This window comes from Nicotiana tomentosiformis, chromosome 5 (assembly GCF_000390325.3).
Source record: "Nicotiana tomentosiformis chromosome 5, ASM39032v3, whole genome shotgun sequence".
Lineage (NCBI taxonomy): Eukaryota > Viridiplantae > Streptophyta > Magnoliopsida > Solanales > Solanaceae > Nicotiana > Nicotiana tomentosiformis.
In genome coordinates, this window is record NC_090816.1 from 90,434,740 (window position 1) to 90,506,828 (window position 72,089).

A 72,089-nucleotide genomic window follows, 5' to 3' on the forward strand; every position below is an offset into this window, starting at 1 on the left:
TCCATTAGCTTGGGCTACAAATGATGAGCCCACTATATTAACTCTAGGTTCGAGTGTCATCTTATCCTAGAGGTCCAAATTTGTGCCACATGTGAAATGACGTGGCGCGCGAAGTTAATAGAATGAACTAATAGGGACATACCACATGACAAGTAATGTGACCACCAAGTCAAATGAAATGATCAAGAAAATGCGTCACATGTACAAATGACATGTTCTGGCCGCCTTGTTACTACTTAATCTTAATGACCGATAAATTAAGTCAACCATTCAAATCAAACAAAAAATTTGTCCTCATCACAACTGCTCTCTCCACCAATATAAATAGGAGTCCTCATGATCAGAAGAGACACAAGAATATAAAACAGGTAGCAAGAATGCTCTAAATATTCAAGCACTCAAGCTATTAAGTTCAAGCTTAAGATCAAACATCCAAGTTTAAACGCAAGAACAAAGTACAACTCAAGATTCAAGGATACGAGTTCAAATAATTTAAACGTGCAAGATGAATTCAAGATCATCGTTCGTGATAACAATATAAACTCAAGATTAAGATATCAAAACCCTTGAACTAAACTCAAGATCATAATTCAAGATTAATCCCAAAGGTACTTGAATTTATTTCTAAAGAGAAGAATCATGGGAATTATAGAGATTATGATATTTACTGTATTTGAAATTAAATACTACATTTGTTACTTTGTTTTTCTTGTTTTGTTTATTTTTTAAGCATACAATATATTGTTACAAACTTTTGGCAATGCCCGCTAGGACAATCTGTATCTCTCATCTCATTTGTTTCAACCCTAAAAGTGCTAGAACATCAAAATGGCTCTCAAGAAGATCAACTCCAAATCAACTTTATCCAGCCTGTTGGTTCCAAGTTCTCTTCTGATGTGAAAAGCATCCTCGATATTATCATGGGAAGTCTTGTACCACTTTGAAGGAGCAAAACAATCTTGATGGGACAATAGCACTCCAAGTGCTGTTCAAATTAGCTTCTTTTTAAATAAAAAAAAAGTTCTCCATCCTCAAAAGTTCAAGATTCTCTACCAACACATTGGAAGAAGGAAGCAACACTATTGAAATTATTGAAAAGACTTTAGCTCAACTTAGTCTCTCTGGTTCCACAAATTTCATCATGCAGGAATATGATAGTATTTCAAGCATTGGATCATATCCAATCACACTGCATAACATTATCCAATCAAGGATCAATATGTGTGAGAATCCATGTTATTCTCTATCATCTGCAACAGTCAGACATACGATGATGATCAATACTTCATATGTGAAGGAACAACTTAGAAGTTTGACAAGAGCAATTGAAGGCTTGAGCATATATGTGCAAGATCAAAACGCTCTAATTAACAAGTTGACAAACAGGATGGAACATATAATGAAAGGAGAATTCAACCATGTACCTAGGAAGCATCTAAAAGCACAAGAGAAAATTAACCTTCTTGCAAAATAAGTGATACCCACTTTTTAGGTTACCTTGTCATGCAGTTTATTTATTTTCTTAAAGGAAATACTTTTGATTGGCACACTGACCTTGAGTCTAGTTCCATTGATTGCTGAGAGCAATTAGAGAAGGAATTCCTTAACCACTTCTACAACACAAGGTGTATCATAAGTATGGAAAACTCACAAACACGTGTCCACGAAATGAAGAACTATTGTCTTCATTAATCAAATGGAGGCATGCAAGTCTCAACTGAAAATATAGGATTATCGAACCTTCCGAATATATAAATGTAAACTCAAGGTATATGCATTAGGGTGTTCGCTACATCTTACAAGACATAAACCTAAAATTTTTTAAAAAAATTGATCACTCATGCTCATGATATGGAGTTGAGCATGATTTCCGCTGCAATAAAGGGCATATATTTATGAATCTCACAAAGGTAAAGACAAGTAATAAGTCAAGAAAGGGGGCAAATTTGTGTCCAGGTCTAAAGCAAAGAGCTATAAATGTCAGCACCTCACTCATGAGGTTCATAACGAAGTTGAGCAAAACTTGAGTATAAAAATAACTTCATTGTAATATAATCCAAGTCGAAGTTGACTTTGAATAAGACGTAATAAAGGGAAGAGTCATTCCTAGATTTGGATGTGCCTGCAATATTTTATGAACTTTTTGAGCAAAAACTCATTGAGTTACTAAAGATGAAGCGGCTAAATGAAACTCTAGAAATGAACGATCTAAATTACTGCAAATACCATTAGCTCATGGGTCACCCTATGAGAAGTGCTTTGTCTTCAAAGACAAAGTAATAAAATTAGCTTGTGAAACAAAAATCGTATTTGAAGTCGAGAAAACAAGTGTGAACCAAATCTCTGTCACCTTTGAATTTCTTGATCCAGTTGAGATATGCAAGTTTGAAGAACGTGAAAATAAAGGATTATTAGAGGAATTTGTTTTTCAAGTTGATCAACTTAATGATGAAGGATGGATACAGATGATTCAGCAAAGACACTGCAAAATAAGTCTGCAAAAAGAATCAGCTAAACAACCAGCTAGAAAAAAGAATATGAGAAGACCAAAGAAGCAAAATGGCAATTAAGTATCTATAGAGGACAAATATGGAAGTGCACCACCACCATAATCCACAATGTCAGTTAATTAGAGGAATTCTTACCGAACTGGTTCTACACGAAGATTTCTTGAAATGACATCAAGGCTTCATGTTGCAATGCTGGTGATGAAGAATCAAAATGAAAGCATGTCATCGTCATCACCGTCTAGGAAGCTTATTAAGTCCCTTCCCTAGAAGTAAATGCTTGTTATGTAAAAGTTACATTCACTACTGATAATTTCTACTTGATAAACGTTGCATAATTTATCTTTTATATATGGTGAGTTATGTGCTCGAGCAAAATATGTTAAACATACTTTTAATTGATGACAGAAATGGGATTAAACTTCTTTTTGTTGTCATAATGAAGGAATTTGGCATCTCAATTGCAGAACATTTTGAAAGCCACCTAATAATTTGTCACGACCCAAATCTCAACATATCGTGATGGCGCCTATTACAGTATTAGGCAAGCCGACAATCACAAAATAACTATTCATTTTAATTTAAAAGCATGATATATTGAGTTTAGCAATGAAAATCTCATAAATAACCGAAAGGACTAACTGTGACTCAAATACAAAATCGTCCAAAATCCGGGTGTCACCGAGTACAAGAGCTACTAAATATCAACATAGTCAAAACTTCTAATACAACTATCTGGAAAGATAGAACAGTGCTAAATAAATTGAAAAGAAGGAGACTCGAGGTTTGCGGATGCCAAAGCAGCTACCTCAAAAGTCTCCAAGCAGGAAATGTTCCAAGTCTAGCAACCACCGTGCTTAGAAGTATCTGGATCTGCACACGAAGTACAGAGTATAGTATGAGTACAACCGACCAAATGTACTCAATAAGTAACAAGGACTAACCTTGGGCTGAAATCAGTGACGAGCTCAAAAAGGTACAGTTTGTACACAGTACAAAAATGTAGACATGCTTTCAAGTTTAACAGTTTAAGCTCAACACTGATAAAATATGAGGAATGTTACATCTCAATATCTATATGTCAAATGTGCATGTCACATGTAATGCATCACATTGTTAAACTCATGTACTCACACTCTCAGAGTACTCAATATGACTGTCTCAACTCTCACTCATCACACTCAATCACTCAATATTATACGGTACTTGCGTTCACTGCTGGTATGCCAGATTCCGGAGGGGCAGATCCTTCCCAAGCGCTAATATAAAGCCAATATGGCCTGCTCTGGCTGCAATACGATCCCATAATAATAGATAAAACCTATAAGTCTTAATGCGGAGTGCAACCCGATCCATAATAATAATAAATATAAAGCCAAGAAGGCATGTTGTGACGTGCAGTATGATCCACAACATCACTCACAACACAGCTCTCAGGCCCCAACTCAGTCATCAATCTCTCCAGTCTCTCGGGCTTACAATTCTCATGCCAATCAACCCAAACAATGATACGTGATGTAACAATAAATAACAATAGAGACTGAAATATGATATACAAATGATGGATGCGACTAAGTACATAATTCCAATTTAAGCAAATAATTCAACAGCAGAAATGACCTCAGTGGGTCCCAACAGAATAAGCATATAGCCTGAACATGATTTCTAACATGGATTGCAGCTCAATTACTATAACACATAGGAATTACATGAATAGCAACAAGACTTGATAACTACACAATACCATGAAAATAATCGGGTCATAATTACCATGGTGCATGCCCACACGTACGTCACCTAGCATGTGTGTCTCCTCAATACCAACCACATAACATATATTTTAGGGATTCATACCCTCATAACCAAATTCAGAAGTGTTACTTACCTCAAACCGCGTAAATCCCTACTCCAACAAGCTCTTGGCTTGCAAATAGGCCTTCGAACGACTCGAATCTAGCAACAAATAACTTAAAACAATCAATACAAGCTATATGAATCGATTTCATCCGATAAAGCTAAGCTCTTTAACCAAAGTCAAAAAGTCAACCTAAAAAGTCAACCCCGGGCCCACGTCTCAGAATCTGACAAAATTTATAAAATCTGAACACCCATTCAATAATGAGTCCAACCATACCAAAATTAGTCAATTCTGATCTCAACTCGACCTTCAAATCCTCAAACTATAGTCTATGAAGTTTCACAAATTTTTCCCAATTTTTCCAACCCAAAATACTAATTAAATGACAAAAATAATGATAAATTCAAGTATAATAACCAAATCCGAGTTAGAATCACTTACACTAATCAGCTCCTTGAAAATCCATTCAAATATCGCCCAAATCCGAGTTCTCTAGCTCAAAATATTTAAAAAATGGGTTCAAACCCTCGATTTTGAGATTTAATAATTGTTGCCCAGATTCCCTTCTTTGCGAATGCGGAAAGAGCCTCGCGTTCGCGAAGCACAAAACTCAATCGCCCAAAAATCCTCTTACCCGAATGCGATGCTTCACAGAGCTCTACCTACGTGAACACGTCTCCCTGACCGCGAACGCAAAGACTTAAGGCTTGGTGCCCAAGCCGGCCTCATCTTTCTACGCGAACCCGAGCGCCTCCTCATGATCGTGATGCACAATTTCCCTAGACTTTCGCGAACCCGATGCCTTATTTATAAACACGAAGAACAATCTTCACCAGCCTCCCAGATACTCTTCGTGAGCGCGAGACCTCTCTCGCGAGCGCGTATAAGGAAACTAGACACCAGAAAAATCTGCAGCTCAACAAGGCCAAACTCAATCCTCAATCAATCCGAATCTCACCCGATGCCCCACCCAAACATACCAACACATCCTATAGTATCATACGAACTTAGTCGTACCTCAAATCACATCAAACAACATCAAAAATACGAATTGCACCCCAATTCAAGCCTAAAGAAACTAATGGATTCTCAACTTCTACAATCGATGTCGAAACCTACCAAACGACCTCTAATTGACCTCAACTTTTGCAAATAAGTAATAAATAATACAACGGACCTATTCCAACTTGCGGAACCAAAATCCGAGCCCGGTAACAATAAAGTCAATGCTTGGTCAATCTTCTCAACTATCCAAACTTCAACTTTTTTAACTTTCGCCAATTCAAGCCAAAACCACCTACAGGCCTCCAAATCAATATCCGGACACACTCCTAAGTCGAAAATTACCATACGGAGCTATCGAAACCATCGAAACTTCATTCCAGAGTCATTTACATATAAGTCAACATAGAGTTAACTATTCTAACTTAGGCTTCTAACCTTGAGACTAAGTGTCCCAATTCATTCTAAAACATCCTTGGAACCAAACCAACCACCCCGGCTAGTCACATAACAACAAACGAACAAAAAATAATCAATAAATAGGGTAACAGAGCTACAATACTCAAAATAACTGATAGGGTCGTTAAGTTCTCCCCCTCTTAAACAAACGTTCGTTCTCGAACGGGTCTAGATTCATACCTGGTGTAATAACCCGACCGGTCGTTTTGCTCTCTAGATCCCCGTTATCCTAAATAAGACTCCCCGTATGTGTTTTTACTATTGTATGACTTGCGTAGATGACTAAGTACGAGTTTAGAAGGGTTCAGATTGAAATCGGAACACTTAGTTCCTTAATATTGGCTTAAAATGGTTAAGTTTGACTTGGGTCAACATTTTTAGTAAACGACCTCAAAACCGGGATTTGATGGTCCCAATAGGTTTGTATGATGATTTTGGACTTTGGCGTGTATTCGGATCGGGTTTTGGATGACCCGGGAGTGTTTCAGCACCTAAAGTTGAAAGTTAGCGCATTGAAGGTTTTAAAGTTCTTAAAATTTAGTTTGAAGTAGGTTTTGGTGTTATCGAGGTCCGTTTGAGATTCCAAGCCCGAAAATAGTTATGTATAGTGATTTAAGACTTGCATGAAAGATTTGGTATCATTCCGAGTAGTTTAAGTATGATTCGGCGCGTTCGGAGTAAGTTAGAAAACTTGAAGTTCATAAGTTGATTCCATTTAGTTTGGAGTGTGATTCTTAGTTTTGGTGTTGTTTTCCATGTTTCAAGAGGTCGAGCAGGTCCGTCTTGTGGTTACGAACTTGTTGGTATATTTGGGCGAGGCCGAGGGGGGCGGGTGCCATTCGGACGATGCGCGGAACTCGTTCGGACTTAGAGAAAATAGCTGAATCAGCAGAGGCTCTCATGCAATCGCACCTACGAGGAACCAGCCGCATGTGCCAGCTCGCAAAAACGAGCCAACGACCGTAGAAGCAAATGGAGTGGACTGCCCAGTGGTTGCAGAAGCGAGGAAGGGACCGCATCTGCGAAGGTGCAGATGTTAGGAAGTTGATCGCAGAAGCGGGAGGGCGCGCGGGTGCGACGCTTGTGCCGCAGAAAGCGGGCTCGCAGAAGCGAGACTTCGCTGCAGAAGCGGGAAGGGCATACCTGGGCATGGTCCACATCTGCGAGGCTTTGTCCGCAGAAGCAGCTGATGTTCCGCATAAGCGAAAATCGCTGGGGCAGTAAGGTTCTTTTAAGACGGGACTTAGGCCATTTTGGTTCATTTATTTCACTTCTTGGGCGATTTTGGAGCTTCTTAGAGAGGGGTTTTCTCCTAATACTTTGAGGTAAGTAATTTCTATACGAGATAAGTTTAATACATGTATTTTTGGGTAGATTCTTAGCATATGTAGAAATTGTGAGTTTAGTTGAAAAATTTAGGTTTTGATAAAAATGGGATTTAACCACAAAAATGATTATGGAATTGAGTGAAAATTATATATTTAAGTTCGTGAGGCTATGGATAACAATTACCTTCAAAAATTTCCGAAATTCGGGCACGTGGGCCCGAGAGTAAATTTTAAGAATCTTCCAATTTGGGTTGGGTAATTACTCTAATAGATAAATTATTAACTTTTGAGCGTATATTAATTATTTTATATAATATTTGGCTAGCTTTGGATTGTTCGGCACCAAGTTGGGTCCTTAGAGTGAATTTGAGGCCTGAAAGTGAGCTTTGAGACGAGATAAGTCTCTTTCCTAAACTTGTAAGAGGAAATTTACCCCATAGGTGATTTAAATTACTATTTGCTTCTAATTGTGGGGGCTACGTACGCACGAGGTGATGAGAGTCCGTGCGTAGCTACTAATTATGTTTATGTTCGGGTAGTTTAGGACCCAAATCATGAAATACTTATAATGTTTGCACCTTACTTGTTAATTAAAGTACCTAAATTATATTGGAACTTGATAGAGGAATTGTAAAAGACCGAATTTCACTTACTTGAGTTTTGGCTGGTTACTTGACCATTAATAGAAATTATGCTTCTTTGTGTATTAGCCTTGTAATAGCTTTTAAATCGAATGTTCATAAAGTATCCTCTCTTCTTGTGGAGCGGGCCGAACACCTCAGCAGAAGAATAGATGCATCTATGGTTCATGCCGCTCGACCCTATTCTGGATCGGGCAGTATGACCTCGGTATAAATCGTGCGTGATAATACTCGGAGCCTAATTATACTTGATATTATTTTATGGCTTGAGAGGTTATAATTATTTAATGACATAAATTGACTTGGGATTTACTATTAGAGAAAGAATTGTTTATTCACTGCTTGTTATTGAGTTATTATTATTGTTCACATAACCCATGCTTATATAGAATTTATGTATTTTATTGTTAGTCCATAATAAGTATCGATGTCAAACCCTCGTCACTACTTCTTCGAGGTTAGACTAGATACTTATTGGGTATATGTTATTTATGTACTCACACTACACTTCTGCACTAATCGTGCAAGATTTGAGGCAGGTACATTTGGCGGTCACATCATCGCGCACCCCCGTTACCCCGAGGCCTAGTGGTGAGATGCTTCCTGAGTCGTTCGGCAGCACCTAGAGTCTCTCTTTTGCATGTATTTTCTGTCTACTTTTATTTCAGACAGTAGTTAGAGTTTGTATATTCTACTAGTTGCTCATACACTTATGACACTAGGTCTTGGAATATGTACTAGTAGACTTTATGGTTTTGGAGTATTTATGTCACCGTATTTGTTCACTCATTAGCCTTTGTTTTACTTTATTAAATTTTTCTACTCCTAATTTTCTTAATAAATGGAATTCAACTACTTGAAAATTTTATTAAAAAGAGCAATTACATGATTAGTTCATCGTTGGTTTACCTAGTGGTGACGTTGGGCGCCATCACGGCCTATAGGAGAAACTGAGTTGTGACACCTGGGGTCTCAAATAGGCGTGGATATCTGCTCCTCATCTCCCGCTCGGTCACCCAAGTAGCCTCCTAGACTAGCTGACCTCTCCATCGTACCTTCATAAGTCACCGACTCCACATCATAAGTCAAGTCCCCATCTAACTGAACCGTGCTGAAGTCCAAAACATGAGACGGATCATCGAAATACTTCCGTAGCATGGAAACATGAAACACTGGATGAACACTCGATAGACTAGGTGGTAATGCAAGCTTGTAAGCCACCTCTCCAATCCTCTCAAGCACCTCAAAAGGGCCAATATACCGAGGGCTCAACTTGCTCTTCTTCCCAAACCTCATAACACCCTTCATGGGTGAAACTCTGAGCAATACCTTCTCCCCCACTATGTAGGAAACATCACGAAACTTCCGATCAGCGTAACTCTTTGTATAGATTGTGTCGTGCGAAGCCGATCCTGAATCAACTTAAACGTTTCCAAGGCATCCTGAACCAAGTCAGTACCCAATAGCCTAGCCTCACCCGGCTCAAACCAACCAACTGGAGACTGGCGTCGCGTCCCATACAAGGCCTCATATAGAGCCATCTGAAAACTCGATTGGTAGCTGTTATTGTAGGCAAACTCTGCAGGGGGCAGAAATTGATCCCAAGAACCACTGAAATCCATGACACAAACGCATAGCATATCCTCCAATATCTGAATGGTGCGCTCGGACTGTCCATCCATCTGAGGGTGGAATGTTGTACTCAACTCAACCATTGTAACTAACTCTCGTTGCAATGTGAATTGCGTGCTCCGGTCTGAAATAATGGACACCGGCACACCGTGAAGGCGAACAATCTCGCGGATATAGATCCCAGCCAACCGCTTCGAAGAATAGGTAGTCCTAACTGGAATGAAATTCGTGGACTTAGTCAACCGCTCCACAATCACCCAAATAGCATCAAACTTCTTCAAAGTCCGTGGGAGCCCAACTATGGAATCCATGGTGATACGCTCACATTTCCACTCAAGAATCTCAAGCCTCTAAAGCAAACCGCCCGGCCTCTGGTGCTCGTACTTCACCTGCTGACAATTCAGGCACCGAGCTACAAACCACATTATATCTTTCTTCATTCTCCACCACCAATAGTGTTGTCTTAAGTCCTGATATTTGCCGCACCCGGATGAATGAAATACCGCGAACTGTGGGCCTTCTCAAGAATCAACTCACGTAACCCATCTACATTGGGTACACAAATCTGACCATGCATCCGCAACACCCCATCATCCCCAATAGAAACCTCCTTGGCATTGCCGTGCTGAACCGTGTCCTTAAGGACAAGCAAATAGGGGTCGTCATATTGATGCTCCTTGATGCGATCATATAAAGAAGACCGAGAAATCACGCAAGCTAGAACCCGACTAGGCTCCGAAACATCCAACCTCACGAACTGATTGGCCAAGGCCTGAACATCTGATGCAAGCGGTCTCTCACCAATAGGAATGTGTGTAATGCTACCCATACTCACCGCCTTTCTACTCAAGGCATCGGCCACCACATTGGCCTTCCCGAGATGATACAAAATGGTAATATCATAGTTTTTTAACAACTCTAACCATCTCCGCTGCCTCAAATTTAGATCCTTTTGCTTGAACAAGTGTTGCAGACTTTGATAGTTCGTAAATACCTCACAATATACGCCGTAGAGATAGTGCCTCTAAATCTTTAATGCATGAACGATGACTGCCAACTCCAAATCATGAACGGGGTAGTTCTTCTCATGAGGCTTCAACTAGCATGAAGAATAAGCAATCACTCTACCCTCCTACATCAAGACACCCAATACCAATCCGAGAAGCATCACAATATATTGTATAAGAACCCGATGTTGAAGGTAAAACTAGAACTGGAGCTGTGGTTAAGACAGTCTTGAGATTTTTAAAGCTCTCCTCACACTCATTAGACTACCTGAATAGGGCACCCTTCTGTGTCAACCTGGTCAAAGGTGCTGTAATGGATGAGAAACCCTCTACTAAGCGACGATAATATCTGGTCAAGCCAAAAAAACTCTGAATCTTAGTAGCTAAAGACTGTCTGGGCCAACTATGAACCGCCTCAATCTTATTAGGATGCACCTTAATCCGCTCACTGGACACCACGTGCCCCAATAACGCCACCGAACCGAGCCAAAACGCACACTTGGAGAACTTAGCATAAAGCTTCTCCTCCCTCAATGTCTGTAGTGCAATCCTCATATGATGTGCATGCTCTTCCTGGCTACGTGAGTACACCAGAATATCATCAATAAATACTATGAAAAACGAATCAAGATATGGTTGGAATACACTGTTCATCAGATGCATGAATGTTGCTGGGGCATTGGTCAGCCCAAAAGATATCAGAAGGAAGTCATAATGACTATAGCGGGTCCTAAATATCGTCTTCAGAATATCTGAGTCTCGAATCTTCAAGTGGTGATACCCCGACCTAAAATCAATCTTAGAGAACACTCTAGCTCCCTCAAGCTGGTCAAATAAGTCATCAATGCGCGACAAAGGATACTTGTTCTTAATTGTAACTTGGTTCAACTATCTATAGTCAATGCACATCTTCATAGTACCATCCTTCTTCTTCACAAACAGAACCGGTACACCCCAAGGCAACACACTAGGCCTAATGAACCCCTTATCAAGAAGCTCCTGAAGCTGCTCTTTCAATTCTTTCAACTTTGTTGGAGCCATACGATACGAAGGGATAGAAATGGAATGAGTGCCCGATACCAAGTCAATACCAAAATCAATGTCCCTGTCGGGTGGTATGCCTGACAGGTCTACAGGAAATACATCCGGAAAGTCTCGCACTACTGGAATAGAATCAATAGTAGGAGTATCAGCACCAACATCCCTCACAAAAGCCAAATTTAATAAATATCCCTTCCCAGCCATCGGTTGGGCCTTCGGATATGAAACCACCCTATTGGGAACATAGTCCAAAGAGCCCCTCCACTCGATCCTAGGTAACCCCAGCATCGCCAACGTCACGATCTTAGCGTGACAATCCAGAATAGCATGACATGGGAACAACCAATTCATGCCCAGAATCACGTCAAAATCAACCATATTAAGCAATAAGAGATCAACTCTAGTCTCAAATCCCCCAATAGTCACCACACACGATCGATACACACGGTTCACAATAATAGTAGAATCGCCCACCAGCGTAGATACATGAACATGCAAAACTAAGGACTCACTGGACATATCCAAATAACGAGCAAAATATGATGATACATACGAATAATTGGAACCGGGGTCAAATAGTATGGAAGCATCCCTGTGGCATACTCAGACAATACCTGTGATCACTTCGTCTGAAGCAAAGGCCTCTAGCCTGGCAGGAAAAGCATAGCATCGAGCCTGACCGCCACTTGATCGGCCTCCCCCTCTAGGGCGACCTCTAGCTTCTTGAGCCCCACCCAAGCTGGTTGAGCGGCTAGTGAAGTAACTGGTGCGGAAGTCATTACCTGACGTACCCCTCTGATGAACTGGACCTCCCAAGAGACGGGGACAATACCTCCTCACATGTCCAAACTCCCCGCACTCGTAGCAACTCCGATCTGTCAATGGTGGTAGAGACCGAATCGGACCTCGAGAACCAGAATAGCTACTAGAAGGACCTGGTACAGATGAACCATGCACTAATGGAGCACGAGATGAAATCTGAGCTGGGAGGGCAATGAGAGATGACTGACCCGGATGAGCACTGTATGAACCATGGCTAGCTAATACACCACGATGAATCGGACGAGCCATCTGATCGGGCCTATAAGGACGACCCTTGTTGTGGTGGGACTGCCCTCCAAAAGAAACACCACTGAAACCACCCGAACCACGAGGCCTCTTGTGATTTTGGGATTGATGTGATGCCAGCCACGTAGCCTATATCCATTCCATATTATAGAATGGCGCCAATAGAATTAAAAGAGCTAAATGAATAACTAAGTGATTTGCTAGAGAAAGGTTTCATCCGACCGAGTGTGTCTCCTTGGGGCGCACCGGTTCTCTTTGTCAGAAAGAAATATGGATCGCTGCGAATGTGTATTGACTACTAACAACTCAAGAAAGTCACAATCAAAAATAAATACCCATTGTTAAGGATAGATGATTTATTTGATCAATTACAAGGTGTTAAGTTCTTCTCCAAAATTGATTTGTGATCCGGGTACCATCAATTAAAAGTAAGGGAGTAGGATATTCAAAAAATAGCTTTTAGAACCCGGTATGGGCACTTTGAATTTTTGGTAATGCCTTTCGGGCTAACAAATACCCCGGTAACTTTCATGGATCTTATGAATCGGGTCTTCAAGCCGTTTCTTGACTCCTTTGTGATAGTATTCATTGACGACATCCTTGTATATTCACGAAGTCGAGAGGATCACGCTGACCACCTCAGGGCAGTTCTGCAGACTCTTCATCAACACCAATTATATGCAAAGTTCTCGAAATGTGAATTTTGGCTTGAATCTGTTATATTCCTAGGTCATGTTGTCTCCAGAGAAGGAATTAAGGTCGATCCTCAAAAGATTGCAGCGGTGAAGGATTGGCCTAGACCTACTACTCCAACAGAGATTCGCAGTTTCTTGGGTTTGGCCGGTTATTATAGGAGGTTCGTGGAGGGGTTCTCCACTCTTGCCTCTCCATTGACTAAATTAACGCAGAAGGCGGTTAAGTTCCAGTGGTCCGATGCTTGTGAAAGGAACTTCAAGGAATTGAAATCAAGGTTGATTCGGCGCCGGTATTGACCCTACCAGAGGGTACCGAGGGGTTTGTGGTGTATTACGATGCTTCAAGGATCGGTCTTCGGTGTGTATTAATGCAATATGGTAAGGTCATAGCATATGCTTCAAGGCAACTTAAGAATCATGAAAAGAACTATCCAACTCATGACTTAGAGCTTGCGGCTGTGGTTTTTGCATTAAAAAATTGCCTTCCTCTCCTCACGCTCCTGATTACGGATCTGCTCTAGCCATCTAGCAATATCAACTACCTCGTCGAACCTAGCACCCGATGCAATCTCCTGAGTCATGACGAAGCGCAGTCCATAGTTGAGGCTATCAATGAACCTCCTAATCCTCTCCCCTGTGTGGGAACCAACCAGGTCGCGTGACAAACCAACTCTGAAAATCTCATCTAATACTGGGTCACAGACATACGCTCCTGGCGTAGCTGCTCAAACTGCCTACACAACTCCTCCTTGTGGGTCTGTGGAACAAACTTCTCTAAGAAGAAAACCAAGAACTCATGCCACATAAGTGGTGTAGCGTCGGCTGGCCTGCTCAACTCATAGGCTTCCCACCATCTGAAGGATGCCTGCAATAGTTGAAAAGTAGTCTCCAAAATACCTGCCGTGTGAAGGATCCGCTGGCACCTGTTTAAGAAGTCTAGAGCATCCTCTGACTTAAACCCACTAAACGCTGGAGGCCTGAGCCTCCTAAACCACTCTAGCCTCTTCTGCTCCTCATCACTCATAGGTGGCATTAAGGATGTGTACTGGTGGAACGATATGAAGAAGAACATTGCTAAGTTTGTCGCCCAAAGTCCTAGGTGCCAGCAGGTGAAGGTAGAGCACCATAAGCCCGGAGGGCTAATGCAGACTATAGAGATCCCGACGTGGAAATGGGAGGCGATAAATATGGACTTCGTCATGGGTTTACCTCGTTCTCATCATAAATTCGATTCTATATTGGTGATAGTCGATAGGCTCACGAAATCAGCACATTTCCTACCGGTCAGATCTACATATATAGCCGAAGATTAGAGTACGGGCTATGGGAGTTTGAGCACCTCCCCCGGCCTGAGAAGTGGCTGGTGCGATCAGAACTGAAACTGCATGAGCAAGGCTAGCGCATACAGTCAATATCTGGGCCAGATCCTCCTGACGGCCTGGAATCACAATGGGCACAACTGGTACCTGATCTGGTCCCACCAGCTCAACCACATATGGTATCTGCTCCTGAGCTGGAGCAATTGGTGGCTCCACAGGTGCTGCTCTAGTTGTTGTACGAGTTGCATCTCAGCTTTTACCCTAATCCCAGCCTCTCGCGGCTCCTAGCTGGTGGTACTAGTGGCCGTCCACCCGATCCGGTAGCACGTGTCCTCAGCATCTATAAGAGATAAAATAACAGAAGTTTAGTTTTCAGAATCAACAAATCTGCACGACAAAAATAAAAGAAAGTGAAGTTTTCCTAATGGTTCAGTAGCCCCTCGAAGATAACTATAGACGTATCAGTACCGATCCGCAAGACTCTACTGAACCTGCTTATGACTCGTGACACCTATGTAACCTAGGCTCTGATACCAACTTGTCACGGCCCAAAGTTCAACATGTCGTGATGGAACCTTTTACAATATTGGGCAAGCCGGCAATCACAAAATAACTACTCATTTTAATTTAATAGCATGATATATTGAGTTTATTAGTGAAAATCTCATAAATAACTAAAAGGACTAACTGCGACTCAAATACAAAATCTCCCAAAATCCAGGTGTCACCGAATACATGAGCTACTAAATATCAACATAACCAAAACTTCTAATACAACTGTCTGGAAAGATAGAACAGTGCTAAATAAACTGAAAAGAAGAAGAGTCGAGGTCTGCGAACACCAAAGCAGCTACCTCAAAAGTCTCCAAGCAGGAAATGCTCCAAGTCTAGCAACTATCGTGCCCAAAAATACCTAGATCTGCACACAAAGTGCAAAGTGTAGTATGAGTACAACCGACCAAATATACTCAATAAGTAACAGGACTAACCCTGGGAAGCAGTGACGAGCTCAGAAAGGTACAGTCCAAATTCAGATAATAACAATACATATATGACAAAAAAATGACAGTATTAACTCACATAAATCTCATGATCAGTTTTTACACAGTACAAAAATGTAGACATACTTTCAAGTTTAACATTTAAACTCAACACTGATAAAATATGCCAAATAAGACTGATATGAGGAATGTTATATCTCTATATCTACATGTCAAATGTGCATGTCACATGTAATGCATCACAATGTTAAACTCATGTACACACACTCTCAGAGTGCTCAATTTGTCTGTCTCAACTCTCATTCGTCATACTTAATCACTTAGTACTATACGGTACATGCGCTCGTTGCTGGTATGTCAGACTTCGGAGGGGCGAATCCTGCCCAAGCGCTAATATAAAGCCAATATAGCCAGCTACGACGTGCAACCCGATCCCAGAATAATAGATAAAACCTATAAAGCATGCTTCGACGTGAATCCCGATCCATAATAATAATATACATAAAGCCAAGATGGCCAGTTGCGGCGTGCACCCCGATCCACAGCCTCACTCACAATACGACTCTCAGGCCCCAACTCAGTCATCAATTTCTCGAGTCCCTCGAGCTCACAATTCTCATGCCAATCAGCCCAAACAATGATACGTGATGTAACAATAAATGACAACAGAGATTGAGATATGATATGCAAGTGATGGATGTGACTGAGCACATAATTGCAATTTAAGAAAATAATTCAACAACAGAAATGACCTCAGTGGGTCCCAACAGAATAAGCATATAGCATGATCATGATTTCTAACATGGATTGCAGCTCAATTAATCTAACACGTAGGAATTACATGAATAGCTACAAGATTTGATAACTACACAGTACCACGGAAATAACTGGGTCATAATTACCACGGTGGATGCCCACACGCCCGTCACCTAGCATGTCCGTCACCTCAATACCAACCACATAACACATATTCTAGAGATTTATACCCTCAAAACCAAGTTTAGAAGTGTTACTTACCTCAAACCGCGCAAATTCCTACTCCAACAAGCCCTTGCCTCGCGAATCGACCTCTGAACGACTCGAATCTAGCCACAAAGAACTTAATACAATCAATACAAGCTATATGAATCGATTCCATACAATAAAGCTAAGTTCTTTAACCAAAGTCAAAAAGTCAACCAGGGCCCACGTCTCGCAACTCAACAAAATTTATAAAATCTAAACACCCATTCAATAACGAGTCCAACAATACCAAAATTACTCAATTCCGATCTCAACTCGATGTTCAAATCCTCAAATTATAGTCTATGAAGTTTCACAATTTTTTCCCAAATTTTCCAACCCAAAACACTAATTAAATAGTAAAAATAATGATAAATTCATATATAACAACTAAATCTGAGTTAGAATCACTTATCTTAATCAACTCCTTGAAAATTCCTTCAGGAATCACCCAAATCCGAGGTCTCTAGCTCAAAATATGAAAAATGGGTTCAAATCCACGATTTTGAGATATAATAATTGCTGCCCTGATGCCCTTCTTCGCGAACGCGGAAAGAGCCTTGCATTCGCGAAGAAAAAAACTCAACGCTAACGTGTCGCCCAAAAATCCTCTTACGCGAACGTGAAGGCTCCCTCGCAAACGCAATGCTTCAGAGAGCTCTGCTTATGCGAACGCGTCTCCCTGACCACGAACGCGAAGACTAAGGCCTGGCTCCCAAGCCGGCCTCATCCTTCTATGCGAACGCGAGCGCCCCCTCACGATCGTGATGCACAATTTCCCTAGACCTTCACGAATGCTAGGCCTTCTTCGCATTAGACTTAAGGCCCGATGCCTAAGTCGTCCTCATCCTTCTACGCGAACGCGAGCGCCCCCTCGCGATCGCGATGCACAATTTCCCTAGACCTTCGCGAACGCGAGGCCTTCTTCGCGAATGCGAAGAACTATCTTCACCTGCCTCCCAGATACTCTTCGTGAATGCGAGACCTCTCTCGCGAAGGCATACAAGGAAACCAGACACCAAAAAAATCTGCAACTCAACAAGGCCAAACTCAATTCGTAATCAATCTGAATCTCACATGAGGCCCCCGGGGTACCATCCAAACATACCAACACATCTTAAAACATCATACGGACTTAGTTGAGGCCTCAAATCACATCAAACAACATCAAAAATACGAATCGCACTCCAATTCAAGCCTAATTAAACTAATGGATTTCCAACTTCTACAATCGATGCCGAAACCTATCAAACCAACTCCGATTGACCTCAAATTTTGCACACAAATCATAAATGACACATCAGACCTATTTTAACTCATGGAACCAAAATTCGAGCCCGGTAACAACAAAGTTAACTCTCGGTAAAACTTCTCAACTCTCCAAACCTTAACTTTTTTAACTTTCGCCAATTCAAGCCAAAATCACCTATGGATCTCCAAATCATTATCCGGACACACTCCTAAATCCAAAATTATCATACGGAACTATTGGATCCATCAAAACTCTATTCCAGAGTTATTTATACATAAGTCAATATTCGGACAACTCTTCAAACTTAGGCTTCCAACCTTGGGATTAAGTGTCCCAATTCATTTCGAAACATCTCCGGAACCAAACCAACCACCCCGGCAAGTCATATAACAATAAACAAACACAAAATAAGCAATAAATGAGGGAACGAGACTATAATACTTAAAATGACCGACCAGGTCGTTACATAATTCAAGATTCAACCAAGGGAAGCAAAGGACTAAAGGTGCCATAAAAGTGGACATTGCCATCAGAGACATTGCTTCAAGCATGTCTTCATGTGATTGATCCAAAGACTTCATATAACATTCTGCTTGATTGATCTTGAATACATGAGAATAACATGGTTTCATCTATCTACCACCAATGTCTGAAGTATCACGCGGAGGAAGTCCAAAAGAAGATATTGCTAACAATAAGTCATTGATTGAATCTGAGGCACAATTTGGTGATGCATAATTTTATTTGAAGAGTTATGTTGTAAAGGAAGTAAAAGTTGACAACTCACGAAGGCCAAATGTGCCTAGCTCGTAGAAGAAGGATAGAGGTAGCAGCCAGAAAAGTCAATATCATAATTGTGGAATATCAAGGGCACGCCAATCCAAATAAAGCAGTAAATAGGGATGCCTTGTCTTCAAGCAGGAAAGTATCTTCGACGCTCCACTCTGTCCCAAAGATAAAGAAAGAGGATGATCAATCATCGAATCTCCAAAGTAATATGCTAAAAAAGTTATTCCTTCGTATCAAACAGTTTGAGGTGATAAAATTGTCCACAAAGTTACTCGCACAGTTCGTAGCCCATAATATACCATAAAATATGTTACGAAGCGTACTAATAAAGGTTTTGATCCAAATGCACACAAGCTATTTGCAAAGGTTGGATACAATCCCAGCAAGCCATCATAGTTAGGGAGGCTCCCAAGGAAAGTTGTTATGAAGCAATCATGTGAAGGTTGAAGGTACAAACAACCTCCATCGGTGTGCATTTTCATAAGAAGGATAAGAAATAACTACAACATCGTAGAAGATAAATTTGCGGCTTCTAACAAAAGCCCTTCTGTCTTTGATCGGCTTAAAAAAAATAACTGCGAAAACTTAGAGGTTAGGGGCGTTGAAGAAGAAGAGAGAGTTTTAAAAAAATTATGGAAGTATGAAAACACCTACCTTGTCTAAGCGAAAATTTGGCCAATCAGCTTCAATATTCTCTAAAATGGCCCTGCCCTCCCCCTCCCCTTCTTTAAAAAAGTACTTTTGGCCTTACTTGACAATTGATAATTGTTTGGACATGCATTTAAACTTGGACCAAAATTGAAGAAAACTTTATTTTTTACTTATATATTTCTCAAATATTCTTTTTAATACTTCACGTATTTCAAATACTGAAGTTTATTATTTATAAATACTTAGAGGAAAAAGTCATGAGACCATCCTTATTACTAATTCTCATAACTAATAGCGTTAATTATAAAAATACTCATCACTAATAGCGTTAAATATAAATTTTTTTTTGGTTGGACAATTTAGTCTTAATGTCCTTCTTTTTATTATGTTTGCACATATTTCAATTTTTTTAAGAGTGATTTTGCACATTGAAAGACTATCCATAAGTCACTCACACAAAGCTTTTGAAATAAATTTCTAATAAAAGTTGGCAATTAGTATAAAAATACAAAATATACCGTCATTAAAGAAAAAAACGGTGAACAAAATATAATCAAATGAAGATTTTGATTTTAGGGACTTACGTTACTGTTTCCCATTTGAAAAAGAAATATCATACTTGACAACTTCTTTTAAGGGCTCTTGTAGAGCAATTATCGTGACATCTAAATTCAAACTCATCTAATATATTTTATTTTTAGAAATCCGCCTAATACTTCAAATAAAATTATTTGGTGGTTAACTATTTCAAAATCACAAGTTTTTCTAAATAATATCTCTGTCTTCTCTTTTTATCATAACAATTAAACTTATTCAGTATTTTTATCACTCAAATCAACTTAACAAACTACATCATTTGGTTTTGGAATACAAATTGAAAAATTATACTTCTGGCATTTTTTGAAAAAGCAATTTTGGGCGGAGTATTTTCCTTTCCACTTTTGTCTTTTAAAGTGAGCATCAATATAATCAATCCACATAATACATTCTTTACATCCATATTGAATTGCAATAAGTACATTTTCTATATACAGGATAAAAGTAGTAAATCCCAAAGGAAAAAAATGAAAACAGATAAGAAAAGAAGTATTACCCTTTTGTCCATAACTCTTTTTTTCCGATTTTTTTCTTTAAAAAATATGTTTGTCCATGAAATTTTGCAAATAATTTTCAAAATTTATTTTCCCACTCACAATACTGCAACATTTTTTCAAGTGAAATACATGTCCAAACATAATTTCAAATTTCAAATATTATTTTTTAATCTGACTCCAAATACTATTTTTTTTTTAAATTACAATTTTTATGTCCAAATGCCTACTAAATCTCAACTATTTTCTGATCTCCTACCAGAGAAAAATTAATACAACTAAAAAACAAATCAAGAAAGTGCAAACTGAAAAAGAAAAAAGAAAAAAATTATTAGTCACCGACCCGAAAATTTCGTAACGGGTCGGATCATGCAAAGTCTTGCTAAAAGACTAAAACCCTCCAATCTCATTCGCCCTTAAACCCTTGAATTCACCTCCTATTTATCAAAAACAAAACAGCAAAGTAGAAAGCAGGGGAAGAGGCGACAAGCTGAGCAAATACACTACCACTCCGAAACTTCAACTGTATATTCAGGTAGTTTCTTGTTCTCTGTCTCTGTGTGTGTGTGTGTGTGTGTGTGAACAATTCTGGTGTTTATTCGAATGCTTTTTTTCCAGATAGTTAATTAGATGGGGAAGTTAGGGAAGAAAGCGAGGAAGTTTGCAAAGAAGAATCTTCAGTCAGTGCTTAGAGATCGTCGAAAGAAGAAAGCTTTGTTCAAAAAGAGATATTCTTCCAGTACATATCTCTTTCTCTCTTCTAAAAATACAAATTCAGTAATTGATATTTGCTGGTATTTTATTAGAATGAACGTTTTTATGTGAAAGGAAATGTTACAGGGCTACAAACAATATGTGTAATAGGCTAACAGCCTTTTGTTTTATAGGCGTAAATTGGGTTCCCTTGGTATGTTATGTATTTTGTCACTACATTTGTATTTTTTTTTCTTTGATGACCAAGAAATCCGTCTATGGCCATCTCGTAGGACCACTGCAGCCTCCTAGACTCGGGGATAATGGGCCCGGACTGCTTAGTTCTCATGGCGCAAGGCTCCACACTTGTGACCTAAGTCACAAGTCCCTATACTTTTGCTGATTGAACTAAGACTGAAGGCCACGATATTTGTATTTGATAGAAATGAGAATAATTGGAAAATAATGAGAAGAAGAATGATGGGGCTGTTCCTTTTCTTTTGGTTATTGGGTTAGAATTCTGTTGCTAGTGCATGTTGCGGAGGAAGTGCGAGCTTAATCGGATGTCGAAACTGGAACTGGAGCTTCAATGAAGATGAGCTAGTGTCATGGAATATTAGTGTTGGTTACTTGCTCTATTTACTTGATCAAAGAAAATGTTGGTTACTTGCTCTATTTAAGGCCAAATTCGTTAAATGAGTATGAGTGTTTGGAAGACAGCTAAACATTGTTGAAATGCTTTAAGTATTTCATTAGGGCAAATGAAGTTGCAATATTTTGATTTAGCAATTTAGTTGAGTGTTTCAGGGCTTGTTTTGACACTAAAATATTGAGAGCCTTTGATTATTTTCTTTTTCTAATTCTTGATTAAGAATGGTTTCCACTTGGACACAACTGATCATGGATAGATTAGGCACTATGTCCATTAGTTGTGTATTTCGAAGGAATATACTTTGAATAGATTGAATTAAACGAACTGTCGAGCGGTAATTACCAAGAAATAGTATGATACCAGGAAATAGACTGATAAAGCTGTTGACTTCATCAGGAAATTTGAGCATAATTGTCTGCACAGATGATTAATTTGTCTGTAGCAGAGGAGTGGAAAAATAGTGATTTTGAGTAGCAAAGCAACATGTTCAGATATGACAGCCCTTGGACAGAACACATTTGCTATTCTGTTTTTGGATTTGATTTTGAGACACGTATAGTTAAGTGCATGTGGGTACACTCGCGGGGGTTCCGCTGTAAAGTTTGACAGCTTAAAAGAAATTTGGTTCTCCTGTCCTTGGATTGTATGCTTTACTTATCAAACTTGCGGTACTTGGGAAAAGAAAAGGAATCTTTCCAGAGACATAATAAATTCTAAGTGGTGCTCTGAGGTTAAGTTTGGGGGATAATGGAACCAGGTACTGAAGTACCCACTTATGCAATATAAAATAGTGGTTTAATGCAAATTCTTTCCTGATAAGGATTTCTTTTTGTAAAGCTAATACCTAAAACAATAGATATACTTAATTGTCACAATAGATATACTTAATTTTCAATCAAGTGGATCAAATTCTTGATGGTTAACAATCCCGTAGATTTATGTTTTTTTTTTAATGTTAAACACTTAAACTTTATCGCTAACTCTTCTATCCCAGGAAGGTGGAACATTTTACTACTGCTAAAATGGCCTTCCTTGTGTCATCACTCGCGTTATATATTATGATCTCTATATATGAAGGCAAAGATTGTTGATCTCAAGGGTGTTTCATCCTCAGCTGAACTTACAAAGTGTTTCTAATTCAGCATATCTTTCTTTGGGTTAACTTATCTTGTTTTAATTTTTGATTGCTTTTTCATAGTCAACGATCCCTTAGATTTATGTTTCTTTGTAGTATGTTAAACTTATCACTACCTCTGCTATCAAGGTTTACTCTCATAGTCTGCTGCAACACATCTTATTTTTCTGGATTGCTCTTACTTAATTGGAAGAGTTTCTTAAAGAAGAGCTAAAACAGCTGATATTCCACGTAGAGAAATTTTACATGTTCACGCAAGTACTCCTTGAAAGTTATATCTTGCTTATACTGAGTAGTGAGTGTACAGGTGCATTATCCGGCTTGGAATCTCTAGGTCTTTTTTTAGTGAACTCATGCGTTCGCGAGAAGAAACAGAAAAGATTAGACAAATGGCAAGAGTGGCAGTTTCTTTTACCAGTGCCTGTAACTTAATTGCTTTTATGTACTTATGTCAAAAGCTTGGCTCCAAACACCTCAAGTTTGCCTCTTTGTTCTGACATCCCTGGACATCTTGCCACTATTTTATTGTTACTTTTATTGATATTGGACATTCATGTGAATATCTTCATGACATTGAGTTCGTTACTTATTGTAGAAAATGGGCAGAGTAACGTTGAGGACAAAGCAAAGTTAATACACGACTCTAATGGAAGGTAAATAAAAAGGTGAATTTGCTTCATATTTTACGGTTGGATACAAGCCGTTGCTTTTAAGGCTGGATATTTTGACCTTCTACCTGTATTTCATCTTCAACTTGTGGCTTCATTTACTCCAAATTGAAAATTGATGCTATTTGTAATAAATGTTGGACTTGGTTTTCCAATCTAGGGTGAAACAGAGAGGGGATTGTTTTCTGCAATGGCATATAGTAAAAAGAGCTGAGATATGGGGAAAATCTGCAGCTTGGGGAAGGTCGTAGGCCACAAATAAAGTTACACTGGATGCTGTAAATCTATCTTTCTAGTTACTCACATTGACTTTAGATATTAAAATCTGTAGGTGATATAGCCTAATGTCATAAAAGAGAAAACTCTTACTGTCTTACAGAGAGTGATTTCGCTAGACCTCTCTCTTTGCAATTGAGTACGTCATGTTTATATAGACCGATCATTTCACTACTGTGGCTAAGCTAAGTAATAGTCAACAACTAGTAAATCCACTTAGATATTGACAATTTGCTCAACTTAAAAGTTCTTTTTCTCATGGACGATGTGTAATATTCTGAAGAAACTATGCTGAGGTTGCCCCTTTCTCTGAGTTAGTTACTCAATTCATTTCCTCAAGAAGCTAAATGTCATTTGTAATAAAAGGATCATCAAGCGTGAAACTATGCTCAGTGTTTCTCTCTGGAAGAACTCTTCACTTTCTCTTTCCTTAATTGCTTTCCCTATCAACATTTCGATTCAAAAAATGTTCTGGCACTTCTTTGTTATTGGTGCTCTCTCTCTTTTCCCTGTTCCTCTCTTTCTAGGGAGAAACAATTATCCAAGACTTGCAAGGAAAAGATGTTGTTTTGGGAAACACGTTAGGCAACATATCTTACATCAAACTATCTCTAATAATATGGAATTAGAAAGGCTAAATTTCTCCAACTTATGTTTTAACTTGTGGCTTTGCCTTCCTTCAGTACTTGAATTTTTCAGCATTTTGACCCCTTGATATCATCAACAAGGCCTGTTTGTCCCTTATGTTACTCCTTTTCTGTAATCTGTGTTCTTGGTGTCTCTATCTTGTAAGGTAAATCATGCAAGCATTGACGACTCGCCATAAATCATTATTTATTGACTAGTCATAAGATTTCTCAGAAACACTGAAGTTGAAGCTTTTGATGACTCGCCTCTTGATGCACCGTTCATGGAAAATGAGAGTGATGTGGTTGCAGATTCTTCAGACAGTGATGGATACCTTTCAGAGGTCTCAATTTTCAATTATCAGATTTATCTTTACTTCAATGTTCTGCACCTGAGGGATTACACTGGGTTTTTTGTTGTTGTTGTTGTTGTTGTTGTTGTATCTTTACTTAAATGTCAACTTTTGCTTTATCAAAACTTTTTTGATCATATTTCAGGATATAAGCTGTGAAGACGAAACAGATAGTGAGCCTGGGAAATTTTTAGAAGGTGCATCATCTGACTTAAATGGGATTTGTATGGGTGTTCTGCTCCTTATTCTAACATCCCTTCCATTATTTATTTATTTCTAGTTTTTCTCTTGTCAACAGCAGAAATCCTCTGATTCAATAATGGATGTGCAGGTGACAGATGTACCAGTGAATTGATGGCACAGAATAGAAAAATTCAGGAAGATCTTGCTGTACAAAAGAAAAAGCTGGAAAGACTGAAGAGGAAGGTAGGTTGCTTTGCTGATCAAATCTACTGTCTTTCAAGATTTCGAAAACTGAACCTTCCTTTGACTAGCTTCCGGATTTACAGAAGATAGTTCTAAGATATTGTATTAAGAGCAGTGCTTAATAGAATTTTCTGGGATGTATAAAGAGTAAAGTAGTTAGTTTAAAATATGTCACATCAATATTGAAATGATTTTGTCCATATTAAGTTATGTAGCTTGGGCTGTTGAACAAGGAAAGTTTTCCATTTAATGAAACACATCATTTTTTTTTTGGATGGATGAAAAAGCACAGTAGTCAACACCTTCGGGATGGAGGAATAGGAGACATTTTCTCTTCTCCGTCATGGTGGAATTTGACTGTGATGGTAACTATTCAAAGTGACGAAACACAGAAGTAAACTACAGGGGCTTTCACCAATCTGACATCTAGTTAACATCTTTTCTTTGATGGGCGTCATATGTTTGGGATTTGATTGTGGTGGCCGCTATTCAAAGCAACCACAGCCAATCTGACATCTAGTTAGCACATATTTTCTTTGATAGGCAGCTCATCTAGTTAACGCATCTAAAACAAGTTTGCCTCAAATATAGACAGTTTAGACTTCATTCGGATTATGTGTAAATAGCTGTTAATGCCAGCATCATCTGTTTTGAACTGGTTTATTCTTTCAAATATGCATTCCATAATGTTATGTCAACCTTAAGATCTTGTTATAGGTTCATATGTAGTCTTGATTGACTTTTTAAATGTAAATTTATGTTGGAATAGCATATCAAAGGATTGTAAATAGCACACTGAGCTTCAATTAATTGAAAATTCAGTCCTGTGGGGTTCTACAGTTCCCTATTCATGTAATGGGCTACAGTATTGTGTCTTATACTAGTGAGCGTGTATGAATAGTATGGCTACAAGCAGTGTTTTGTTAATATTTGTGTATTTGAAGAATCGATTACTGACAGTGATATCACATCCATTCAACCTGGTACACTAAGACAAATGAGGGATCCATGTAACATAGATGATTCTAGAAGAAGATGGTTTAAAAATAAAGGTCCAATGCTGATAGAAAAATAAAGGTCTAAACTGAACCGTTTGACGTGGGTAGTATGACTTTTTTAAACTTAAAACACTTAAATCATAGGAAGCAACCAAAAAGTTGAGTTACTATACAGGCAAATGAGAAACCAATTAGATATACAAGTATTTGTGGACTTCTTCTTTTTTCCCCTGGGATCTTTGGAAAAAAATAAAAAACCAAAATCATTCTGTTCAGAACCCCAATAGTGAAAATTCAGAATTCTTAAACATATTTATCAACACAAAAGGAATTCTTAAACTTATCCAGATTTTAACAATTTAGAGCTTTAACAAGTAGCTTCAGTTTTTTGAATTTTTTTGAGAAATATGCTTGAGAGGGCATTGAATTTGTTGTATCAGTTCATTCTACCTCATTGCTGGTTATCTTCTGTATATCTTATATTTGTTGGAGGATAGAGGTTTTACAACACTTATTTGTTGATGTAAAGGGCGAAAATCTCTTACACATATAAGTTGCTGTCGTTCTGTGAACATTTTCAGGATCCAAGTTTCTCTAAGTTCTTAGAAAGGTACAAGGAGGACATTGAAGCACTGCAAAATGGAGACGTGGTAAGTAATTTCGAAAGATGTTTTCTTGATAGCTTCTGTGTGCAAGTTTTATTGTTTGCTAGTGATTTTTGTCTTCCAATAGTGTAATGCTCTCAAAAAGGTCTAGCTCATATTTCTGCACAATAAATCTGTTCATTTCTTCCTTTGCGAGAAGCTGATGATCTATTCAAATGATTTATCAAAAAAAATGCAGATGGTGCTTGGGTGAGAGTTATACTTGGAAGGGTGACCCCATGGGAAGTCCTCGTGTGTGCATCCCTCCTTTCTTTATAAAAATAAATAAATCACGGAATATGTGTTAAAGTTTTGGTTATCTGTGCTTTAAATGCATCCATTTTGTCTGTAGGTTGACCATAACAGCTACATCAGCCGCTTAATTTCTGGGTTGAGAGAATGCTTAACCGTATTATTTCTTGTGAAGAATAGAAGAATTAGTTTCTGACTTAATCCTGTAGCTTGGGAAGATAAACTATAGACAATAGTTGTTTTTTATTGTGTGTAGATAATATTTGTCTTATTGGGTTAAAGCTCGATTTGTACTTTCCTTAATTGGATGATGAATATGTATACTCTTCATATTGAGGATCTAGGCCTACAAATATTATGTATAGTTTAGAAAACTATTAGAAAAGGCTCTGTTGTCTTCGGGGAGCCAATTTCTTTGGCTGAAAGGGCTCCTATAGGAGATAATAGATTAGAATATAGCTCTTGACTAGGACTAAACCCACTGGGCTTGAGCTGAATTTAGAAAGAATTTGTCATTAGATTTGTTACACATATTTTGTCCTTGGAAGAAATTACAGAGTTGTTTAAGGAAATAAAAGATTGTATTCTTTGGATAATTTTTTTATTATCTCTATTGTGATTAGCAATAAGCTAAACTTAAGATTTAAGGTTTTTAGAGACTTAGATCCCTTTTTCCCTGCTAGTCTTACGGTTTGTGTTTTCATTTGAGATGGGCTCTATGAGAGAGATCTGATTTCTTTGAGGAATTTGTCGTATGTTGTCCAGTTTCCTCTATAAATAGTTTTTGAAATATTACTCCTTTCATCCTATGTTATATGATGGTGTACGTTGAGTCTAACTTGTTATTCTTTTTGGTAAGCAAGGTAATATTTTGTATATGGATGACTAGCAACAAGGTTGTGCTGGAGCATTGAGCCAATTACAATTTACAAGCTTCTGTTAGTTATAACAGAGTATGTAAGGAGTTGAAAAAGTTAAACATGGCCTCAACGTCTTGAGAAACATTTACATTTGTGATGTTGTCTCAAAAAGATAGCAAAGGAGTTTCTCATAACAGTGGGTTTGCATCAGGAATCACCATCGAGCCTATACTTGTTTACTCTAATTATGGATGAGCTAACTAACCATATACAAGAGGTCTGATGGTGTATGCTATTTGCAAAAGACACTGTGTTAAATGATGGAAGTAGTGAGATTTATAGCAAAAAGCTTGAACTACGGAGAAACACTCTAGAGAATAAGGATCTTAAGATAAGTAGAAGACAAAGTATATGCTCTACAAGTTTAGTAAGCACAAGAAGATTGAAGTTGATGTGAGATTAGACAGGATTACGGTGCCTAAATGCAAACAATTGAGGTATCTAGGCTTCATTTTTTATATGGAGAAATATGAAATTATTACAAATAGGATCATAATGGGATGGTTGAAATGGAGTAGTGGTACTATAGTATAATGCACTAGGAGGTTACTTACCAAAGTAAAAGGCAAATTCTATAGAATGGGAAAGAAGATTGGCAATGTTATATGGGAGTAAATGTTGGGCCTGACACACACAAAAGATTAGCGTCGTGGAAAGCCATGGTGAGTGCAGTTGTTAAAAAAGGGACGAGATATACCTAAAATCACATGGAAGGAAATTGTCTTGAAAGGCCTACAATTTCTTGGAATCAGTGAAAGATTTTTTTTTTATATACGCGATACCAGTTAGTTGGGAATATATTTTAGTTGTGTTAATACGTTTACTTAGTTCCTATATTTTCCAGGAGTCTTTTAGCCTTTGTAGAGATTCTTATGCCAATCGGAAATGCAGATAACTTCTAGTACTTTTTATTTTTATTTTTTTATGTATAATATTGGCATGAGATGGATTTAAATCGGAAACCTGGTTAATGAGGATTCAATTCATATAGCCGACAACTTGTTTCAGACTGAAGCTTAGTCGTTTTTGTTAAGATAGATGTGCAGTCATATAAGTTTGGACAATTTATAAGTGACCCCATTTGGCAAATGGTGCAAGTAGCACATAAAGAGGATAAAGTGAGAAGGTCGCTTGATGTATTATGTCGATCTCCAGATATACTTGGACTATAGGTGCAAAAACATGGTGATTGAAGGTCTTAGGGTACGAGATAAACCTAAATCACATGATTGGAAGTTTGTCTTAAAAGACCTGCACTTTCTTGAAATCCATGCAGACTTAGCCCATAAGAAGCCACAATGAGAAACAATGATCCATATAGGTCATGCCAGTTAGTTAGGGCTAAGGTTTAGTCATGTTGGTAAATCCACATTAGGTTCAATATTCGTTAGGAGTCTTTTAATCTTATTAGAGATAAAACTTCTATTGTGATAGAATTGAAACTTTTTAAATATTGGCTCTAACGAGCTTGTGATTTAGGAGTAATTATTGTTTTTATTATTGTTATTGTACTATCCTAAACATAAAAATAAGTGGCAATACAACCTACCATTCAGTTTGCTCTCTTTAAGATTTTAGGCAGTTCCAACTTTACATAATATGTGCTTGGGTCAGATAAGACCAAGCAGAATAAAGAGAGCATTAGAAGCTATTTTCTTCTTCCTTTCCCCTGAATTCACTGACCCTCTGTGGCTAAAGAAATGAATTGGATAACTTTGGGGACTCAATATTTTGGACATGTATGTCCATGTAGTCACCCCATCTTTGTTGGTGAAATAATTTAAATAGTAGGAAGCCCAAAATGTGTGTTGGGCATGCGCTGGACGCATATATTGGACAGCCAGGCCTTATATCTCTTTCAGCTTATGTTTTTTGACTTTCTACTAATGGGACATCATCAATTTGACACCAAAATGATGAAAATAATATAGAATTGGGAAAAAGGAAGCCCCTGATTTCCGTTCAGAGCTAGTTTATATAATTGTAGCTTGACTACTCTGAGATCTCAAAAATATTTTGATTCTGATTAGCTTCGTGACAGTCCTCAGAAGAAGATGAGACTAGTGATCGTGGAAGAGACTCAGTGACTGAAGACAACCAAGGCAAAAGCACGGGAAAAGTCTTGACAATATCTGCCATTAGTTCATGGTGTCGATTGGTCAAAGAGGAGCAGAAGAAGGCAGCATTTGTTTGTGTATTAAATGCTTATCGAGCAGCGTGCCGCTATGGGGCTGAATCCATTGGCCTTAGGTTTCAGAATGCTGAAACATTCTGCAGCTTAGTAATGTCCGTTCTTTCCGAGGCAGATAATATATTTCGAGGGCTTCTGGGACTATCATCCTCCAGTTATAAGAAAGAAGCGATATTGAAACTGAAGGATACCCCACAATGGGTTGATGTGAAACCTCTCATGAAATCTTATTTAAGGAGTACATTATCTCTACTGGATCAGGTTACTGATTCAGACGTTCTGGCTTTCGCTTTGACTCGATTCAAGGTTTCTTTACCATTCTTTGCTGCTTTCCCCTATCTTTTGCAGAGACTCATTAAGGTACGTTATCTTTAGCACTTGATTTGTAAGAACAATCTTTGACACGGGGTTTGATGATATCTAATGCATATGCTATCCAGATTGACTATTGAAATTCTAGAAGCACTTACCTATTCACACACACATATATGTATGTACTACTCGAGTCCATACACCTGCTTATAAGCTTCTAGTGTACTACTAGTGGAACTACTAGTTTTGCTGTATTATTTTATTATTAAATTTTGTTTCTTCTGTTTTTCCATGTATGATGTATGCTTATGTGAATCAGATAAACAACCGTAAGCTGCATTTGCATGCATATGCTGTGGATTCCTAGCAAATATATTCTTAATTGGTACTCTCTCGTGAACCTCAAATATGGATGTGCACCACTTTATTACCATTGTGGTTTATCCTTTTCAATATGTAATTAGTTTACTACTAATAAAAATGTATGCGATAGAACTTATATTCACATTGTAAAATCCTATGATTTGCAATTTGCAATTTGAAGTTTTGTTAATGTTGTGAAGCTCCACTGGCTTGTGATGCTAATAAGACCTTTAAAATAGTTGAATATATGCTGATTCCTATGTTCTTGGCATTTACATTGAACAGACAACAGTACATTTGTGGGCTACAGGTGGGGGGATGCTGGCATCCGCGTCTTTTTCTATTGTACGGGACGTGGCCTCTCTATTTACAACTGATTGTTTTGACAATTGCTTAGCAAAAGCTTTTGTAGCTTATCTTGCTCAGTCCAGAGCAACAGAGATTGTCAATAACAAACATTTGCAGTTCCTAAGAAATTCCTTGGTTGACTTGTGCTCCCTAGATGCCCAAAAATCATTGCCTAAAGCCACAGCATCTGTTCGTCAGCTTTCCAAGATATTGCACTGGGCCTTGCGTTCTAAGAAAAAGGTAAATAAAATTGTGCCCTGGCTTTTATTGAACTAAGTAGGAAAAATGTAGCCTCAATAGTAGCTAGGGTTAGGTAAATGTAGCTACTTGACTATTTTTATCATCTTATGGTGCAGGAAGCTCTTAAAAGGATCTGCAGTTGGGAGTATGCTAATTGTATTAATCTCTGGGTTGGTTTTATAGCAGCCAACATACAGGATTATGATCTTCAGCCTCTTTTCTTCACTATGGTTCAACTTATAAATGGAGTGGTGGGACTGTTTCCTGGACCAAGATATTTCCCTTTAAGACTCAATTGCATTCAATGGCTTAATGATCTCTCCAATTCTACTGGAGTTTTCATCCCTATTGCTTCATTTGTGTTGGATGTTTTGGAATACAAAATAGTCAGAGAGGGTGGAAAACCTGGACCTGCTCTCTCCTTTCAGTCCGTTGTAAAGGTTGGTTGATGTTAGGATCAAAATGACAATTTGGCAACTGAGTTATCTTTATGTATTTGTGTCACCATTTTAAATTGCAAATGAACATACTGCAGTTGCCAAAAAATTGCTTGAAGTCTCAAATGTTCCAAGACGAATGTATTAAATCTGCAATTGAACAACTGTCGTCACACTTTTTACAATGGAGCTATCACATTTCTTTCCCCGAGTTAGCGACTGTTCCACTCATTCGTCTGAAAAAGTTTTACGAGACAAAGACAAAGGAAAGTCTACACCGTGCGATCAAACATTTGATAGAGCAGGTACTCAACCGTCTTCGATTTTTGTGATGTTTAGTTACCTTGTATAACTATTCCTTTCAGAAACCTGCACGTGGATGCAGTTTTTGTTAAAATTAAGAAGTATGCTGGAGAATGCAGCTTTAAACAGGATTTGCTAGTTATAGAGTTCTTCTTTTTCTGATAAGTTAGTTCTGGTATATTAGAGTTAAAATTATCTTTTCATGTTCTGCGATCTTATTGGTATTCCTTGTAAAATTTGGGCACTAAAGCAAAAACTTGCTGGATAACAATAAGTTGGTTTGTGGCATTAAAATTAGCAGCTAAAATGACAAAGTTGTGCTCGCGCTTTGTGTGGCTAGGAAGGACAAGATAGCCTAGAAAGACTTGCCTAGTCAATTTACCTTATGGCTGCCTTTTTTTTTCTTCTGTTTAATCCACTTCGTTTTTGAATCAGTTTCTATCTTAACATCTCTTTCTTCCTCACATTCCACCCATTCTTCTGTTTTAAGACTTTTTTCAGTTTCTTAGTTATACTGCCCATATAATAGACACCTGTAGGACAGAGTTGTGTTTGTGCCTTGTGTGGCTAGGAATGAAAAGATAGCTTAGGAAGACTTGCCACGTCAATTTACCTTGTTGATTCATTTTGTTCATGTTTAGTCCCCTACACTTTTAGCAGGTTCTATTTCAAGATCTCTTTCTTCCTCAAATTCCACCCTTTCTGTTTTTAAGGCTTCTTTCAGTTTCTTAGTAAGAATGGCTGAGGGTCTATTGCCCAAATAGTATACAGTAATAAATAAGAGAATACTAAGGATCCAAGCTATAAAATTTCTAACACTAAAAAGAAAAGAAAAATTTCTCAATAACAATTTCTTGTCTTACTGTCAGTTGCTTTTCATGTCTCCCTTGTTTTGAAGGCTTTCTTTTGCCTCTGTAGGTGGAGAAAAATGTTGATTTTGTGAAAAGGAAAAGAGATGAGGTCGCCTTTTCGCCAAATGATCATCAATCTGTTGAAGCATTTCTTCAGGTGTGCCCATTTCCTACTAACTAGTAACAGTTATCTTTCAGATTGGGGAGGTATAATTTATTTAATTTAAATAATTGTTCAACGTGCAGTTTGAGAAGTCCAGTCTCAGTTCTCCGTTTATTCAGTACTACAGAAGTGTACTTGAAAAGGCTGCTCTAAGGGTCTCACATAAGAATGAAAAGATTAGGTACTGTTGTGCTGCTGAAGTTTGGTTTAATTTCTTTAAATAGTCTAATATCTTGGTGGTTTTTTGCCGTTTGTCTACTGCGAGGGCTGATAATAATGCTAATGGTTCTGTATATTCTACTGCAGTTTGTCAAGATTAGAGAAATCAAAGCGTAAAAGAGAGCAGCCTGTGGAAAATGCAGCGAATGGAGGTTTGATTAACGGTTCAGGCCACAAGGATCTCGATGCTGTTAGTGGAACAAAGAAGAGGGTAAAAAGAAGAGCTCTTGAAGCATAATCGTGTTACCATATTTTTGTTTGCTATAATTTTTGAAAATTTACTAATTAGCCTTTCCAGTTGGAAATTTTGAGCCTCGCCGCCTCCTTGAAAACTCATATTGTATTGATATTCTCATTTTGCTACTTATTTTTCGAAAAAAAATTAGAGGAATGACTTGCCGCTGTTGAGTCTGTTTGAATCGTTCATTGCTTTATTTGTTTATTCATTATGTTTATGGCATTCCAGTTTCAATTACATTAGGTTGTGTTTGGTACGAGGGAGGTTTTCAAAGAAATGTACGTCTGATGAAAGATGAAAACGTTTGGTTTTCATCACAATCACCCGAACGTTAAATCCATGCTCCATCCATCATTTTACTACTATATGATCTAGAAATTTTCTTGCGTAAAACATTATATATATAAATTCATTAACTTTGTAGTACAGGACACTGTTCTAGTATTTTAGTACTACCATTTTACCTTGATTCTCAAAATCATGTTGCCAAGAGCTTGGCAATTGTTTCTAGCGAGGAATTTTTCTTGTGTGAAGTTTTGAGGGTGACAGGTCAATGAAAATTACCACGAAATTTAATGGGATAGTATTCATTTTGTTGTAACTTACCACTCCAATGCTATATATTTCTTTCCCATCTACTTTAATTTGCTTCCGACTCCTAAAAAATCATTAGCCTTTTTCTTTAAAATAGCAAAGTTCGGTAATTTCAAGAAATCAAATGAATGGCATGCCTTGGTCAAACTGAATTCAACCATCCTTTCATAACGTTGTGCTCAATAAGTATTATCTTTACTTAGAAGGCGAAACTGCGAACATATTATAATCTAGAAAAATGTAATAACCCCCACCCCCTTCCCCCCCAAAACATATTTTGAAATGTCACTTCTAGTATGATTGGGATTTACAAACATGAAAGTAGAATTGTTTGGATGAATAGCGGCGGATCTGATGTGATTTTCACGTCGTGAAAATTTTCATGAAGCTTTAGAAGTCTTTCAGTTTACCGCGTTGCGGTAAGCCTGATATGTTTAAGACGTCGTGCATTAGAAAAAATAATGTATGCATTAACTATGTGTGTTAGTAATAACTTGTCTGGTACATTTTTTCAATATATGTATAGCTTATACAAGCATTGGTCGTATACCCTATTTGGTATTATCCTATGTATAGCTAGTACATAGCAAACCATGATATTAGCAATACCAAGGTTATATGCATAAGCTTAGTTAAAGATAAAATTGTCCATTCAAATTTTATGCTTGATTAAAATTCTTTTTACTTGTTTTTCATTAATGTAAATAAGATACAGGTTGACAAATTTATTTTTTTGTAATTTTTTTCACCCCGTTTTCAATATTAAATTCTTTCAATTAATCACCCCTTCTATTAAAATATCATATTTAACAAAAAAGAAATGCCAAAAAAATCGCAATTCTTCTCTGAAAATTAAAGTACCTTTCTCTACAATCGTGAGATTCTTCCTCTTCTTCTCTTGTGAGACCAATTGCTCCATGAACACACTGTCTTGGATCAACAATTGCACAAACTTTATAGACCAAATTAATATAATTATCCCTACAGAATTTGGATGGTATTTTTATAAATAAATAATTTTCTAAAAAAATTATGCAATTCATATAATTTTTAATATACCAAACCAAATATTCGATAAAAAATAATATCAACATAACTAATATATATATAACTTATACCACCGTTACTAATACACTCCATTAAACACTATACTTGTACACTCTACCAAATGACTCCTAAATTTCGTGTGAGATACAAATTGCCAGTTGCTGTTGTATGAGGTTCCCTTTGACTGACAGATGTATATTGTGGGACCCACAACTTAACTTACGCATCGCACTTGGTTGGTTCTCTTTATCTCGCCCTTTTTACTTTCCTTCTATTTTTTTTTCTCCTCACTTACAGTTTTCCCTTCCTCTTGCAAACGTACTTATGTTGTTAGCTCCCAACATAACTCCACTTTTGAAATCCGAAATGAGATTGCTAGGACTCATCCATAATGGCTAGCATATCTATTTTCTCTCAATTCACATTTATTTAAGTAAAAAGAATTGAAGTGGGCGTGGTAGAAAATTTAAAATTTTAGATGGGTTAGTGATAAGTCTGGATTTTGACTACTTATTAGTACCTTTTTATTTTTGTTTTAGTCCGAACGTATTGATTTATGATCTCAAAAACTAATAAAAGTGTACAAATTGCAGGAATGTAGGAAATTTGGACTCTTATGAAGAAATCCGACTAAAAAGGAGTGTTCCAACTCACAAGGCAAGAAGGGACACAACACACAAGAAGTGCGGTCCGCAGAAGCAAGTGCAGACCGCAAAATTGATAAAGCAGCCCTGAAGTACCTGAAGTAGAAGTGCTGACCGCACATGAATTGTGCTGACCGCACATAAATTGTGCTGCCGCAGAACATGGTCCGCACTGACAAGAATTCAAAAAGTTCAGAGAGTGTGCATGACCAAGACTGAAGCCTTGCATGAAGTGCGGACCGCACAAGAATTGTGCGGCCGCGGAAGTTGCATTGCAGCCACAGATTATGTGTTGATATTTAGCCTTGTTTATGCTTTAATTTTATAATTAATGGTTGCAAACATTGATTCATGCCTTTTTGACTTGGTCTTTATTTGAGAAAGAGGGACCTAATCTAGGAAAATTTGGCTAGCAAGAAATTGGGCTAATTAAGGATTTGATTAGCCTAATTAAAGGGTTTGAACTAGAGATAGAAAAAATCCGACTTGAGCTCATATCAACTATTTAGCTTGATACCCATCTGGGCATGAGAAAGCCAAATTGGGAAAAAGCACCCCATAACCAAGAGGTATTGAGTCAGTAACTTAGAGTTGAGAGGTATAATACACTCCGATCAATAAAACAAGCGTTAGCGTACTTAACCCATTAGGCGAACACCTAGGTGAAGGTCACATCCCTAGGCTTTTTAACCATTTGATTAAAATAACAAAAATAATCACTCACTTTCTAGTTTCTTCTCACTAGTTTACAACTGTTAGTGTTGATTTAGAAGTAGAAAATACAATCCCTTATTTGGAAGTGCAATCTTGTTATTTCATTTGCTCTCATCGAGTGTATACCCTAACATCTATATTAAACTCCCAGTGGAAATCGAACCCGATTCTTGTTGGGTACTATTCTTCCAACGACCGTTTCCACTCACTATTGAGTGCGGATTGGACGTGGATCAATTTTTGGCGCCGTTGTCGGGGAGTTAAAATGGTGTTAGCTATATATTTGAGTGCATTTTTTGAATATCTTCTTTCCCTTCCATGTTATTAATTTATTTAAGAAATTTTAGGTACAACCATAGCGAACAATGAGCTCGAAAATTTACCTTTGGGGGAATTAGACGGCGAGGAAGAACCTGTAGAGGAGGTATCTCAAGAGCCACAAGCCAATCGAAGAGGCCGGGTACCTCATGACAATATGCTTGTTCCACCCCCACCTCCACCATGAGCGGCTCCTCACTGGATATTGCCTAACGAAGGTTATGCTAGTGCAATAGTTCCTCCCCGTATTAGGGCGGGCAACTTCCAAATCACCAATGTGATGCTTACTTTGCTTGAGCAACGAGATTTCTTTACCGGCGCTCCAACTCAAAATGCTTACAAACATTTGAAAGGTTTTATGGATACATGCTGGGGGAGCAAGAAAATTAATGTTTCCGAGGATGCATTGAGGCTAAGGAGTTTAGCTTCTCTCTACGGGGGAAAGCTTTAGATCGGTTGGAACGATTGCCAAACCATTCAATTTACACTTGGGATGAGTTGGCGAAAAAGTTCATTGCTAAGTTTCTCTCTCTCGGGAACATGACTACACTCCGAGATGAGATTTTGGCATTCAAGCAAGAGCTGAATGAACCACTACACGAGATATAGGAGCACTATGAAACAATGGTTAAGGAACCCAATAACGATATGACGGAAAACATGATACAACTAACCTTTTATTGTGGGATTAACACAATCAACCAATGTGTAATGAATCAACTAGACGACAGAAATTTATGACTATGCCTTATGCGTAGGCGTGTGAAATCTAGGATGAGATGGCGGAAACGTCGTCGGCTTGGCAATTTCGGGCCAATGTTCCACAAGGTGACCCGAATATGATCCACCTTCACAAAGAATTGCAAGACCATGGGCAAACCATTACCGAATTGAACACTACCATGACTCAACTAGAAAATGCTCAACTCAATCAAGTGCAAGCTCCTAAGCAAGTTCATGCTATGAAGGGAGTAAATGTGTTGGTGAACAAGAGGAGGACTAAGGGTCCACAAGTGCAAACTCGAGTAGAGAACTATGTGCAAGATGATGGTGGTTTTGAGCAAGATGATTCTTATAATAAGCAAGAAGAAGAAGTTCAATATGTGAACAATTTTCAAGGGCAAAGAAATAACTTTCAAGCCCCAAACCAACAACAATGACGACCACAAAACAATCATGGCAATTGGAATTCTAACAATCAAGGGAATTGGCATAACAACAACAATCAAGAAAATTGGAGTGGAAACAACCAAGGAAATTGGGGAGGCAACAATCAAGGTGGTTGGGGGTAACAATCAAGGCAACCGGGGGTCGGGTTTTCAAAGGCCCCCAATGTATGGTTCAAGTTCTACAAATAATGAAATGAGACATATTGGAAGTATTTCAAGCAAATGATGTAAAGAATGCCAATTCGGATGCCCAACTTGCCTCACACAATACATGAATCCGCAACCTAGAAGTTCAAATGGGGCAAATCTCTCAAGCTATTCTCGTCATAAGGGGGCACCACCAAGTGACACAGTGGTAAACCCAAAGGGTGGTAACAATACAGGACATGTTATGGCAGCTATCACAAGAAGTGGAAGAGGCGGGAATGCACCCACCTCGAGTGGAAGGCGACTTGGTGATGATGACCAAGTGATGCAAGAAGAAGAGATCCCGAACAATGTTGTTCAACCTAATGAGGAAGTTCGGATTGTTATTGATGATAGTGTGGAAGAGACTCAAGAGGAGGTGAACCCGTCTTGGGAACACATTATTGACATACCGGAGTTGGTAGTGCAAAAGGCTAAGGCACCATTGCCTAAGCCTCCACCTCCATACCCTCAAAGACTTGCCAAGCAAAATGGTGAGAATCAATTCAATAAGTTCATTCAACTGATGAAGAGTCTTTTAATCAATGTGCCATTGGTCAAAGCTTTGGAGCAAATGCCCGGTTATTGAAAGTTTATGAAAGATCTTGTGACAAAAAAGTAGTCAATGAATTTTGAGACCATCAAAGTCACTCATCAAGTGATTGCAATTGTTCATTCAATGGCTCCTAAGTTGGAGGATCCCGGTGCTTTCACGATTCCTTGTACAATTGGAAGTGCCGAGTTTACTAAAGCTCTTTGTGATCTCGGGGCAAGTATAAATTTGATGCCCTATTTGGTTTTCAAGACTTTGGGGGATTGGGAAACCAAGACCCACTTAGATGAGATTGCAAATGGCCAATCGCACCATGAAAAGGTCGTTGGGTGTGATTGAAGATGTTTTGGTCCGGTTAATAAATTCATTCTTCCAGTGAATTTTGTCATTCTAGATTGTGAAGTTGATTATGAGGTGCCAATTATTCTTGGGAGACCTTTCCTTGCTACGGGTAAGGCCCTTTGTGATGTTGAAGCCGGAGAACTCACTTTTCGAGTTGGTTATGAAAAAGTGGTATTCCATGCGTGCAAGTCTATGCTGCAACCGAATAGCAATGTGGTGTGTTTTTTTGTGGATTTGGTAACCGATGTCATTGTTGATAATACAAGTGCTACAATCAATGTTGGTCATATGTTAGAGGCTGTCTTGCTCAACTTTTATGATGACGAGATGGATGACTTCATGGAATATGTGAACTCTTTGCAAAGCATGTGGTCGTACAACTATGCACCCCGAAAATTATCCTTGAATCTTGAAAATAGGAAGACTCCTCCTACGAAGCCTTCTATTGAAGAGCCACCTACCGTGGAGTTAAAGCCATTTCCTCCCCATCTTCGGTATGAATTTCTTGGCCCTTGTTCTACTTTACCTGTTATTCTTTCCTCTTGTTTGACTAATGTGAATGTAGATTCTATTTTGACGGTGCTACAAAAGAGGAAGAAGGCTATTGGGTGGACCTTGGAGGATATTCGGGGTATAAGCCCCGCCTTTTGCATGCATAGGATCAAGTTGGAAGATGTCGCTAAACCATCTATTGAACATCAAAGAAGACTCAATGATGCTATGTAAGAAGTTGTCAAGAAGGAAATTATCAAGTGGTTGGATGATGAGGTTGTCCACCCCATATCCGATAGTTCATGGACTTCTCCAATTCAATGTGTCCCAAAGAAGGGGGAATGATGGTGGTCACCAATGATAAGAATGAATTGATTCCTACAACAACGATGACCGGTTGGAGGGTGTGTATGGACTTTCGCAAGCTCAACAAAGTTACAAGGAATGATCACCTTCCACTTCCTTTATTAGATCAAATGCTCGATAGATTGCCGGCCGTGCTTTCTATTGTTTTCTTGATGGGTACTCGGGCTACAACCAAATTGAAGATCAAGAGAAAACAACCTTTACATGTCCCTATGGTACTTTTGCTTTCAAGCGGATGCCATTTGGTTTGTGCAATACATCTGCGACTTTTTAAAGGTGTATGCTAGCTATTTTCACGGACATGGTAGATGACTATCCTTGAAGTTTTCATGAATGACTTCTCGGTGGTTGAGGATTCTTTTGATGATTGTCTTGCAAATTTGGACAAAGTGTTGGCTAGATGTGAAGGAACCAATTTGGTACCCAATTGGGAGAAGTGCCATTTCATGATTGAGGAAGGTATTGTACTTGGCCATAAAATCTAAAGGAATGGAATTGAAGTTGACAAGGAAAAGATTGAGGTGATTTCTAAGCTTTCACCCCAACTTCGGTGAAGGCTGTGCGGAGTTTCTTAGGCCATGCGGGTTTCTACTGGTGCTTTATCAAAGATTTCTCTAAAGTGGTGAACCCATTGTGCAAATTTCTTGAGAAGGATGCCAAGTTTAATTTCAATGATGATTGCATGAGAGATTTTGAATTGTTGAAGCTCAAGTTGACAACTACTCCCATCATCATCGCTCCAAATTGGAGTGTGCCTTTTGAACTCATGTGTGATGCAAGTGACGTAGCGGTTGGGGCTGTTTTGGGGAAACGTATCAACAACATTTTTCATCCGGTCTACTATGCTAGTAAGACCATGAATAGTGCCCAAGTCAACTATATTGTTACGGAGAAGGAGCTCCTTTCTATTGTGTTTGCCATTGAGAAGTTTCGCCCGTACTTCATGGGTGCAAACATTATTGTCAACACGGACCATGCGACACTTCATTATCTTATGAGCAAAAAAGACTCCAAAGCTCGGTTGATGATATGGGTGCTCTTGTTACAAGAATTTGATATTGACATCCAAGATAGGAAAGGTAGTGAAAACTAAGTAGCGGACCACTTGTCTCATTTGGAGGAGGAGGGGAGGCTGCAGGATGGCCTTAAAATCAATGACTCCTTCCCCGATGAGCAACATTTGGCAATTTTAATGAAATACGTGCCATGGTTCGCGGACTTAGCAAATTTTCTTGTGTGTGGAATCATTCCGGATGAGTTCTCTTCAAGCCAAAGGAAGAAGCTCAAAAGGGATTGTCAAGATTATTATTGGGATGAACCATACCTTTTTCGGATTTGTACGGATGGGGTGATTAGGAGGTGTGTATCGGAAGAAGAGCAAGGTGATATTCTTGGAGCTTGTCATTCTTCTCCATATGGTGGTTACCATGGTGGAGCAAGAACGACGGCCAAAGTGCTTAGTTGTAGTTTCTATTGGCCGACTCTTTACAAGGATGCTAGCGAGTTGGTGAAAAGATGTGATGAATGTGAACGGGCTGGTGGAATATCAAAGAAACATGAAATGCCTCTCACAAACATTTTGGAGATTGATATTTTTGATCTGTGGGGAATTAACTTCATGGGCGTGGATTTCTTGTTCTTATGGAAATACCTACATCTTGGTCGCGGTGGATTATGTGTCCAAATGGGTTGAGGCCGTCGCTTTACCCATCAATGAGGCGAGAAGTGTAGTGGCTTTCTTGAAGAAGAATGTTTTCACAAGGTTTGGTACTCCACGTGCAATCATAAGCGATGGGGGAGGGGGGTCACACTTTTGCAACACAATTTTTGACACTTTACTTAGCAAGTATGGTGTTGCTCACAAAGTCAAGACTCCCTATCACCCACAAGCTAGTGGGCAAGTGAAAATCTCCAATTGGGAGATAAATAGTATCTTTTCTAAAACAGTGAATGCTAATAAGACGGATTGGTCCAAGAAGCTTGATAATGCGTTACAGGCTTATTGGACGGCTTACAAAACACCTATCGGAATGTCTCCATACTGGTTCGTGTTCGGAAAAGCTTGTCATCTTTCGGTGAAACTAGATCACAAGGCAATGTGGGCTCTAAAGAAGTTGAATTTTGATTGGGATGTAGCCGCTAACTTGAGGGTTGCATATTTGAATGAATTGGATGAGTTCCGGTACCATGCTTATGCGAGTTCGTCCTTGTACAAAGAAAAGATGAAATATCTTCATGACAAATACATTTGGAACAAAGAGTTCAATGTGGACGATCTTGTATTGTTATTTAACCTAAGGTTGAGAATATTTCCCGGGAAGCTAAAATCCAAGTAGAGTGGTCCATTTGAAATTGTTGGTATGACACCTTTTGGTGCATTAGACTTGAAGAACAAAAACAATGAAGTATTCAATGGTCACCGAGTAAAGAACTACTTGGGCAAGGTTGGAGATAGACATGTGGTAGCGGTCTTTACTTCACTTGAGGGTATTTTTGTCACGACCCAAAACTAAACCCCCTGTCGTGATGGCGCCTATCGTGAAACTAGGCAAGCCGACTCATTTCCAAAACAAAATGATATTTTCATTTCAAAGATAATTTCAAGTTTATTTAACATAAAACCTCCATTTAAATAGTTCAAATCAAGTAAAACAGAAGTGCGGAAAAGAAAAGCCCGACATCGGGATGTCACTAGTCATGAGCATCTACTATAATCTGTCTAACAATATCAAGGCTAACTCAGCCTGGGAAATAGCTAAATACTACTAGAGGAAGATAAGAGGGAGAAGAGCAGGGGCTGCGATCGCCAAACAACTACCTTGCTATCTCCACGAAAATCTGCAACGAGAACACTCAATAATCGCTACCGTGTCCAGCTACACCTGAATCTGCACACAAGGTGCAGGGAGTAACGTGAGTACGCCAACTCAGTAAGTAACAACAATAAATAAAGACTGAGCAGTAGTGACGAGCAATAAAGCATATAACGTTCATATCAGGAAATCTCAATAAAATACCACATGCTCTAAAAAAAATCAAGATTTGAATCAAACATCTCGTTTAAACCCAGTTCCAATAATAATCATTTTAAAGACATTTTTCCAATAGTTTTTCAAATAAAGGGTCAATACAAAGGTGAGCAAAAATGATGAAATCATAAACAGCCACTCGGGTAAACCTCACAGTCACTCGTGCCACTCGGGCATACCTCACAATCACTCTTGCCACTCGGGCATACCTCACAATCACTCTTGCCACTCGGGCATACCTGACAATCACTCATGCCTCTCAGTCACTCAGCACTCGGCACTCGCACTCAGTAGGTACCTGCGCTCACTGGGGGTGTGTACAGACTCCGGAGGGGCTCCTTTAGCCCAAACGCTAATATCTGCACGGACAACTCACGTGTGATAATAGTAAAGTATGCTGCAGGCGGGCAGCCCCGATCCACACTCATCCTCACCAATCAGGCCCTCGGCCTCACTCAGTCATAAGTATGCTGCAGGCGGGCAGCCCTGATCCACACTCATCCTCACAAATCAAGCCACTCGGGCATTTCAGTAAAACAGGGCATTCGGCCCAAAATATTTATATGCATCAAAATAGAGTCATAAAACTGAGTTATGCAGTAAACAAGTATAAACATAACTGAGTATAGATTTTCAATCGAAAACAATGAGAGGATGATACGAAACAACCCCTAAGGGTCCAAACAGTATTGGCGCAAGGCCCAAACATGGCATTCAGCCCAATTTACAGAAATTCTTTCTAAAACATATAAGTATCATATGGTTTCAACAAAGTATGCAACTTTACAGTTGTTACGGGATGGACCAAGTCAAAAATTCCCAACAGTGCACGCCCACACGCCCGTCACCTAGCATGCGCGTCACTTCAAAATAGTAGAATGATACAAAATCCGGGGTTTCATACCCTCAGGACTAGATTTACAATCGTTACTTACCTCAAACCGGTCAAATCTCTACCCCGCAATGCTCTTGCCTCTGGACTCGGGCTCCAAATGCTCCAAATCTATTCACAATCAGTATAATACCATCAATATACGCTAATAGAATGAATTCCACAAGAAAAGCTTCAAAATTAGACTAAAACCCGAAATTGGCTCAAACATCGCCTGTAGGGACCACGTCTCGGAACCCGACAAAATTTACAAAATCCGAAAGCCCATCCAACCACGAGTCTACCCATACCAATTTTACCAAAATCCGACCTCAACTCGACCCTCAAATCTACAAATCTTATTTCCAAATTTCTAAGTTCCAATCTCCGATTTACACCTCAAAATCATGTAATCTAGTCGGATTATTCGATGATAATTCAGTATTATGGAGTAGAAATGATCACAAGGGATTTACCTCAAGTTTTCCTTGAAAATATATCAAAAATCGCCTCTCTTCAAGCTCCAATTTGTCAAAAATGGCAAATGGGACGAAGTCCCTATTTTTATAATTCTGCCCAGACATCCTCGGTTCTGCCTCGATCTTGGCCTTCGATCGAGGTCCTCGATTCTAGTCCTCGGTCCTGCCTTCGATCTTGGCCCTAGATTATGCCTTCGATCGTGGCCCTCGACTCTAGGCTCGATCATGGCTTCGATCGTGGCTCTCGACTCTGGGCTCGATCATGGCTTCGATCGTGACCCTCGACTCTAGGCTCGATTTGGGCTTCGATCGTGTCCCTCGACCCTGAGCTCGATCTGGGCTTCGATCGTGTCCCTCGAACCTGAGATCGATCTGGGCTTCGATCGTGTCCCTCGACCCTGAGCTCGATCTGGGCTCACATCTGGGCTCGATTTCTGGGCAGAAGCAATTTCCAACAGAAGGAAATTGCAGCAGCTGTTCTAGTTCAATATTTGATTCGTTAACCATCCGAAACTCACACGAGGCCCTCGGGACCTCAACCAAATATACCAACAAGTCCTAAAACATCATACGAACTTAGAGGAATCCTCAAATCACCTCAAACAACGCTAAAACCATGAATTACACCCCAATTCAAGCCTAATGAACTTTGAAATTTCTAATTTCTACAAATAACTCCAGAACCTATCAAATCACGTCCGATTGACCTCAAATTTTGCACACAAGTCCTAAATGACATAACAGAGGTATTCCAATTTTCAGAATCAGATTCCAACCCCGATATCAAAAAGTCAACCCCCCGATCAAGCTGGGTGGCAAGGCAAGCTTATAAGCCACCTTTCCTATCCGCTGAAGCACCTTAAAAGGCCCAATGAACCGGGGGCTCAACTTGCCCCTCTTTCCAAACCTCCTAACACCCTTCATGGGTGATACCTTCAGCAAAACCTTCTCCTCAACCATAAAAGACACATCATGGACCTTCCTATCCGCGTAGCTTTTCTGCCTAGACTGCGCCGTGCGAAGCCGCTCCTGAATCAATTTAACCTTAACTAATGCGTCCTGGATCAAGTCTGTACCTAAGAGCCTAGCCTTACCCGGCTTAAACCATCCAACCATAGATCTACACCTCCCCCCATACAAAGCCTCGTACGGAGCTATCTGAATACTCGACTGATAACTGTTGTTATATGCAAACTCCGCGAGTGGCAGTAACTGGTCCCATGGACCCCCAAAATCAATGACACAAGCACGCAACATGTCCTCTAATATCTGAATAGTGCGCTCGGACTGCCTGTCCGTCTGAGGGTGAAAAGCTGTGCTTAGCTCAACCCGAGTACCTAACTCTCACTGCACGGCCCTCCAAAACCGCGATGTGAACTGAGTACCTCTATCTGAAATGATGGAAACTGGGACACCATGCAGGCGAACAATCTCTCGGATGCAAATTTCAGCCAACCCCTTTGAAGAGTAAGTAGTACCAATTGGAATGAAGTGCGCGGACTTGGTCAGCCGATCCACAATAACCCAAATAGCGTAGAACTTCCTCGAAGTCCGTAGGAGCCCAACTACAAAGTCCATAGTGATCCGCTCCCACTTCCACTCTGGGATCTCTAACCTCTGAAGCAAGCCACCCGGTCTCTGATGCTCATACTTAACCTGCTGACAGTTTAGACACCGAGCCACAAACCCAACTATATCCTTCTTCATCCGCCTCCACCAATAGTGCTGCCTCAAATCCTGGTACATCTTTGCGGCACCCAAATGGATGGAATACCGCGAGCTGTGGGCCTCTTCAAGAATCAGCTCTCGAAGCCCATCTACATTAGGCACGCATACCCGGCCCTGCATTCTCAGCACCCTGTCATCACCAATAGTCACATCCCTAGCATCGCCTCTCCGAACCCTGTCTTGAAGAACGAGCAAGTGAGGGTCATCATACTGACACTCCCTGATACGGTCATAAAGAGAAGACCTGGAGACCACACAAGCTAATACTCGACTAGGCTCCGAAATATCCAATCTGACAAACTGGCCTGCTAAGGTCTGAACATCTAATGCCAAAGGTCTCTATGCTGCTGGAAGATATGCTAAACTCCCCAAACTCTCTGCCCGACGACTCAAAGCATCGGCCACTACATTGGCCTTCCCCGGATGGTACAAAATAGTGATATCATAGTCCTTAAGAAGCTCCAACCATCTCCGCTGACGCAAATTAAGATCCTTCTGCTTTAACAGATACTGCAGACTCTGGTGATCAGTATAGATTTCACAATGAACCCTATACAAATAATGACGCCAAATTTTCAAGGCGTGAACAATGGCTGCTAACTCAAGATCATGGATAGGATAGTTCTTCTCATGGGTCTTCAACTAGCGCGAGGCATAGGCAATCACCCTACCCTCATGCATCAAGACACAACCAATGCCTATCATTGAGGCATCACAATACACAGTGTAAGAACCTGAAGCTGATGGTAGAGCTAACACTGGAGCTGTGGTCAAAGCAGTCTTGAGCTTCTGAAAGCTCTCCTCACATTCATCCGACCACCTGAATGGAGCACCCTTTTGGGTCAATTTGGTCAAGGGCGATGCAATAGATGAAAATGCCTCCACAAAGCAACGGTAGTAACCTGCCAAACCAAGAAAGCTCCTAATCTCCATGGCTGAGGACGGTCTGGGCCAACTCTGCACCGCCTCTATCTTCTTCGGATCCACCTGAATACCCTTACTGGACACCACGTGCCCCAAGAATGCTACTGAACTAAGCCAAAACTCACATTTAGAGAACTTTGCATAAAGTTTCTCCTCCCTCAATCTCTGCAATACAACCCTCAAATGCTGAGCGTGCTCTTTCTGACTACGAGAGTACACCAGGATGTCGTCAATGAATACAATGACGAATGAGTCCAAATAGGGCTGGAATACACTATTCATCAGATGCATGAACGCTGCTGGGGCATTGGTCAGCCCAAAAGACATCACCAAGAACTCATAATGGCCATATCGGGTTCTGAAAGCTGTCTTGAGAATATCTGAATCCTGAATCTTCAGCTAGTGATAACCGGACCTCAAATCAATCTTGGAGAACACCCTCGCTCCCTGAAGCTGGTCGAATAAATCATCAATACGAGGTAAAGGATACTTGTTCTTGACTGTGACCTTATTCAACTGCCTATAATCAATACACATTCTCATGGAACCATCCTTCTTTTTCACAAATAGAACCGGTGCACCCCAAAGTGACACACTAGGCCGAATAAACCCCTTATCAAAGAGTTCCTGAAGCTGTTCTTTCCATTCCTTCAACTCCGCCGGTGCCATACAATATGGTGGAACAGAAATGGGCTGAGTGCCCGGCACCAAATCAATACCAAAGTCAATATCCCTGTCAGGCGGCATGCCCGGTAGGTCTGCAGGAAACACATCCAAAAAATCACGTACCACCAAAACATGATCAATGACAGGAGTCTCTGCACTAACATCCCTCACAAAAGCCAAATAAGATAGGCAACCCTTCTCAACCATGCGCTGAGCCTTCACATATGAAATCACCCTACTTGGTACATAATCTACAGAACCGCTCCACTCAACCCTCGAAATTCCCGGCATAACCAACGTCACCATCTTAGCGTGACAATCTAGAACAACATGACATGGAGATAACCAATCCATACCCAATATCACATTAAAGTCAACCATACTGAGCAACAATAGATCTACTCGGGACTCCAGACCCCCAATAGACACCACACATGACCGATATACGCGGTCCACAATAATAGTATCGCCCATAGGAGTAGATACATGTACAGATGAAACTAAGGATTCACGGGGCATATCCAGAAAATGGGCAAAATACGAGAAAACATATGAATACGTGGAACCAGGGTCAAACAATACTGAAGCATCTCTGTGGCAAACTGAGACAATACCTGTAATCACAGCATCTGAAGCAATAGCATCCGGTCTGGCAGGGAGAGCATAGAAACGAGTCTGACTACCCCTGATCTGCCTCCCCCTCTAGGGTGACCCCTAGCTGACAGACCTCTACCCCGAGCTGACTGGGTGGGTGGTGAGGTAGCTGGTGCGATAGTCGGAGGCTGACTCCTCTGCTGAGATAGACCTCTATGACGACGAGGACACTGCCTCCACATATGCCCAAGCTCCCCACACTCAAAATAACTCCCTGGTGCTGGCGGCGGAAACTGAAGGGAACCCCTAGCACCGGGATGACTGGTCGAAGAACCTGGCATGGATGAGCCCTAAACAGGTGGAGCATGGGATGAACTCTGAACTGGAAGGGCACTAAGTGATGAGTGGCCCTGATGAGAACTGTGAGAACCATGGCCAGATGATGCACCCCGATGAAATGGCCGAGCTAACTGAGCCTTTCTGAAATGACGACCTCTACCGTGCTGGAACTGAACCCCAAAAGGAGCACCGCTGAATCCACCCTGACCATGAGGTCTCTTGGCCTCCCGCTCAACCCTCTCCTGACCGCGAACCATCTCAATCTGCCGGGCAATGTCGACAACCTCATCAAAGGTAGCACCCGAAACTCGCTCCCTGGTCATGAGCAACTGTAGCTGATAAGTGAGGCCATCAATAAATCTCATGATCCTCTCTCTGTCCGTGGGAACCAACCAGATAGCATGATGGGCCAACTCAGAGAACCGTATCTCATACTGCGTCACAGACATATCACCCTGGCGTAGCCGCTGAAACTGTCTACGCAGCTCCTCTCTACGGGATCGAGGCACGAACTTCTCCAAAAAGACCAAGGAGAACTGCTGCTAAGTAAGGGGTGCTGCGCCAACAGGCCTACACCTCTCGTAAGTCTCCCACCATCTGAGTGCAGCCCCAGAAAACTGAAAGGTAGTGAATGAGACCCCACAAGTCTCCAAAATACCAGCATTACGGAGTATTCTCTGACACCTATCCAAAAAGTCCTGAGCATCCTCTCTCTCTGTGCCACTGAAAGGTGGTGGCTGAAGTTTCCCAAACCTCTCCAACCTACGTTGATCATCCTCAGGCATAGCAGGAACCACATAATCCTGAGCAACAGTAACCGACTGGGCTGGTGGTGCCTCTGGTGTCTGAAGTCCCTGAATAACCTGCTCGGGTGTGCGAGCAACAGGAGTCTGAGTGCCTTCCCTGGCCTGAGAAGTGGTTGCGGCCATCGAAATAGAGACCGCCTGAGCAAGGCCAGTACACGCTGTCAGAATCTGAGCTAGGGCCTCTTGAAGGCCTGGAATCACAATAGGTACATGTGGTGCTTGAGCTGGTGCATCAACAACTGGAACCTGGTCCTGATCTGGGACAACCGGTGGATCTGTAGGTACTGCCCTAACTGCTGTATGGGCTGCACCTCTGCCCCTACCACGGCCTCTACCGCGGCCTCGGCCTCTCTCGGCCCTGGCTGGTGGTACTGGTGGCTGGCCCTCCTGACCGGTAGTACGAGTCCTCACCATCTGTGAGAGAATGAAACAAAAGATGTTTACTTACTAGAATCAATAGATTCGCACGACAAAAATTCAAGAATGTGGAGTTTACTAAAGGTTCTGCAGCCTCCTGAAGATAAGTACAGACATCTCCTTACCGATCCGCAAGACTCTACTAAACCCGCTCATGACTCGTGAGACCTATGTAACCTAGGCTCTGATACCAATCTGTCACGACCCAAAACTAACCCCCCTGTCGTGATGGCGCCTATCGTGGAACTAGGCAAGCCGACTCATTTTCAAAACAAAATGATATTTTCATTTCAAAGATAATTTCAAGGTTATTTAACATAAAACCTCCATTTAAAGAGTTCAAATCAGGAAAAACAGAAGTGCGGAAAAGAAAAGCCCGACAATGGGGTGTCACTAGTCATGAGCATCTACTATAATCTGTCTAACAATATCAAGGCTAACTCATCCTGGAAAAATAGCTAAATACTACTAGAGGAAGATAAGAGGGAGAAGAGCAGGGGCTGCGATCGCCAAACAGCTACCTTGCTATCTCCACAAAAATCAGCAACCAGAATACTCAATAACCGCTACTGTGTCCAGCTACACCTGAATCTGCACACAAGGTGCAGGGAGTAACGTGAGTACGCCAACTTAGTAAGTAACAACAATAAATAAAAACTGAGCAGTAGTGACGAGCAATAAAGCATATAACGTTCATATCAGAAAATCTCAATAAAATACCACATGCTCTAAAAAAAATCAAGATTTGAATCAAACATCTCGTTTAAACCCAGTTCCAATAAAAATCATTTTAAAGACATTTTTCAATAGTTTTTCAAACAAAGGCTCAATGCAAAGATGAGCAAAAATGATGAAATCATAAACAGCCACTCGGGCAAACCTCACAGTCACTCGTGCCACTCGGGCATACCTCACAATCACTCTTGCCACTCGGGCATACCTCACAATCACTCTTGCCACTCGGGCATACCTGACAATCACTCATGCCTCCCAGTCACTCAGCACTCGGCACTCGGCACTCACATTCAGTAGGTACCTGCGCTCACTGGGGGTGTGTACAAACTCCGGAGGGGCTCCTTCAGCCCAAGCGCTAATATCTGCACGGACAACTCACGTGCGATAATAGTAAAGTATGCTGCAGGCGGGCATCCCCGATCCACACTCATCCTCACCAATCAGGCCCTCGGCCTCACTTAGTCACAAGTATACTGCAGGCGGGCAGCCCCGATCCACACTCATCCGAACAAATCAAGCCACTTGGGCATTTCAGTAAAACAGGGTATTCGGCCCAAAATATTTATATGCATCAAAATATAGTCATAAAACTGAGTTATGCAGTAAACAAGTATAAACATGACTGAGTATAGATTTTCAATCGAAAACAATGAGAGGATGATACGAAACAGCCCCTAAGGGTCCAAACAGTATTGGCGCAAGGCCCAAACATGGCATTCAGCCCAATTTACAGAAATTCTTTCTAAAATATATAAGTATCATATGGTTTCAATAAAGTATGCAACTTTACATTTGTTACGGGAAGGACCAAGTCAAAAATTCCCAACAGTGCACGCCCACACGCCCGTCACCTAGCATGTGCGTCACTTCAAAATAGTAGAATGATACGAAATCCGGGGTTTCATACCCTCAGGACTAGATTTACAATCGTTACTTACCTCAAACCGGTCAAATCTCTACCCCGCAATGCTCTTGCCTCTGGACTCGGCCTCCAAATGCTCCAAATCTATTCACAATCAGTATAATACCATCAATATACGCTAATAGAATGAATTCCACAAGAAAAGCTTCAAAATTAGACTAAAACCCAAAATTGGCTCAAACATCGCCTGTAGGGACCACGTCTCGGAACCCGATAAAATTTACAAAATCCGAAAGCCCATCCAACCACGAGTCTACCCATACCAATTTTACCAAAATCCGACCTCAACTCGACCCTCAAATCTACAAATCTTATTTCCAAATTTCAAAGTTCCAATCTACGATTTACACCTCAAAATCATGTAATCTAGTCGGATTATTCGATGATAATTCAGTATTATGGAGTAGAAATGATCACAAGGGATTTACCTCAAGTTTTCCTTGAAAATATATCAAAAATCGCCTCTCTTCAAGCTCCAATTTGTCAAAAATGGCAAATGGGACGAAGTCCCTATTTTTATAATTCTGCCCAGACATTCCTCGGTTCTGCCTCGATCTTGGCCTTCGATCGAGGTCCTCGATTCTGGTCCTCGGTCCTGCCTTCGATCTTGGCCCTTGATTATGCCTTCGATCGTGGCCCTCGACTCTGGGCTCGATTATGGCTTCGATCGTGGCCCTCGACTCTGGGCTCGATCATGGCTTCGATCGTGACCCTCGACTCTAGGCTCGATTTGGGCTTCGATCGTGTCCCTCGACCCTGAGCTCGATCTGGGCTTCGATCGTGTCCCTCGAACCTGAGATCGATCTGGGCTTCGATCGTGTCCCTCGACCCTGAGCTCGATCTGGGCTCGATTTCTAGGCAGAAGCAATTTCCAACAGAAGGAAATTGCAGCAGCTGTTCTAGTTTAATATTTGATCCGTTAACCATCCAAAACTCACACGAGGCCCTCGGGACCTCAACCAAATATAACAACAAGTCCTAAAACATCATACGAACTTAGTCGAATCCTCAAATCACCTCAAACAATGCTAAAACCATGAATTACACCCCAATTCAAGCGTAATGAACTTTGAAATTTTTAATTTCTACAAATAACTCCGGAACCTATCAAATCACGTCCGACTGACCTCAAATCTAGCACAAAAGTCCTAAACCAATTTTGAGAATTGGATTCCGACCCCGATATCAAAAAGTCAACCCCCCGGTCAAACTTTTCAAAAATAAAACTTTCGGCATTTCAAGCCTAATTCCTCTACGGACTCCCAAATAATTTTTCGGACACGCTACTAAGCCCAAAATTACCATACAGAGCTATTGGAATCATCAAAATTCAAATCCGAGGTCGTTTACATATAGGTCCATATCCGATCCACTTTTCTAACTTAAAATTTTTAATTATGAGACTAAGTGTCTCATTTCACTCCGAGTTCCTTCCGGACTCGAACCAACTAACCCGATATAACATAATATAGCTGAATAATACAAAAAGAAGTAGGAATGGAGAAAACAAGGTTATAACTCTCGAAACGACCGGCCGGGTCTTTACAATTTTGCGTCATGCCGCGAAGTTAAATCAAGCGCTTCTTGGGAGGCAACCCAAGTTATTTTCCTTTTTCTTTTGTAATTAGGTGTTATTTGTGTTCTAAGTTGATTTGAAGTGTGCTACAAGGATGAGTGTGACTTACAACAAAGGTGGACAAAAATATGGCTAAGTGTTCAGAATTGTGCGGACCGCACTTTATTTGTGCGAGCCGCACATTTCTGTGTGCCACAACGAAAGAGAATTGCGGCCACACACTTCTCATGTGGACTGCACAATTGGAATATGGAAAAATTGTAAAAATATTAACTCTATGAAGTTTGAGATTGTCAGTGCGGAGGTCGATCTGCGACCGCACATGAAATCTATGGCCGCACATTGAGATCTAAGACTGTCAACTCAGGTGACAGAGTACGGACCGCACATAAAAATGTGCGGATGCACTCGCCTCTTTCCCCTTCTCAAACAGTTAGTATAAATAGAGGAATAGAGCTCATTTTACACTTTTCCCACTCTGAACTAACAGTGTTGCTCTGTTGATTTTCTTGAGAGATTTTAACTGTCCTCACACACAACCACCTTGATTATTCACCCATTGCACTCACTCTATCTGGTATGCTTTATTTCATGTCAAATAGTTGTGTTAGTTTAATTTTTAGATTTTTAGTTCTTTTCAGGCCATCTGTTATTAGAGTTCAACTATGTCTCCATGTGGGGTAGAGCTAAACTGGGTAATCATAATACATGCTCTAATGAGTTTGGGTTAATGAATTTCATGTTTTTACCATGCTGACATGTCTATTTGTGCAAGAAATTGAAAAAACTAAGTAGATAAAAAAAATTGACTGTTCCTAACTTTTAAAATCTGCGGCCGCACTTGGATTTGTGCGGTCCACAAATTTGGATTTTTTGGAAACTCAGTGAAGCAAGGATCTGCGGCCGCAATATAAAATGTGCGGACCACAGATTTCTCTTACGGTCGCAGATCGACCATATCTCTGTCTTCAGAGACTCTGCACTTTGAGAATCTGGAGTACGGCCACACTTGCAAAATGTGTGGACCGCAGTTCCTTTCTGCGGCCGCACATAAAAAATGTGCGGACCGCAAAACCCATTACCTGCAACCTTATGTTTTGTGCACAACCTCACTGTGTCCCCATGTTCCTCCCTTGCCTACATAAGTCTTGAATGTGCTAAATAATGAATTACAACTAACAATCTTCTTTGCTTAGATACAAATAATGGTTCGATCGAGAGGCCGAGGCGACACTACAAATGGAAGGGGTGAATCTTCTCGGGGTCGAGGTAGATATATCTTTCCCCTTGGCCATCCTAAGACCATCAGAAAGAAAGCCACAACAGGTAGAGGGAGAGGTGCAGACTTCTCCGAGTCTAGTTCCTATGTCCCGTCTACGGAAATGTTAGAGGGCAACTCAACCTCTATTCATGAAGAGCAGACAGGTACCCACTCGAGACCACAAGGGGGATACTGGCTCAAGGATATGCCTTCTTCATCTCATAACACCTCTGAGGGGTCGAAGAGTGCTAGCCAGGCCTTTGAGCCATCTGCTACACCACACAAAGAGGCATAAACTATACAGGAGATCCCTGATGATGGTAGAGGGGGAGATGGTACAACCATAGGTGTGGAGAGATCAAAGAAGAAGGAGTTCTGGGAGGATAGGTTTGTCAGCTTGGCCGCCTTCACTGATTTTTGCATGTGGTGGCCAGTAAGGTCTTTGACTCTTGAGAGACAGTTCCTATTGAAGGATTTGGATAAATACAACCCGACGATCTTAAGGTAGTTCAGAGAAAGAAAGGGTTAGATGTGGTTCACTGGGAGAGTTGAGGATGCCAAGGAATACCTCGTCCGAGATTTCTATGCCAATGTTGCTCACATAAAGAAGGGGACGGAGGTGACCAAAGTATGCAACCTCAAGGTGAGGATTGATCAGCATATGCTAAATGTGTACTTAGGATTTGAGAACATGGAGCCAAAGGAGTATCTGGACAAATGTTCAATGAAGAAGTCCATCCTTGGCTAGCTGAGATCTTAGCACCACCAAAGCTACCACCACTATGGATTACAGTTGGGGTTCCCATTCATCGGAATACATTGAGTTTCGAGGCGAAGGGGTGGCAGACCTTTGTTTGCAGCAGACTTGATCCTTGCCAGAATGAGACTCATCTACCTATTCCTCAGATTGTTCTTGTGGCTTCCATCATGTCTGGGTACCCAATTAATTTGTGTGCCGTGATGTCGGCCAATATTTCTTTGATAGCACAACAGGCTAGCTCGGCCTACCCTTATCCCAAAACTATCACAGAGTACCTCACGGATGAAAATGTAAAACCGAGATCTTTTGACACTAAGGTAAAGGCAAAGAAGCCATTTGACTGGTACTCACTGATGGATAAGAAAAACCCAAAGAAGAAAGCCCAGCCTTTTACCACCATAGGCCAGTCTCATGAGCTGGCAGTGGTAGTTACCGAGACAACTGACCTTCCATCCACCTCTGCTGAGCCCTCTTCCAGTACTGCTGTTATGCCTCCGCCATCATCCTAAGCTCCTACCACAACTTCCACGGCAGCCCCTGCTCCAGCTCTGAGGCCAGTGCCCATGCCCACAACTCCATTATCTGCGCTGCGAGTCTCCCAGACATTGGTGAGTCTCAACAACTGGATGCTGACAGCTACTTCAAAGCTGTCTGACTTATCTAGTACTGTTGTAGTGCAATCCACTACATATGCACCACAGGTTTCCTCTAACATTGATGAGACGCTCAAGAAGATTCTGGATAATCAGAAGATGATCATGGACACCTTGGTGCAACACGGGTCAGTTATTGAGGAGTTGGGCAAAGAAGTGAAGAAGATGAGGAAGTCCAGGCAAGCAATAAATTAGTAGATAAGCTCCGGAGGGAGGTGACCAGACTTGTGACAACGGGGGATCTACCTTTTGACATGCTACTTGACCCGCACCAGTCCGCCCCAGATCCATCAACACCGGTTGCACCAGTTGGCCAGTCTGAGGATCCATATCTTACTGCCGACACTGTTGAAGCAGTGCGTGTGATGTTCACCACTCCCGCCACGCCCAGATTTGATGATGATGAGATACAGTTGACTGACCCGGTAGGAGATGATATTGCTGGGGACACTAAGATGTCCAAGTATCCTTAGGGAGTTCTCTTCACCCTCTCTTCTTGTACTCTTATTTTGTTAAGCATTGAGGACAATGCTTACTTTTATTCGGAGGGGGGGGGTAGAGTTTATTTGATACATCGACACATTTTGGATACATTTGGACTATAATAAATTGATGATTCCCTTTCTTTTCTTATTTGTAGTTATCTATCTTTAGTAGTTATTGTTCATTAGCTTCTTTATTTTTCCACTTTAGTTCTTGTTTTGTTAAGTAGCTTCCTTTTATGCTTTCGTAGATAATAAGCCTTTGGTTTTCTTAACGCATCGGTTCTTTCCAAAGGTAGTGTTTTGTGTGAACCAGGTGACTTATCCCAATGATGGATGGCGTGACAACATTCTTAAGGGAATTAGTCAGTTTTTATGTTTAGGTAATAATAGTAGTAGTAATGAATAAAAGGCCTAATCAAGTCATTCTCGAAAAAGAGTTAATCATGTTTCATTTGGTACCAACATACTTAACTATGCGCTTATGGTTAGAGATAAGTGTTTTGAATAAATAACTCTAGTTAGTGACTTTGAGACTCTTGAGTTGACTTTGGAAAATCATCGAGTAGTTTATTGGACCATAGTGATCTTTAAACTTGAGTGTGGTTGTTGTAGGCTCTCGACTCTATCCGCTTTTATGGTCTAGTTGCGTGGGGGGTGAGATGATTTGTTGCTAGTCTAAGTATCCGTGCGAATGGTCTAGAACTTGCCCCAAATGTGCTTTAAGGCGAAATCCTAAGTTTTACTTGGTTTGAGAAGTGATTGTAGGTTTTCTTTGGCCCGTTTGAGCTTTCTATTGCCAACCAATGACGTTATCCCTAGTTAACCCCCTTTGAGCCTCTAGCCTTTCTTATTTGATAACCATGTTATGAGCCTTTACCCATTTGTTGTGATCCTCTCTTGGCACTCGGACATTCCTTAACACTCTTGTAAAATAAGTGGCTCAAGCATAAGTTTGGGGGAGATATGAGGAATTTGAAAAAAGTATCAAGGCACAAAAAGATAAAAAAATGATCTCTATGAAAAAAAAAGGCAAGGAAAGAAAATGAACAAAAAGAAAAATGCAAAAAAGAGAATAAGTGAAAGGGTAGATGGATTCAAAAAGAGGTAATGATCCCTAACATGAGCATCAAGGGAGAAAACGAATGAAATGGACAAGAAAGAGTGATGTCAAGTCTCTCTAGCCCCCAATAAAAGAGAATGCCTCTAAGACTTGGTAATTGTGAGCCGAGAAATGAAAGTGTAGAGTGCTTAAGGAAAGGTGTAACCACTTACCCATATGGTATCCTACCCTAATCCAAAAGCCTTCATTACAACCTGAAAGAAGTCCTACTTGATTTCGAACCGAGTGAGCTTAAATTAGTGGTGATCTACATGAGGGCCAAGCCTATGGTACTTGACACCGTACTTGTGACATTTTCTTGTGAGAGAAGAGTGATCCTTTCATGAAGCTTAAGATTGAGTGCTAACTTTTGAAGTGATCTTGGCAAATGGAAGGTAGAGGAGAAAGAGTTTGGAGTCCACCATGACCTACATGATAGAACAATAGTCCTTGATGAGTAAAGTCAATTCTTGAAGCTCCAATGTCATATTAGAACTATATGTGCATGAATATTTGACTTGTTACCTTGTTGATAATGCATGAGTAGTGTGGGTAATTGTTGGTCCCAACTGAGTATGAATGACTCACCATTGACTCGCTGAAATGACCTTTGACTTTTAGAAGGTGGGAACTAATCTATTTGCTTGAGGACAAGTAAAGACTTAACTTTGGGGGAGTTGAAAAGTGTTGATTTTGACCACTTAGTAGTACCTTTTTACTTTTGTTTTAGTTCGAAAGTATTGATTTGTGTTCCCAAAACTAATGAAAGTATACAAATTGTAGGAACGTTGAAAATTTGGGTTCTTACGAAGAAATCCAACTCAAAAAGGAGTGTTCTGACTCACAAGGCAAGAAGGGGCACACCACACAAGAAGTGCGGTCTGCAGAAGCAAGTACGGACCGCAGAATTGATAAAGCAGCTCTGAAGTACCTGAAGCAGAAGTGCGGACCGCACTTGAATTGTGTGGCCGCAGAACTTGGTCCGCAGTGACAAGAATTCAAAAAGTTCAGAGAGTGTGCAAATAACCAAGACTGAAGCCTTGCCTGAAGTGCGGACCGCACAAGAATTGTGCGGCCACAGAAGTTGCATTGTAGTCGCAGACCAAATTGTGCGGCTGCAGACTCCAATTCCTTGCAAGACCAAGCAATGTGCGGACTGCACATGAAATTGTGCAGCCGTAGAACCTCCCTATGGGTATTTTTGTCAGCTAATTTTAGGCCACTATAAATAGACGGGAATCACATTTTTAGGTCAAGTTTTGAAGTTCCAGCAGTTGTAGCTGTTGTATTTTGCTATTTTAGGAAATTTGTGACCATTTTAGAAAAAATACATCATAGTTTATCATTTTAATTAGTATTTCTTCTTTGCTTTCTTCAATTTCTACTATGAGTAGCTAGACATTTACTAGGGTTGTGACCCAACCCTGGTATGTAAACCTAATGAGTATTTAATTTAATGCTTGTTTATGATTGGGTGTTGATTATTTAGCCTTGTTTATGCTTTAATTTTAGAATTAATGGTTTCAAACATTGATTCATGCCTTTTTGACTTGGTCTTTACTTGAGAAAGAGGGACCTAGTCTAGAAAAACTTGGCTAGCAAGAAATTGGGTTAATTAAGAATTTGATTAGAGTAATTAAAGGGTATGAACTAGAGATAGAAAAAACTCGACTTGATCTCATATCAACTATTTAGCTTGATACCCATTTGGTCTTGAGAAAGCCAAATTGGGAAAAATCACTCTATGACCGAGAGGTATTGAGTGGGTAACTTAGAGCTGAGAGCTAAAATATACCCCGATCAATAAAAAAAGTGTTAGCGTACTTAACCCATTAGGCGAATACCTAGGTGAAGGTCACATCCCTAGGTTTTTAAAACCATTTGATAAAAAAAAAAACCACTCGCTTTTTAGTTTTTTCTCACTAGTTTACAACTGTTAGTGTTAATTTAGAAGTAGAAAACACGATCCCTTGTTTGGAAGTACAATCTAGTTATTTCATTTGCTCTCATAGAGTGTATACCCTAGCATCCATATTAAACTCTCTGTGGAAATCGCCCCTGACTCTTGTTGGGTACTATTCTTCCAACGACCGTTTTCACTCACTATTGAGTGAGAATTGGACGTGGATCAGTTAGGAACTAAAGATAGTGAAAGCAGTATTTTAAAAGGCGTGAGCGTAAGGCGAGATATTTTATATATGCCTCAGCGAAGCGTAAGCACTGAGGCACGTGGCGTAAGCCCCTTAGGTATTTAATTTTTAATATTATATAAAATAATATAATGATAGTAAATATTTATAAACAGGTAAAATTGCATAAAAATTGAAGAAAACTATATATATATATATATATATATATATATATATATGTGCTATATATATAAAAGTGCTCCATCCTCACAAAAAACTAGTCAAAACAATCTATTATACGCTACTTACAAACACAAGTAACTTGAGTCTAAAAGAATAAAGTTTTCTTCATGGAGGAATAAAAAGGATGATTAATTTGCAATTTGAATTTTGAACTTGTTGCTATGAAGGAGAATAGTGTTCTCTTTGTATTTGTAAAAAATATTAAATATTTATTATTTTTGGGAGATATTAGCAGACTAGCAGACAAGATAAAGAATTGGGAAAGACCATGAATTAGGGCTTTAATCAATAAAAAAGGTCTTGACTTTTAAATTTAATACTTTTGAGTTCCTTTATAAATCTTTTGAGTAATTATCAAACTGACTTTTGAGAATTTGGGTATTATATGAAGGACTTATTCAACAAATTTTATTTAATTTGAAAAAGTCTTTGGGGCTTACTACTCACTAAAAACACGCGCCTCAAACGCCCTGGCGTACGTCTCGAACGCCCGGGCGTATGCCCCGAATTGCTGGGCATACGCTTCTTGAAACTTTCGCCCCACACCATCGCCCCGGGGCGTTTTTGGTATGCCTCGCCTCGGGGCTCGCCCAGAAAATGCCTTTTAAAATAGCGAGTGAAAGTAAGAATGTCTTAAAGAATAAAAACAGCCATAAACAAAAATATATCAACTATTTTTCAGATTCAATCTTTGATCCACTTTAGGTCAATGAATTCCAACCCAAATTAGGGCTTGTCATATATGGGGTAAAACTAATAGCCCGAATCGAATAAAAGCTATTAGGTTATTGGTGTTGGGTTATTGGGTAAATGGTCTAGTAACGATTTAATTGTATTTGATTATTGGATTATCAGTTCGGGTTTCGATTTATAAAATAATAAATCCGCCAATATATGCACAAGATGGAGCCATAATATAAAGATAGTTATTTTTTCTTAAAATGGTATCCAACATACAAGAATATTTATGTGCCAGTTGCAAAGGCTTGCTCAGTTTGACATATATCTGAGCACAAAAAATTTAATAAATAAAACATGATCAATATATATTTTATTTATAGCATAAATAGTTCGGAGACAGGAACAACAAAAAGAAATTTGTCTATAAAAGTAGAATTATAATGTGAGCCCTTAATAGAGAAAAATAGTTTGAGAACTAACATGTGATAGATATTTTGCAAATCACTGACGATATTTTAATGGCTTCCAAGGTTAAGAACGAACCACAATTTGGAGTGAGAATGACGGATACGTATTTGGGTGGAGTAAGTATAAAATAGGATAAATGATAAAATATAATTATGGAGCAATAAGTAAGGGCTTAACTGGAAAGAAAAATATGAAATAATCCCACCACACCGATTTGCTTGTTTCAAAAAATGAGGCTTTTCATTGTTCCAGAACAATGACTTTTACAATACAATACAATCAATTTTAAATAAACAATAAAAAAATATTATTTTGGGATAACAATACAATACGATAAAATGAGTAACAACCACCCAAACAAGCTGTAAGTAATAAAGCCACCATAAGACTTCATTCTCTCGTTGTCTCAGTAGTCATTCTTCATGTTTAGACCGCACTCCGTAGGGTAAGTTTTAAACTTTTTTGAATTTCTCATCATCATTTTTCAGTTAAGATTTTTAGTTTTAAAATTTAAAGGATTATTTATTCAGATTTTTAGTTTTTCTATTTATTTCTTTTGTTGCAGTGATTATTTAGCATTTATAATATTAGGATTTTATTATTTTTCTGTAAATTATGTCCGCTTGTATTGAGATAATTAGTAAGATTAGATTGTTGATTATCTTATTAGTTACTCCTACTAAATTATGACTTTGAGAATTAAGATCATTTCTTGGGATTTTCACATGCAAAGAAAATTTCTAAAATTGAAATTTAATTCCTCTTTTCTTAAGAATAAAAATTCAGTTTAATAGTATGATAACGATTTTTATAATAAAAACATGGAGTTTTTGGAAGTTTTCGCATAAGGATTGATAAGCGACTAACCGATAACCGATATTTTAGCGGTTCGATTATCATTTTTGCATATTTATAAATCGATAACCGATAAGCCGAATCGATAATATTCACAGCCGAACCGAACCGACCGATACCCGCCCCTAACCCAAATTAATCTTTAATCAAAGGCACTTACTAAAGAATCATACTGGTAAGATATACCAAAAATTAGATTACTCATAGATATCAACGGAGAAGTGTCTTTTGGAAAAAAAGAATAAGATCTAATTTATTCGTATAGGAGAAAACTGAGAGATAAAAGAATAGAAAAGAAAGAAGGGGAAGAAGATGAGAGGAATCTCCCACATTCTTCTCTCTAACTGAAAACTGGGACCCAAAAAATACTTGGCAAAATATGAGAGGATTCTCATACAACTTATGTCTGTAAAGTAAATAAAACCTACACAAAGTAGATGATCTTGAATTTTATATTCCTTCTTTTATGGATAAAATTTCAAATTTAACAAGTGTTGTGTCTCGCTTGCCCTATGGAGAACACTTTTGGCCTTTATGTTCCACACATGGGTAAAGCAGGGTTCAAAAGTTAAAGATCACCCAAAAAAATCGCATTTCGATTTTGCACCGGATTCGCAAATTTAATAATGGTAAAAAGGAATTTCAATAATGTTATACATCTTGAGCTTTTAGGTATATTGAGCATAGAGGTTTGGGGGTTTGGGGGGGGGGGGGGGGAGGGTCACCTTAACTTGCAACACTTTCAACCCCGTCCGTCCCGCATAAATTTTCTTTTTTATTTTCCCATATTTTTTAATTTATATATTTGTATATTATGTTTATAAATTGTTTTTTATAGTTAGCTTAATTGATAGTTGGTTACTTCCCGTCTTCTCCTAATATATAACTTCAAAATCATTCTGTAGATTGCTCTTTTACCTTTTTGTTAGGCTTCATAATAGTACTTTACTGAAAAAGTTAGTACTATTTTTTTTTTGTATTCCCTCCCTTTTTGATAAGATATGCTCCTTTGGCGGCTCAAACCCACAACCTTGGGGTTGCAGGCAGGGGATGCCGATCATCTGAGCAATCCCCTCTTGTCACTGAAAAAGTTATACTATAAACGTCTCTCAGTGGTGCACATAAAATACTATCATAAGGTTTGGAATTTTTTTGTTGAGTCCTTAATGGATTAAGTGTAACAACCTACATATAGTTGGAGGTTGAACTCGAAAAATATTTGCTATGAAACTTGCCTTAGGCGAATCCCACATTAAAATGGGAAGGAAACATTAGGGGCGATATAAAGGCGAGTCCAAGATTCAACCGTTAGGAACCTTTTGGGTATAAGATCTACGGAAAAAATCGTGAAGCCAAAAAATCTTAAGATGACCTAGAGAAATCGAGCCAAAGCAGATAATATCTTGGTAGTTGGGTCTAGACATGAGGTAACAGTAGAATATAATAGACTTGATGAATATTATGGTTTGAAGTATATACTTTTTAACATAAACTTTTAGCTTCTTAAATGATAATGAGATTTGTGATATTAATATTAGGATTCTCTTGGTGAGATAAGGCTTATCGAGTGTGTGGTGCCGACCGCACTTCATTAGACCGTGATAGAATATTTACCTTTTTTGGGTGTGTTTGGTATGTTGTTTTCCTAGAAAATAAGTGGTTTTCTTACTTATTTTCGGTACTTGATTAGTAAGTAAATATTTTTGTCCAAAGAGCATTTGTCTGTAGAGAAAAATACTAGAAAATATTAGGGGGTTAGGGGTCCGGTGGAGTGAGTCAAGGATTCGGGGTCCAAAGTCTAAGATCGGAGGGCCGAAAGCCAAGATCGAGAGTCGAGGCCTAGGGGTTAGGGTCTTGGGTCGGGGTTTGAGATTCGAGGTCGGATGTTAGGGTTCAAGGTCTAGGATTGGGAGCTGAGGGTCATGGGTTAGGGTCTAGAGTTTGGAATTAGAGGATCGGGGCTCAGAGTTAAGGTTCGGGGTCTTCAGTCGTGTTATAGGCCGGGCTCCGAGGTTGAGTGTCAAAAGGTCATGGGTCTAGATCCGAGGTCATGGTTTGGGATACTGTGTCATGGTTCGGGATCGGTGGTCAGGGTTAAGGTCAAGAGATCGAGAGTCGGGGGCTCGGGTGTCAGGATCAGGAATTAGGGTCGAGGTCAAGGTGGGTCGAGGGTAGGGTGGTAAGTTGGGCCGAGGTGGTAACGACGGGTGATTGGGGAGTTGGGATGGGGAATGGAGAGGGTTGAAAGGCAATTCCAGAAACTACTTTTTCTCGTCTTGGTGGAGAAGTCATTTTCCTGAAATTGGAGGCAAATGAGTGTATGAAAAATATTTTTCAGAATATTTAAGCCAACCAAAAATTATTTTTCTTTATACCAAACACACCATTTTCTTGTATTTTTGACAACAACAACAACCACAAACCCACTGTAATTTCATAAGTGGTTGGGGAGGGTAGTGTGTATGCAAACCTTACCCTTATCTTTAATAAGACAGAGAGACTATTTTCGGAAGACCCTCTGCTCACAAATAAAAATAAGGAGTAACAACAAGCCAACCATTCAGAAAATCGAAGAGAATATACAAGACTAACATTAAGTACTGCAATTAGAAAATCAAAGTGAAAGAGGACACAAGTAATAACAAAAATCTAAGAGTAAGAAATTACAAGACTAACACTAGGTAATGCACTACACTAGTGGCGTGAGCAAGACCAACGTACGACTACCTAACCCTCTACGTTAATCTTTAACCTCCACACCTTTCTATTCAAGGTCATGTCCTCGGTGAGCTGGAGCATCGCCATGTCTCGCCTAATCACCTCTCCCCAATACTTCTTCAGCCTACATCTACCTCTCCTAAGTCCCTCCAAGAGCAACTTCTCACACCACCTCACTGGAGCATCTCTGCCTCTCCTCTTCACATGCCCGAACCATCGAAGTCTCGCTTCCCGCATCTTGTCCTCCACAGGGGCCATGCACACCTTGTCCTGAATAGATTCATTCCTAATTCTATCTAATCTGGTATGCTCGCACATCCATCTCAACATCCTCATTTCAGCCACTTTCATCCTCTGGACATGGGAGTTCTTGATTGGCCAACACTCAACCCCATATAACATAGTCGGTCTGACCACCGCTCTATAAAACTTGTCTTTAAGTTTTGGTGGCACATTCTTGTCACATAAAACACTGGAAGCGACCCTCCATTTCATCCACCTCGCCCCAATACGATGCACGCCATCCTCGTAAATCTCCCTATTCCCTTGAATAACTAACCCAAGGTACTTGAAACGTTCTCTCCTAGATATGACTTGTGAATCAAGCCTCACGTCTTCACCACAACCCGAGTTGCACCACAACTTGCACTTCAAGTATTTTGTCTTGGTCCTGCTCAACTTGAAAATACATCTTGTATTTTTGAGAAATATAGAAAATACATCTTTAATATGAAATCTTTTGTTCTAGTGTCTACTTTTGGTTAAATAGTATAAAGGTAATCAATCGAGAAAACGTGAAGAGTTCTCCATTCACTCACATATTTTTGCGTTAGACTAGTGTCGGCCGTCACCAATTACTTAACTCTCAACCAAGATTCGCAGCAGTCAAATGAGTGTGTCATAAATTTGGGCCTTTTATTTAGATTTATTCTTAATATTTGTTTTGAAAATACTTGGGTAAATTGTTGCATTTGCAAGACTAGTCAAAGGTCTACAACTTCGTCATATTCTTGGACTGGTGGCTCAAGCTCAACAACTTGGACTAAGTTGAAAATTGTTACATAGAGTTTAAACATAGTTCTTTTTGGGTTCAAAGAACATATTATTTGACCTAATAATGATTCTTTTAACATGAGTTAAACTTTTAATGAGCCAGCTGATAAAGAAACAAGAACATAAACTGTCCCAAGAAGTAGTTACGAACACTTGTCCATTAAATAAATACTTAAACAAGATGGATTAGAGTGGTGATGAATAATGACTGCTAGCAATCTTCGAGAAACAAAATTACAACCGTTTTATTTTTGGAATAGTTACGAAATGTTATGTTATGCAAGAGGTATTTGACAACGAATATCGTTTGTTCTTATACTTCGATAAACAGACACATTATACCAATTGGAGCAGTTATGAAGAAATCTTAAAGATATTCCCACATTAAATATTTTGCTACAGAACTTTACTGAATCATCAAAAGACTCGACAATTCTGGAAAAGAAAAATTGACAATTAATAACTTATGAGAGCCATATAATACAATTCATCTATTTATAACACAACATAGACTATATAATATGGACCCCCTAATCAATTGTAATCTTTTATTTATTCTGAATTAGAGCGTTATAACAAACAACAAGAGATATTAAACCTTTTGCCGAAATCTATTTGAAAAGATAGCTTAGCACTCAATTACCATAGAATGAGGCCGAAGTCAATGTCACAAATATCAATCATCAAATTTTGTTTTAATGAATTAAATTTAGAAGTGAGCTAGAGAGTAACTTGTCAGGTAAATGAGATTGGGAACGAACTTAAATTACCATATTAAATAGCACTGATTAAATGTGCAATATGAGACGGCATGTCCATATTAAAGTAAAATCTATTGACATCTGTACTCCCACGAGAAAATTAAAGAGATGAACAAAAAAAGATGATAATCATAAATATTTTTCATTTTTTTTGGTAAAACTAATTATGCAATAACAATAAAAGAAACTCGTTAGACTCCACACTGAGAAGAAAATAAAAAAGAAGAAGAAAATTCATCAACTTTATTGAGTATCATATTGTGAACTAACCAACTAATCCAACACTTCTGAAAAATGACAAAACCAGCAATGAAAACGACAATTGCCTTAATTTTTGGCAGGACAAAACAAGATAATACAACAAGAATGGAATTATGTACCTACTACTAATAATTCAAGATTAATAAATTGAGCAGCCTAAGGCCTAGTCAAACTCAACGTGCCATGCAACACTCAAATAATAGTCACATTTTAGTCATGTTATGTTAAAGCAACCAATAGATGCATTAACCATTGCCTGTGCATGGTGGCTGCCGCCACAACTCAACGCCCTAACCACCCACCAAAAATCCCTTCCTCCATCATTTTCATCACCATTTTTTGTGAGTTGTAAAGATGACGTTGTCGATGTGACAGACGACGACGAAGATGAAGAGGAAATGGATGATTGAATTTGACGACGACTTGTCCTATTCCTTAGGTCACTTAAATCCATCTTATGAGTGGGAAGTTTTGTTATTCCAAACAAGAATAAGTACCATCTTGATTTCCTCCCTGATGAAGATGATGATAAAGATGATGGTAATGGTGATGGGATTATGGATATTTGATCACTGCTAATTTCGTCGGTTGTCACTTCTTCCTCCTCTTTTATGGATAATGAACCAGAATTATAAGAGCCACCATTATCTCTTTTTCTTGAACTGCTGTTTCTTTTGTAAAATGGAAGAGAGATGATACACTGAAAATGGTAGTACCACTTTTTGTGCTTTTTTGGTCGGCTTTTGGCAAGATTTTGGAGGGGGTTTTCTGAGATATTTGGTTTTCTGGAAGGAATGAGTTTTCCACAGAAAATGATGTTTTCAGGAAGCTGAGTATTCTTGGTCATCAATTCTTCACTAAAGAACTCAAAGTAATCAGATGAAACTGTATTTGAGCTTTGTGATTCACTATTAAACTCCTCCTCGACTTCTGCAGAGTCAAAACTACTGTAAATGGGCAAATCACATAAAGAAAGTGTATCTTCATCTACTTCACCTTCCATTCCCTGCATTAATCTTGGCTCAACGTTATCCGCTGTTGATTCTTCAATATAATCTTGAACCAGCTGCATATTGGGTTTTCTTGATTCAAGATCTATACAGAGAGGTGGGGGGAGAGGTCGTACTAGGTTGTACTATTTGATAACTTGTTGAAATTGAAAGATAATCAATGTTTATATATATATACTAAGAGGAGCAATTGACAAAGGTAAGACCTTTTGGGGGCTTGTAATTCTTTGGCAAACTTGTTTATTAGTGGGACATATGAGCTGTTTAAACTATCACTATTTTAGAAAAAGAATTTAACTTATGTTTGTATAATTTTTTTTTACCATCATATTGGGATTATCTATAATAAATTAATAACAAATAACATCGTACAACAATCATAATACAGTAACGTAAAAATGCAGTAAATATGTATGGTATAATTGACTAAAATGCATCGATAATGAAAAAATATTTACACTGTCAATATACATAAATTAAATTCTTATAAAATTAGTACAAGAATTAAATAAGAAAATGGAAATTTGCACATACGCTAACATGCGTGAACTTACAAATTTATGTTAACTCAATTGCTATGCAGTTAAACTTAATTTCGAATTAAGATACTTTGTTACGTATACTAGTAGTAACTTTTCACATGACAATGATCTAGAAGAGCAAGAGGAGAATTAATAATAGTGTAGGAAAACTCTAAATAAATTAGCGCTTGAGAAAGTTCTTAAAAATGGGAAAAAATCAGCACATGCAGCTGAGATAAATATTTAAACCATGTTTAAAAAAACCGGAGTATAGCTTGGACTATATGTTAATAGAATCATATATCCATTATATATATAGTATTGAAATTTCTTTTACTATATAATACCATAATTTAGTGTGTTTTTAATATACTAATATAATTATCATTTTAAGTGATTATTATCCACGGATATCAACGTGTTCAGAAGTTAAAAGTTGCGAAAATGAGGAGGTTGAGATGAATGTGTGGACATACTATGAGAGATATGATTAGGAATGAAGATATTTTGGGATAAGGTGAGAGTGGTCTGTGTGGTGGAAAAGGTATTGGGAAGCGAGGTAGAAGTAGACCAAAGAAGTATTGGGGAGATGTGATCACACATGACATAATTGTAGTATTAGTGTTATCCTCGTATTTTCTATTTTTAGATCACTATTTGTACCTGATGTTTCCTTTACTTCGACTTTATTTTTTTGGCTGTTTTTACTATTTCTCTTTTCGTAGTTCTTTATCATAACTGCTATGATTTTGCTTTTATTGAGCCAAGGATCTACCGGAAGCAATTTCTCTATCTTTACGAAGTAGAAGTAAGGTTTGCGTACATATTACCCTCCCTAGACCCCACTTGTGAGAATACACTGAATATTTTGTTGTTGTTGATATGAACAAGTTGTTTTGGAGTTGAATATAATTTATAGAAAAACATTGTGAAAAGAAATATCTTATTAATTAAAAATTATTTCGGAAAGTATGTGGCGCTAGGGCAAATGGAAAGTTCTCACAATACATTGTTTTGGGGTAATGAATTTCAAAACTAGAAGGAGATAATTCTTCTTATTTCCCATTTGACATTCGAAGTGATGGTCATTATCGTACTATATTGTTAATTAAGTATGAAGCAATAGTTATTGTTCAATAACAGATTTTATGTTCATGAGTCGAATTACTAATTTCAATTTAATGACAATTAAGAGTTTATCGTTAAGGGGTAAAGAAACAGCAGAAAGTATTATTTGGGGTAAAGTTGCCCCTGTATATTACTGCAATTAATTATCTCAAGTGCATATTTCTGAAGACGGTTTTTGGATGGGTATTTATTTCATTAAGGAGGCCAACTCCAATTGTTTAGTCACTTCATCTCTGAGTTATTGTAGTCTGTGCAGACTATCCTTTTTGAAGAAAAAAAATTAAATCCTAGAACACCAATTCTCTCTCTCTCTATATATATTAAATTTTCACCTTAAGCAACTCATCGTATTACCCCACATTAGAGTAAAATATAATCTGAAGAATAGTAATTTATAATTCACCCGTGATTTAACATTTTAATACAACCTGACTCACTTAATTATCGAATTATTTTATGAACATATAACATACAATTCTCCACACTTGTATCAAATGGTCAAGACTTAAAGGAGCAGATGAAATATCTACCTAAGAGCTTATAAGGCCGAGTTTTGACTACTTCATGGGAAATCAAATATAAACTAAATTTAATTGTCGTTTAAAATTCTCTGCATTATGATATTAATTATAGTAATATAGATATATAACATCGTCATTCTCTTGTCCTTGGAAATAGTTTTTATTTTGTTTGTACTCTTATATAGCAGTTGAATCCCCTTTTGATATTATTCAAAATTGGCTCCCAAGTAAAGGAGTGTCTATTTTGCTGGGATGTGGGACTTGATTCCAGAACTATGTCCCACTTAGGTAACTATTTGCCGCCTCTTACTACATCGCCAGTGAGTCCAACTTCTTCACATTTGACTTTATCTGCCTTTAGGACTAAATGGTGGGGCTGTAACTTAAACCTAATTAAGGAGTCGTAAACGTCCAATATATTGGAAACAAATTACTGATCTTCCCCTTTCTTTTCGTTTTTTTTTTCATTAATTTTTTAATTATATTAGAGGATTATAAGATTCAAATCCACACATGTTGAACATACTCAATCTTTATAATGCTTGTCCCATGCTTGAATGAAGGATAGCTAGAAAAAAGATGCTATTCCACCTAAAACATAAGATGAACCGAGGAATTTAAGTATCCAACCAAATATGAATGAGACTCTTGCCAATATCATTATATGCCATTGTCAGAGAAAGAGACTTAGCTTTATCTCATGAGTGTAATCTAGCACTAGTTTGTCGAAATATTTCACTTATAGTTTTCTTAAAAAATAATTTATTTATGTATAATATGTAAACTGTTTTTGTTCAAACTCGTGTTCAAATTGAATTCATGTAACAATTGATCGATACTGCTCACGCTAATTAATTTTATGTACGCTACTGATCTTGCTACTTCATTTTTTAGAACGATCTTTACGGCTCCATGGCCTTCTGTTAATAACGCTCTAGTCTGATGATCATGATTTATTAACCAGATTTGATAAACCTATAAGTGGCCCCTTTAAGTTGGCTTCGTTTTTTTATTTTGGCATCCCTACTCAGACCTTTTCCATTTTGACACTCCAATCCCTTACCTCATGTGTCATTTAAACACAAAATACTGACCTGTGCTTATAACTCAGGCGCGTGTTCATAACCACTGCCAACGTGTAAAGCTAACGAGTTATTTACTGCCAATTGGATTTATTATCCCGTAATTCCCTACCAGAAAATACGAACCCGTGCCTGTGAAAAATAACCAGTACCCGATAAAATTAAGAGCCCGTTTGGATTGACTTAAAAAAAGTGGGTTTTCAGCAGAAATAGCTTTTAAGCCAAAACACAATAAGTTGGGTTGTCCAACTTATTGTTTTTGGCTTGTTTTAAGCGATTTTAACTTATTTTAAGCACTTTTTAACTTTGCCAAACACTGAAAAAAGCTAAAAAGAGATTAAAAGTTGATTTGACCAGCTTAAAAGCCCATCCATACACCCTCTAAACTGTTTTGCCTGTGCTCGTCGTTTGACTATGCCGAATTTTACCACTGATTAGCCATTATTTTACTATATGGGTAATTGATTTTCTTGACTCTCTCTATGCTATATTTATCATTTCTGTTGTTGGGGTTACATGATCAGTTTGGTGTTGTTTTGTTTTCGACTTTTGGTGACCTCTTTTCCTTTCTGCGTTAAGGCTAGGTTGGAACCTCTTGAAGCTCCTTTTCGGAGTCCAGTCGCTTATGTGACTTCATCAGATATTAATCTGGCTGTTTTTGATGCAAAAACACAACAACAGATATCCAATCAATTTTGAGAACTCTCTGCTCTTTCCGATATGGCTACAATAGCTATGGAGTTCGAGTTAAAAATCAGGGAAGAAGAAGAAGTAACTAACAAATTAGGGCTATGGAGTTTGAGTTAAAAATCAGGGAAGAATGTGAATCAACTAACAAATTAGGACAATAGGGTTCACTTTCTTATTAATTTAGACTAAAGCTTCGACAAACTGCAGAAAAGAAAAAAGCAGCCTTTGAATATTCATGGAGATTGAGCTTTTTGAGAATTAGGGCTTTTTTAACATCTGATAATGGAGAAAGGGTAGGGAAAAATCGGGTATAAAATGGACTCGAACGGTAAAATTTAATACCGTGAAAATGGGAGTGATTTTACCCTCCTAGAGGCCTCACGCGTGACCTGGGTTACGAGGCTCACTCAATGTGACAGGTCAGTATTTTGTGTTTAAATGGCACATGAGGTAAGGAGTTGGAGTGTAAAAATGGAAAAAGATCTGAGTAGAGGTGCCAAAATGAAAAGCGAAGCTAACTTAAAGGGGCGGCTTATGGGTTTGGCCTT

The 72,089-nt window shown here is 39.2% G+C and overlaps 3 protein-coding genes across 5 annotated transcripts; 1 reads left to right on the top strand and 2 right to left on the bottom strand.

The window, feature by feature from the left end:
* Window positions 1–12,078: 12,078 nt before the first annotated feature.
* LOC138892774 (uncharacterized) lies at window positions 12,079–14,271 on the bottom strand. Its single transcript, XM_070176511.1, has 3 exons — window positions 13,947–14,271; window positions 13,721–13,872; window positions 12,079–12,672 (listed from the first exon to the last, which is right to left on the bottom strand). The coding sequence occupies exons 1-3, from the start codon at window positions 14,269–14,271 to the stop codon at window positions 12,079–12,081; spliced, it is 1,071 nt and encodes a 356-aa protein (XP_070032612.1).
* Window positions 14,272–20,728: 6,457 nt separating this feature from the next.
* Window positions 20,729–33,873, top strand: LOC104100624 (protein REBELOTE). 3 transcript variants are annotated; one of them, XM_009607893.4, is made up of 14 exons: window positions 20,729–20,878; window positions 20,962–21,082; window positions 23,419–23,476; window positions 24,629–24,737; window positions 24,892–24,970; window positions 25,078–25,172; window positions 26,752–26,820; window positions 30,028–30,537; window positions 31,138–31,440; window positions 31,557–31,880; window positions 31,976–32,182; window positions 33,099–33,188; window positions 33,278–33,375; window positions 33,501–33,873. In XM_009607893.4, the coding sequence occupies exons 2-14, from the start codon at window positions 20,974–20,976 to the stop codon at window positions 33,649–33,651; spliced, it is 2,202 nt and encodes a 733-aa protein (XP_009606188.1). In that variant the 5' UTR covers window positions 20,729–20,878; window positions 20,962–20,973; the 3' UTR covers window positions 33,652–33,873. The 3 variants fall into 3 exon arrangements, with proteins under 3 accessions (XP_009606188.1, XP_009606191.1, XP_009606192.1); XM_009607896.4 differs by having other exon boundaries at window positions 24,892–24,943; XM_009607897.4 differs by lacking the exon at window positions 20,729–20,878 and having other exon boundaries at window positions 21,014–21,082; window positions 23,419–23,488.
* A 32,930-nt stretch (window positions 33,874–66,803) lies between these two features.
* On the bottom strand, window positions 66,804–67,661 carry LOC138892775 (uncharacterized). Its single transcript, XM_070176512.1, has one exon. The coding sequence runs from the start codon at window positions 67,659–67,661 to the stop codon at window positions 66,804–66,806; it is 858 nt and encodes a 285-aa protein (XP_070032613.1).
* Window positions 67,662–72,089: the final 4,428 nt, after the last annotated feature.

Excerpts from the sequence above, each read along its gene's own strand:
- LOC138892774 (XM_070176511.1), bottom strand. The coding sequence starts at position 14,271 with ATGCCACCTATGAGTGATGAGGAGCAGAAGAGGCTAGAGTGGTTTAGG. Across the intron at positions 13,873-13,946 it reads TGAGCAGCTACGCCAGGAGC|GGGAGAGGATTAGGAGGTTC; the intron begins GTATGTCTGTGA and ends GTTCCCACACAG. Across the intron at positions 12,673-13,720 it reads AGGAGCGTGAGGAGAGGAAG|GCTACGTGGCTGGCATCACA; the intron begins GCAATTTTTTAA and ends GAATGGATATAG.
- LOC138892775 (XM_070176512.1), bottom strand. The coding sequence starts at position 67,661 with ATGCAGCTGGTTCAAGATTATATTGAAGAATCAACAGCGGATAACGTT.
- LOC104100624 (XM_009607893.4), top strand. The coding sequence starts at position 20,974 with ATGGGGAAGTTAGGGAAGAAAGCGAGGAAGTTTGCAAAGAAGAATCTT. Across the intron at positions 24,738-24,891 it reads GTGATGGATACCTTTCAGAG|GATATAAGCTGTGAAGACGA; the intron begins GTCTCAATTTTC and ends ATCATATTTCAG. Across the intron at positions 33,189-33,277 it reads CTGTTGAAGCATTTCTTCAG|TTTGAGAAGTCCAGTCTCAG; the intron begins GTGTGCCCATTT and ends TTCAACGTGCAG.